A 72,089-nucleotide genomic window follows, 5' to 3' on the forward strand; every position below is an offset into this window, starting at 1 on the left:
CAACGTCAAATATATTTTAGAGAGACCCCTTTCACTAAGTCTTAAATAAGACAAAGATGTGACACAGACAAAAATGAATGCTTGGAATGAGGGCGAGCACCGCATAGGGCCATCACGGCCTCCATGGGAGTCACAGCCCTGAGGCTCAATTATGTTGCTGTTTCCTAGTTAGGGGCCATCACCTCCTCCCTCACAGCGACTCTCTGCACCACAGAAGCAGACACTGCATGCCCCTTCCCCATGCTCACCATTATTTCCTGGCCTGAGCTCATTGTTGCAGCCACTGTGTGCGTCCATCTCATCGAGGGCCTTCTCTTGTTCACTGCCCCTCTACTTTACCAAACAAGATGTCCTTCTCCAGGGGCTGGTCTCTCCCGATAATATGTCCAAAAATATGACTAAATTAAAGTGTGGAAGACAAAGTAAATTCTTCACAAAAATCATGATTGACAGCAGAAAATTAATCACCATCTTAGGTGGGAATGTGGTAGCTGAAAAGGAACCACAATTGCAATATATATACTATTGCAGATTAGGAAAGTTTACAGGACTGTTTCTGGGGCCCTCTGCCCATCTTGGTAGGGGAATGTTATCTGGGCACTGTAAGATCAAGTGCCCTGTGGTCAATGCTGCCCCTCCCCAAGCTGGTTAGGGGAGTGGTAGTAATCCACTTTGAACTGCACTCATTCAGAGGGCAAAGGTTTTTACATTGCTGGCCAATGATCAAGGAGCTCTGGTGGTTTATAGATTATGAGTTGAGTTGTAGTCCACATGGTCAGTAGTTCGAAACCACCAGGTGTTCTTTGTGGAAAAGATTTGGCTTTATACTCTCCTAAACAGTTATAGTCCCAGAAACACTTGGGGATGGGGGTGTGGGTGGTCATTGTGACTCCACATTGATTCCATGGCAGTGGATTTGGGGTTTTGTTTTGTTTGTTTTTGGTTAATAATCAGAAAAACTCGAGCAGGCTGAATTTATGTGTAGACTTGTGATCAGTAGGTTTACTGTGTCACCTTGGCCAATAGGCACATGTGGGATTAATCAGGTTGCAGTTTGATTGGAGGGCAAAGAGATAAATGCAAGGCCTGCCACTCTCGCTTTTGCTCTCTGGTGATCAGACCAGTGTGTGGCTGCTTTAGCTAGTTCTTTGCCTCAACCTGTGAGCGACACTATCTGTGGACCAAGCTAACCCATGGTTTGTGTCACTAGACCTTGAGGCTCCTTCCAGATCTGCTTTACCATGCTGCTGGTGCATACAGTGCTAGATCTTGAGACTGGTGGTTCCTGTCACCTTGCATTGCTTGAGGTCAGTATACCATCTGGACGTGCTTCCATAAGCACCTGAGCTACTGACTATAGATGACCCAGCCTGCTGTTTGCTCCCTGTGGGCATACACTGCCTGCTGTGCCTGAGGAAGGACTCTGCTGTCTGCTTGAGCTTGACCTTGGATCCGGTAGGCCACATGAATTAAAGGTCTTCCAGTAAATTAACTGTTCCACTGAAGTGAGTTGAACTGAACCCTCTGTACTGCTATGTGGACTAATTAGCTGGTATATTCCTTCCTGTTGTGTAAACCTATCTTTATATATATATATATTATCATAAGTGTTCTGGTTTTATTTTCCTATGTCCTAGAGTTTAGGAAAACCCTACTTAACGCAATCGGTACTGGGAGTGGTTTTAGAGAAACAATATCATAAAGAAGGGCTTTACAAATTTGTTCTCCAGCCTTATTAGGCCTAACAACACTGAGAATGCTGCCTCTACCCTAAGCATGGATACGTTTCCACTCTTACTAGAGAGGGTGGTGTTAATCCATGATGTGAAGTCACGAAGCTACTATCCAAAACATCCCCACCATTACATGAAGTGCTGGTGACAGGAGTGGTCCTGGGTGAGCGCGTGCTTGATATTTTCCAGCAGTTTTGTCAGGATGAGAAGTCTAGGGAAGCTGATTGGCTGGTCCTCCTTACAATAGAAAATGTTATCAAGGAAAGGGATAATCTCAGAAGCACGTCTCAAGTGCCAAATAACAGACCTAATAGCTTCTTCATGTGCTACAAAGAGTCTTCTCTCCTCTAGTAAAAGAGCTGACATTGCTGAAAACCAAATCCAGAGTCTCAGCCTAAGATTAGCTGAATTACAGCATAAACTGAATCGCAAGGCTAAAACAGTCAGATCTTAAAGTAAGCGTATTAATCAGAAAGACTTGGGACCATGAAACATGAGATGGGAACATATGGGTTAGTAATCTAGAAGAGGGGATATGAGCCAATAGAGTCATTTGAGCCACCCCCAGTCAATGACTCCACCCTCCCACCTGAGGGGATTAATCCGCTATCAGTAAAACAACCCACACTTGAGCAGATTAATCAAACAGTTCAAGCTGCAATGCCAGGTAGGGCTGCATCTGGAGCATTGCCTGGGGGAGATGCCTTACAAGACATTGCTGAGAGCCCCCAGGAAATACCCCACCACCCATTATTTCCTCTAGACCTGTAACTAGAATTAAGACTCAGAAAGTTCCTAAACGTGAGGTTCATCTGATGATTCAGGAGGAAGTGCACTATGCTCATAAAGTTCTTGAGTTTTCTAATACATACAAGCAGAAGCCTGGGGAATCTCCCTGGGAAGAGTTATTAAGGGTGGGGGATACTGGTGCAAGGATGTAACAGTGGACCAGTCTGAGGTTCTTGATATGGGCCCCTAAGCACAGATTCTTCCTTCAATGTCTCAGCGAGAGAGGTTAAGAGAGGATCTAATAGCTTATTTGGTTGGTTCACAGAAGCAATGACTACCAGATGGCCTAGATGAGACCAACTTGAGGAACCTGACCTACCTTGGTGCACTGTAGAAGAAGGCATCCAAAAGCTTAGGGAAATTGCTATGTTGAAATGGCTCTATCAGAATAATCCCATAGACCCCAAAAAGGAGTGTCCTGCGGAACTGCCATCACCACACCATAAGGAACAAGATTGGGAAGTGGGCCTAGCACCTCTGAGGACTCCTGGGATTGCTATTTTATGTTAACAGTGGATTAACAGTGGGAAATTCCCTAAGGGTATTCCGACCATTTGCCTACAGTGGGGCTGTCTGGGCCCCATAATGGTAGGGGCCAAGTGTCAGCACTGAATCAACAGAGAATGTGTGGGCATGGTTATCCTACTAATCAGAGCAACCTGTCTTATGTGGGCTTATGTCATTGGCTATTTAGCCATGGTATTCCTAGGAGTGAAATACATGGGAAACCTATTAAAAAGTTATGTTATCTATACCAGCAGAAGAATGTTAGATCAGGGGAACAGCAAATAGAGAGTCTCGACCTCCTCAGTCGACTCCCAGACCTGAGCTGTTTACAGACCCACAACCCCTTGAATGAGGGGGAGGCCAGGTCCCTTAGGACCCTGCTACACCCCCAAAGGTTTATACAGTTATTCTTTCATGGCGTCTTTAAGGAGTGCTCCCACTGTAAACTTCAGCCTTCTGAAATCCTACTAGTGCTCATAACTTAAGCTCCAGAATAGTTCATATCATTTGTACAATGTCCAAGCAATGTGCCAATGAAAATGCTTTTATAAATGCAATTAAACTAATACCTTCACATGTAAGAGCGGAGTATTACCTCTTATTGTAAGCAGGGCATGCAAGTTCTTGTAATATGGTCGATATCTGAGCTTTGGGAAGTGATATCATATGTTCAGGATCTCTGTCACTCAAATTGAACATTATTCTGCTAATGAAGGATACAAGTAGATAATAATCTGACTCAATAAGCCAGCAATCCATAGCAAAAGGAACCACATCCAAATGATCCCGACATTTTCCAGACTTCTCCTGTAGTTGGAGCTCCTGGTGATCCAGATGCACATATTCCGGTTTATTGTGCTTCACTTTATTGCATTTTGCAGGTACCAGGTGTTCCTACAAATTGAAAGTTTGTGGTAACCCTGCTTTAAGTAAAGGGGCATTCGTGACATTGTGGGTTGGGCTGTAATTTCTATCTTTTCATAATTCCATTGCACGCTTAATAGACTGCAGTATAGCAAGAACATTGTTCTCATATGCACTGTGATGGAGAGGGGCAGACGAGTTTAACTCCCTGTACTGAGGTGGTCAGGAACCAAACTCTCACTATCTCTGAGTCCCTATGCCTGTGATCAATGCACGGATCTGCTAACTGGGAGGCTGGAGGCTTGAATTCCCCCACAATCCCAGATACCATTATCTAACTCAGACTTTTCAATATTTCCACTATGATCTTCGAGATCTAAGATGATTTCAAAGTTCAAATAAGGCATTATATTTAAATGGATATAACTATTTGAAGAAAAAATGAAAGTTTCCCATTTTATAAAAAGAATATAATTTTTATGTAGAATCACACAATGTCCCGAAATCATTAGGATCAATAAAAGAGTTCAGTAAGATGAATATCAGTGAGGTGATTGTACTAGATTTTTCCAGCCTGATGAAAGTTTCTTTCTTTAATGCTTAATAGCTATTTTGAGTGCACAACTGAATAAATGGAAAAGTAATAGCTTGACTATTTATCAGAAATGATACATTTTAAGAACATAATATTTTGAAAATAAAAATACCTATTTTAAAATACAAGTAGTAAAAGAAAAATAAGCCAAAATGCATACAGCACAATCTCACAATAACAATACATGATAGAATGTGTATGAGTGTGTGATGCACACGTCTGTATTATGAAAGAGAGGAATGTGGCCTACAGATAGGTGACAGATTAAGTATCTTTACATCAAGGTTTTAAAAATTCTTGTTAAGTGACCTGCAATTTCAATGTAAACACCGGGATGATTCTAATGGTTATTTTAAAAATAAGTTTAATAAGTAGAGTAGAAAGGATATGAATAATCAAGAAAATGGTGAAAGGCAAGAACTTTTGCTTACAGGAGCCTTTGGCTCCTGTAAAGAATTACAGTCTGAGACATTGAAAAGAAGCAGTTCTACCCTGCCCTATAGGGTCACCGTGAGTCAGCATTGACTCCATATCAGTGTCATCAGTGTCAGTGAATGCTGTACTGACTAAAGCCACAATGCCTAAAAAGTGAAACAACAAAATACGGTGGAACTACTGTCAAAATTCACAGATATTCTTGAAGAATATTGAAGTTTACTATAGATCATGCTGCCTTTAAAATTAATTGGTAAAAGAATGATTTATCATGCTATCAAACCAAATATCAAGATGTCAGAAACTTTTAATACTTGGTCTCAAATATTAATTTTCTAAATTAAATTCCAGACTTTTAAAGACCTAATGATTAAGAAGAAAAGAAAAAATAGAGTCCTATGTTAGGCTATCTATTCCAAATTCATATTCCTCTTATTTTCCATCCCAAAACTACTTTTAGGTTTGACTGATTGAATTTTGATAATCACTTGATTCCATTATTCTGCGGCAACAGTGTTTTCAAAGACCAATAATGACAATCTCATTGACAAATCCCATAGCCTTTCATCAACACATAAAACCTGGTATCATTAAAGAATTCCTTCTGGCAAAGTGTTTCTTCCTCTTGCCATACAGCTTTATTTGAGTTCTGTCTCAGGGAATCTTGTCCCTATGGAATTTCTCTCCATTCCCCTTAGAAATTCTTGATCCCTATACCCGAGACTCCCAGGTTGCGGTCCAGGAATCTTCCCCGAAACCTTCCTGCTCCATCAAGTCTCCCTCAGTGCACTTCAGAACATCTGTGGGATATAGTTGCAAACCCTCTGTATGGCCTCTGACTTTGGCATCTATTTGCACTGCAGTAGGGCCAAGTACCCACATCTTATGACATATCTTTCAAGAGTCTAAGGCATACTGGTACATTTGATTTTCTAGTTTAAAACAGTGGCACATATCCTTGAGGGTATCAAAGGTACACTGACATTTATTTGTAGGTGACTTCTCTAAATCCATTTATACTGTACATTGCTCTCCTAAACACCTGTAGGCAGTCATGTGAGGTGGCATTTACTGAGAAAGAGATATGTACTTTCCTACAAGTGGTAATACAGAGATCAACACACCAGCTATGTCTACACTGTCATAGAATTTACAAACTAAGCAAATAATTACCAAACTTGCTCACCATCCCACTATCCCCCCTGCTGTGAAACAGTGCATATTTTTTACTGTGCCTAAGAGTCTGCTGACTTCGTTGTTACCAATGACGACTCCAAAGACTCATGGTCTCATAGCACCCTGAGAAAGAGAGTCTTAACAAACATGCCCAGAACCTTTCAGGTCCTGTTAGAGAGAAGAGTGTCAACTCAGAAAGTCTAAATGCCTCACCAACGAATACAACAGGCCTCCATTTACCTTCACTCTTACTTGCCATCACTGGTTCATAAATTCCCTTATCGTGAGCATTTTCAGAATTCATTTACTGGGGAAATATTGAATTCAAGGCATTCTCAAACCTGTCTTACAGCTTTCCTCATATTCTACCATGTTGTCGTTTATTATTCCTTAAATGTGCTCACATTCAAATTTCAGAAATGGTTTCATTTAGAATTCAAAGCCACGTTAGATACATAATATCTTAGAAGGTATTTCTGTGTGTATATCCATGTCCTCAGCTCTGAAAAGTGCCTGTGATACATATAAGTAGGACGTGTTCAACAAACAGTGAATCAGTATTGTGATGGTTTGTTTTCTGTTCTGCTTTGTTTTGTTTCTAGTTTTGTTTGTTTCATTCTTTGTTATTCCAGTCTCTCAAAGAACAGTGACATAAGTATGCCGACATGTTTCAATCTATTAGCATGTGCCGGTTTGAGAAGTAGAGAATTACTGCTCATCTATTTTTTCCTTTTAGTCCTCTGTCAAAGACAGTATTGGTTTAAGTAGGCAATTTAGCAAATGGATGTGAGAAAAAAGATGGGAAAATATGAGAAAAATATAAAGGAATGGGGTAAAATGTTTCCTGGGAAATGACAATTTCTCACAAACGCTATCTTGCTGTTATTCTCCTGAGAGCTCCTTTGACATCCTTGTTCCTCAGGCTGTAAATGATGGGGTTCAGCATGGGAGTCACTGCAGAGTAGAACACAGAGATCACTTTATCCCTTTCACTCATTTTTTTGGAGTTTGGCCTCATGTAGGCAAAGATTGCTGAGCCATAGAAGAGCACCACCACAACGAGATGGGAGCCACAGGTTGAGAAAACCTTGAGCCTTCCCTCTCCAGACTGCATCTGGATCACAGTGGAGATGATATTCCAGTAGGAGACAAGGATGAGGGACACAGGAGCTAGCAGGATCACCACTCCCATGGCAAAGATGGCCATTTCTGTGCTGTAGGTGTCTGCCGAAGCCAGCTTCAGGAGGGCAGGAGGTTCACAAAAGAAATGGTTAATGATATTGTTTCCCTTGTAGGGTAGACGCAATGTGAATGTGGTGTCCACCAGGGACACCAATGCTCCACTGGCCCAGGACCCGATGGCAAGCTGGACACAGACCCAATGAGTCATGATGGTGGAGTAGTGTAGGGGCTTGCAGACAGCCACATAGCGGTCATAGGACATCACTGCCAGCAAAGCACACTCTGTACACCCAACCAGAAGCAAAACAACTATCTGCATTGAGCATCCAACAAAGGAAATAGTTTTCCTCTTTGCCAAGAAGTGGACTATCACCTGGGGAACCGTGGTGGTCGAAAAGCAGAGATCGGCAAAGGACAGGTTTCTAAGGAAAAAGTACATGGGTGTGTGGAGTCTGGAGTCCATAAGAATAAGAACAATGATCAGCAGGTTTCCCAGCACAGTCAGCAGGTAGATGATCAGAAACAGGAAGAAGAGCAGGACTTGTGTCTGTGGGTCCTGGGAGAGGCCCAGGAAGATAAACTCAGTCACAGAGGTGTGGTTCTCTTCTTCCATGAATGTTTACTCCTGTTGACAATGAAAAACAAACAACATGGTCACTTCTGAAAAGTATGAGCATCATACAGTATTTTATTAATTAGTCTTCAAGTTTTCTTTGATCATTTCTATCTCCTGTAGGGTCCTTATATCAGAAGACTGAGTATGTACTTGTTCTGACCATTGAAAACCACTTCTGGTTATCCCTGACCTTTTATTTTTAAGAGAATCACCTTGGAAACATCCTTAAGTAGCTTCATAATTAAATCTCAATTGGAGTATGAATGATTTACCGTCCAGAGAAGACCCCAGGCTGTTTACAATATGCCCATCCTACTTTGTAGGATTGAAAAGCAGATGGATTGATGTTGCTGTAAAACTGTTACACTGTTATTCTTCATATTGATAACATTTTTATGAAGGTAGATTTTCTTCAATATATTTTAAAATAATTCTAAAGATGTACTCTGAGCAAGAAATCAAAACAAAAATAAAGTGCCTAGTTCTTGTCCATAGTTTTGGTCATTTATTTTAGCATGGACGTCGTGCATCAATGAAAATGGATACCTTGCTGTTTGTTGAACTTAGTAGTGATATTCCCGGACTCATCCTCGACAACAGGGGAAGGGAATGCCATGTATGCTGGAGCTACAGGCCTACAATATCATCGGTCCCAACCAACACCTCACTGAGGAGAAGCTGTTCTAGTTATCGCATTAGGGCTGAGTTCATTAAATGCTTGAGCAGTGTGCCTCACAGTGTTCTAAAGATTCAAGTGGCCACTGGAAGATACTCGATTCCCTACATCTACTCTACAGCTTTCATATCTCACTTTGAACCAGATCCGTTGGCAGTAAAAAATGATAATTATGGTCTCCTAGAAAATCTGATGTGAGTCATTATTGCTGTTGTCATCAGGTGCCATTAAGTTAGTTCTAATTCATAGCTCCCGATATATAGCACGACCAACCTGCCTGGACCTGCACCATCTTCACAGTGGTTGCTATGATTGAGCCTAGTGTTCCAAGCACTATATCAATCAATCTCATTGAGGGACTTCCTCTGTTATACTGACCCACACTACTGGACAACCTGAGATATGCAGATGACCTAACCTTGCTTGCTGAAAGTCAGGAGGACTTCAAGCACTTGAGGATGAAGACCAAGGATTTCAGTCTTCAGTGTGGATTACAATTCACTGTAACGAAAACCAAATGCTCAAAACTGGACCAGTAGATAATGCTATAATAAAAGGAGAAAAACTTGAAGTTGTCAATGATTTCATCTTTCTTGGATCCACACTGAATGCTCATGGAAGCAGCAGTCAAGAGGTCAAAAGACATGTTGCATTGGGTAAGTCTGCTGTACAAGACCTCTTTAGAGTATTGTAAAGCAAAGATATTACTTTGAAGACTAAAGTGCACCTAACCCAAGTCATGGCATTTTCAATCACCTCATATGCATGTGAAGGTTGGACATTGAGTAAAGAAGCCCAAAGAAGAGTTGATGCATTTTGAATATTATACTTATGAAGAATATTGAAAGTACCATGAACTGTCAAAAGAACAAACAAGCTTGTCTTTGAAGAAGCACAACTATAATGCTCCTTTGAAACGAGGATGGAAAGACTGTCTCACATACTTTGTACATGTGATCAGGAGAGGCCAGTCCTTGAAGGAGGACACCGTGCTTGGTAGTACAGAGGGGCAGCAAAAAGAGGAAGACCCTCGATGGAATGGACGGACCCAGTGATGGAAACAATGGGCTCAGACTTGAGAACAGTGGTCGGGGTGCAGGGCTGGCCAGTGCTTTGCTCCGTTTGCGCAGGCTGGCTGTGAGTCAGAACCAGCTGGAAGACACTTCACATCAGCGTTCTGCTTTTCCTTCTTCCCACAGAGCCATTTTTCTCATTTGTTTTCCCTCTTCAAAGATGTTACTTCCAGGGAACATCAGTCCAGTAACTCCATCCAACCACATGCTCTACACCTAAGTTCTTGGCCATTGTCATTAATGCTGGAAAGAGCACCATTTTATTTTCTCCCCATTTCCCCCTTGTCTTTCTTAACTTCCTCATATTCATCTTACCCTCTTCATTCCTTTTCGTGTGTGTGTGTGTGTGTGTGTGACTTATATTTTTTCTCCTCTCCCCCTCAGACAGGAATCAGTGACTCTACCCAGTCCTTTTCCCTGAAGTTGTGTGTTTCATACCTGGAGCTTGAACTGGTACTGTACCAACCACCACCCACTTACTGAGTCTTGTGACTTTTGCTGCTATTACTTTTGCTATTGTTTGTTTGTTTTTGTACTTTACCCCTTAGGAGTTTTTGTACACATATACATTTCTTTTTTAAGTATGTGATAAGTTCATTTTCCATTCAACAGTTCATGCACATTTTGTTTTGTGGCATCGATAGCAGTTCCTACAAAATAGCAGCATTCTTTCACTTCTTCCCTGTGTTTACCATTTCCCATTGCCCTTCGTTCCTATCCCTTTCTGCCTGCTGAGCATAATCCCTGGGCAAACGGTGCCATTTTGATGTCATGTAGTTGATATTCACTGGCATTATTGTACCCTTTATAGGCCTCTCATGTCCTTGGCGCTTTCCGTGTGCAAAGCCAGCGCTATAATTCAAATGCATCAGTGCTTCTTCTGCCTTCCTTAATCAATATACTACTTTCACCTGCACATGAGCCAACTGAAAATCTCAGAGTGGGTGAGGCCCACCTTAGTTCTCAAAGTAGCACCCTCACTTTTCAACTCGCTAAAGAGATCTACTGCAGCAGGTTTACCCAAATGTAGTGTATCCATTGATATCTTGACTGCTGCTGCCATGAGCATTGAGTGTTAATCCAAGCAAGACATAAACCTTGACAATTTCCATCTTTCCTCCATTTACCATGCTGTGAAAGTTTTGGTTTTCTTTACATTGAGTTGTATTCCATATTGAAGGTTGTAATACTTGATCTTCATCAGTAAGTGCTTAAAGTCTTGCTCACTTTCAGGACGCAAAGTTCTGCTATCTGTATATCGCAGGTTGTTAATAAGTTTAACTCCAATCCTGATGCTGCATTGTTCTTCATATAATCCAGTTTCTCTGGTTATGTAGCTGTCGTATGGATTGAATAAGTACAGTGAGAGGCTACAACACTGGCGCACACTTTTCCTGATTTTAACCATGCAGTATTCCCTTGTTCTGTTCAAACAACTGCCTCTTGATTCATGTACAAGTTCTGCATGAGCACAAATAGTCATTCTGGAATTTCAATTCTTCTCAGGGGTATCCATGGTTTTGTTATGATCCATACATTCTTTATAGTTAATAATGCACAAGGCAAAATCTTTCTGGCATTCTCTGCTTTCAGCCAACACCTATCTCACATCAGCAATGCTTTACCTTGTTTCATGTCCTCTTCTGAATCTGGACTAAATTTCTGGCAGCTCCCTGCCAATGTCCTGTTGCAACCTTTGTTAGATGATATTCAGAAAAATCTACTAAAGATAATGCAGATGGATGTCTCTGGTTAGGGCCATTTTGAATCAGAAAACCATACTGTTTCCTGTGCTTGAAATGACATAATCAAGAGTAATAGTGTTGCATTCATTTTCAAAAAGGACGGTACAAGATCTGTCTTGAAATTCATTGCTGTCTGTGATAGGATTACATCTATCCACATTCAAGGAAATCCAATCAGTACAACTGTTATTAAAATTTATTTACCAACCACTAAAGCCAGTGATGGAGAAACTGAAGAATTCTATTGACATCTTAAGTCTGAAATCGATCAAATTTGCAATCAAGGCGCCTTGATCAAATTTGCAATCAAGATGCCTTGATAATTATTGACATTTTCAAATCGGAGGTTGGAAACAAAGAGGAACCATAGACGTGTGGTATTTGGAATAGAAAGTAAACTGGAGATCGCATGATAAAACCTTGAGGGACCAACGTCCTTCCTCATAGCAAATACCACTTTTTAACAACACAAAAGAAAATTATACACATAGACTTTTGTAGATGGAATACATAGAAATCAAATGAATGAAATAACACATTCAGGTGGCCAACCAACCCACAATGAAATACTAATGATCCTTGGCTATTAAAACTCACTACAATCAAGGCAGTTCTAACTCATAGCAGCCCAATTGGGCTGGATATAACTGCCCCTGTATGCTTGAGACTTTACATCTTTACGGGAATAGACAGTCCTTTTTCTCCTGGAACGTGTCTGGTGGGTCCAAGCTGCTGACCTTGTGACTAGCAGTCCAACTCATAACCTTCCACAGCACCAGGCTTCAGGAAAGGAAATACAAAATGATTTCACACAAAACGATACAAGGCAAGTGACACTGAGAGGGTCACAAGAGCTGAATGCAACAAAAATAAATACTTCCCAACCCCGTAATAGCAATAACCTACTAGGGAATACAAAGGAGCCCTGAACTGGTGTGTGGAGCTGATCACCACAAGGACAACAGTCTGAACCCACCAACCATTGTGCAGGAGAATACTGAGCCTTTCTGTGAGGGTAAAGTTGTTTGTTCCTTAGGCACATGGGATAGGACCACCTGCTACACTGCATTGCCCATGGGAGAATGCTGATGGTTCAGCCAAGGAGCCGATGAAGCAACAACTGGCCTCTCTCTCTCCTGAGATAAACAGACTGTTCCCTGACTAAAGCTGCAGAAGGCAGCAGTCTGCAAACTTATCACTTACTTTATACTCCCAACCTTATCCTCCTCTCCCATCTGTGAATAATTGGCTGATGTGTTAATGCTTCCTTGTACACCTTTGAAGAATTGTGAACTGTGTCATTATGTAATCCTGCCATGAGTTGTAGGTGATATGCAGGAAAAGTATTTAAGCCTACCTTTAATAAAGTTAGGGGCCCTGGAGTGTCAGTACTACAGGGTCCCCTATGTCTCACTACATCTATCCTTTTTCTCATCTATAAGTTTTCTCACTACAGATAGTACCCATCTCAAACCTGTAAGATTTGTAAGATAAGAGCCAGTCTCTACATTTACATGTACATGTGCTGCAGATATATCATGGAGATAGCAGAATATATGTGGAGCAACATTATAACTTCTTAGACAAAGCTAACACATTGAAAGGATGATTAGATAAATATACTTTTTATAATATATTTATAGAGCTTATCTAATGATTGTATTAAATTTATTAGATATTCTTACATAAGCTCTAAATATATTGCATACAATCATTAGATTAAATATCTAGGTACTTAAAGAATTTAGAACATTAAACTCTGTTGGATTATATGTTGGGCTGCTAACCACAAGGTCAGTAGTTCGATCCCACCATCTGTAGGAGCAAGATGAGAGCAAGATGAAGTTTTCTGGTGCCACAAATCTTTACAGCATCTGAAATCTACACAGGCAATTCTACTCTGTTCTATAAGGTCACTGTAAGTCAGAATAGACAGGAAAGTAGTAAGCTTGAGAAGCAAGACTGGCTAATATAAATCCTATTATAGTAGGATTATGATCTAGAACTGTACTTCCAACTATTTAAAAAAACTTTTTAACATTGAACATTTGAAAGAGAAATTAGCATTGTTCTACATCTAAAATTAAAGGACAGCCTTATACACAATTAAATACATATAATCATTTGCAACCATCTTTGCAAAACCTGGTATTGCTATATAGCAGCGTGGATTGTATATATGGCTTGTGTACTCATAGAAAAACAACTTTTTAATAGCAAATACTACCAGAAGGTATTTACTATTTACTAAAATACCAGGACGTGGTGTTTAATGAATAAAGGGGAAGTGTTTGAAGAAAGAACTTCATGTATTTCCTTTGTGTATAAATGTATTTCTTGATTACTTTTATAATTTAGCCTGAATTTTCTGAGTGAAAATAAATTTTTTAAATGATTAAAGATAATGCATAGAAAAATTTTAATGAGCTGATAGTTCCATTGTCTAATTTTTAGAAGTAGTATGAAACAAGATATGTGATGTTTATAATGTTGAAAAACATTGCAAAATAAAAAATAAAATCACTGACCAGAATATAAATCAAAATTAGTCAAATGCACATAAGAATCAGGCAAACGATAGTCTTTTAAATGAATCAGAAAAGTACATGGTTCAATAAATCATGCTAGGTCCACTGATAAAGTAGTTGACAATCTAAAGAAGTTTATTTATATAATTCATCAGTGAGAAAACATACCAGAGGGATTAGAAATGTGTGTTCATGTAACATCCACGGACAGACACATGTAGTTACAAACAAGTAACTCTTTGTTTATCTAATGTAGTAGAAGACCATTCAGAACCTGACAACAAAGACACAAAATAAAAAAGAAACTATAGATATGGTTGATGAAGAAATATCTATATCTTTGCATCTCTTTAAGTATATCTAAAAGGTAAGGGTGCTTTGCTCATTTGATGTATGTATGGATTGTGATAAGGGTTGTATGAGCCCCAATAAAAAGATTTATTAATAAAAAAAGCAATGTGGAAAAAATTGTAATTATGTTGTAGATTAAGGTTTAATATCTTTAATGTAGAAAGTGCAATGATAATGCAATAAGGAAATGTTACAAATAGCTTAAGCAGCATAAATTGATAATTCATAATAAATAGTTTTTAATGTGTCTACCAAAAAGGCAATTGAAACTAGATGTACTTTTTGTCCATCAGGTTTGTATGACCTGATTTCCCCCCCAGTTCTTGGTACTAATGAGGTTGTGTGAAGTTAGGTGCCCTTTTGGAAATAGAAATTACTAGAGTTTCAACAATGAATACATTGCCAGTTTTTAGAAAATACCTTGACATGAGAAATATAATTCAATAGAACAAATTGAATTTTTCCATAATAAAATCAATAGCAATTAAATGAATCTACAAGGATGTTTGTTACAGTATTATGATTATAGGACCTGGAAAAAGTATCCTTAGATAAACTGATGTAGAATACTCAAATGATGAAATGTTATGCAGCAACTAGAAAAGTATAAAGTAGTATATGACTGCAAAATCCATTTACTTAATTTGTAAAATTAGATGGCAAAAATGAGTTATACTATCATTCTCCGTTTATAATTTTCTCTCTCAGGTCTGCCTGTGTTGTTTTCTGCGTCATGTGACTTATTCTTTGTTTTTGTTTCAAATTGCTTTTGAAGTCAGAAAAGAAACATTGATCATTTATCTCTTTTCTCTTTAATTTGTATGCTACCTGCTACACAGAATGATCTTGATAAAGTATGTTGACTATGAGTACATTTTCCTTCCTTCCTTTGTTCCTTTCTCAGATGAGAACATTCATAAGTGTAGCCTTCCATCCGAGGATGAAAGGGTGCACAGATGTATCATGTAACCTGCGTATCTTATTCTGGTATTTCATACCTAAATGATCCATTAATTGCCTAGAATTCGATTTGATATAATCATTTTCTTTCAGTTCTCACCCGATTTTATAGGATTCATTATCTTCATAATCACCAGAAAAATATTTGTATGTTTTTTTCTGGTAGTAAGTTTTTTTCTTGTCATTGTGAATTGGGTGAGGTTTACAGAGCAGACCAGTTTGCCATTCAACAATTTATATACATTTTGTGTCATCTCTTTACTACATGCTCCACAATGAAACATCTCTGACCTCACTTCCTCCCTGTGTATCCTGTATCCATTCCTCCTGCTTTGCTAAGTCTTCTGATCTTTTTCCTTAGGCAAATGCTGCCTGTTTTATTCCCAAATGGTTGATCATGCTAAGACGTTCATTCCTCTGAAGAATGATCGCATTTCCTTAGTGTTACTGTGGCCCCAATAGACATGGCAACTGTTTGGCTGAAAAAAGAACTAGATGATGGCCTCCTACCACTAATCAACTGCTCTGACAGGGATCACATTAGAACATTTTAGATAGACTGGGAACAAAACTCAGTATATATAAATTTTAAAAAGACAAAGATCACAGGTTGGATAGAGACTGGTGGAAGCCCTGATACTATGTCAGATAGGGAATATATATACATATATACACATATATATAATACTTTTTGTGCAATCGTTGCATTGTCTTTCAATTATTTAGTGGCATATTTTTCTCCATAGGTTTCAAGTTCTCTTTCTTCCAGAGAGTGAAACACGTACCAGGGAGCTTCAAAAACTTGATGGAAATATTCTCCTACTTTTAAATTTCAATTGCCCTCATTTTGCTTCTGTCATCTGTGATTCAGTATCAGCTGATATATAATGGATGGATTAACAAGAACTGAATAAGTGAATAAATAAATTGACACTGACACCCTTACACTTCAACTAGCACACAAACACATTCATTCTCTCAAATGACAGATGTGAGTAAGAAGAGGCATACTGGCCATTAAGACGTTAGCATGACCAAGACCTACCACCAAGTTAAAGAACCGGTCAACCAATCTCTGTGGGCAATGGTGAGTGCAGTGTGATAGGGAACTCAAACTAAGGAAGCCTAAAGGGGAATCCCGGAAACAGCCAGTTGCAAAAAGAAGAGGCAATGGGTTTCCACAGCCCTGGTACGCATTCTGGGATCCTTTTGTAGCTTAGTCTTCCCCACAACACAGAGTTTGTATTCTTTGTAGAAGTCAGGTGGGAAAAGAGGTGGTGCAGAGAAGAGTAAAAGACCAAGTTCATCTCAATAAATATAATCAATATATCACACTCCTGAAACTCATTAGTTACCTGTCCCTCAGCATCTTACCTACTCACCTGGAGAACCTGCATGAGACAAGCACTTGTAGTGAAGGCAGAGATGAGAGAGACCTGATGAGAGGTATGGTTCCTGGACCTCCTAATTCATATCTTAACAAGCAACCTCCACTGCAATTCAGAAAAATTTTCTGAAGATTAAGACACCAACTAGGGTATGAGTCTTAACTCATCTCAACCCCCTGGGTACCCTTTCATTAAATGGCACGATCCCAAATTCATTAAGGTAGAAGCCTTAAGGATTTTCCTGGAAGGAAGTCTTCAGACCTGAGGTCCTAATAGCTGTTGTAAACAGGGCATTCCCTGGAGCAATCACTACTGATAACTTCTTAATCTTGCTACACCCAGAAATACACTGAGGTATTTTTTTATTGCAATCACTGATTGAAATACCTAACTCTCATCTAATGTCAAGAATTACATTGAATATAATTCCATCCAGTCTGTGGTCCTGTGAGGTCTTCAAGTTCCTTATCAGAATTTTTAAAAATAGAGTTTCAATCATGATGATAATGTAAAAGACAGCTGATAAAATACATATATTCTGCATCACTTGGAAAATGCCAACTGCCATGACCCCTCTGTTGAATATCTACCAAGGAATTTCAGATTCTTGTCCACATTATATTCAAAAATGTTTTCATTTTCTTTTGCTGATGAGGAAAACTGGCTAGAGGTTCATGATTATAGCCCAAAAAGTCAAGACAGCTTGGATTGAGGCTTTATTGCAATCTATTAAAAATACTGAGGAGGAGCATGGGAACTATCCTAGTATATAACATGTATCCATATAAACATATCCAAAGCAAATTTTCAAAAATTTATCTACCATCTCCCAACTCCTAAGTTTTTTTTTTACTTTTCTGGTCAGTGAACAGAACCATCAGCCACAGACCGGTTAAAGTCAGACTTAATTTGGTCATTTCATCTGTCTTATCTTACTTTACACAGCATATCCACCCACATGTCTGACATCTCCTCTACCTCTCCATTGATATCACACAGACACATACATGCACACACACACACCTCACTGTTATTGAGCCCATTTGGACTCACAGCAACCCTGTATGGCACAGCCCAACTGCCCCTGTGAGTTTCTAAGGCTATAAATCGTCATGGGAGCAGTAAGCCTCGACTTTCTCTCACAGAGTAGTTGGTAGATTTGAACTATTGAAATTGAGGTTAGAGGCTCAAACCATAATCAACTATATCACCAGAGTTCCCTTTACTATAATCCTAAATTCTGGGATGGAGCTCAAAAGAACTTAGTGTTTGGCATAAAGAGGGGCTTCTACCAAAGACATAGCCCAGACTTCAATTGTACTGTTTACTGATTGTTCTGAGCTGCATTTGAAGTCATTTAACTACCATGCCCTAGGAATTTATTGTTAGCTCCTCATTTATTGTTAGCTCCCACAACTTCCCCTGACATGCCCCTAAGTAAATATTTATGTAGTTGCTCTCTGCATGGATTTACCTATCCTGGATTTCAGATATAGAAAATCATACAAACACAGAAAATAAAAAAATTTAAATCAATAAAAAAAGAAAACAGAGAAAAACATCATTCAAAACTGGAGCAGACAATATTAAAAACTAAAGCAACATTAATGGGTCAAAAGGGAGGTCAAATGATACAGTCTTGCATTTGAGCCTAACTACATCTGCCAGATTTGACTTTACAAAGCTCTCTCTAACAGCAAGGCTCTTCTAGTCGCTGGACTATAGTCAGAGAGGATTCATCAGAGGCTTAATCCATGTGGGAACTGCAAATGGATTTTGGGTTTTCACTGTCATCTGTAGCCTTCTGCAAACTGGGTGTTTGCAATTTAATCTCTAATACTGTTCCTTTCTTCAGATTTAGATTTAATTATTTGGATTTATTTTTTATAATCCTTGGATCACACAGGTCTGTGTGCTTAGTTGACACCTCACTTAATTTAAGACAACCTTTTAAGACCCCCCAGTGCTTTTCTTTGAGACAGCGGGTCTCCATCCACATTCTTCACCACACTTTGCCATAGCACCCATCTCACACGCGATCTCTGCATGAAGGTGGGCACTGAGCAGGGCCACGCTGTAAGAACTCCTTTTTTTTACACTGGGGCTAGAACTAAGCATGGGGCTGAAATCCATCCATATATCTATGGTTGACATACGTCTCTGGTTTACTTTGGAGACGGCATTACCATTTTATGACAGAGAACCTTATGAATCATCCCAATGGAGTATAAGGTAATTCTATTCATAGTATCAATCATTTAGACAGTGGTATAAAATTTAAAACACATTTGAGAAAAGATAATCATACATGTATTGGTTGCCTTTCCAGACTGAAATACATGAATTATTGCCTTAAAATGTTAACAGCTTAAATGACTGGACACCACTTACATGAAAAACGAGGGTTAGGGATAGGGCAAAACTTTGAATAACATTAATTCACAAAGGCAGAACTGTGCCGCCACACTAATATACATGTATCAAAAAACCAATAAGACCATTAAAATAGGAAAAATATGATAGTCCTGGGCTACCATTCACTGCGTTCCCACAAAGCAAGAGCCGTGAACCCTCACCAATTCCATAACTTTGGGAAGGAGATTATTTGCTCTTCTCACACTGTGGCCTTGCAGCCAAGTCCAGGGACTTGGCCATTTCCTTAAATCTACTGCAGGTGAGTGCAAGGTACAGCGCAGTTCACTTAGTGGGGTTTCCACATAGAACCCTTCTGGTCTGGCCTATGAAGGACGTCAAGGGCCCCTAAAGGACAGAGTCTACAGTCCTAGTCTTCAGCACATGGCCTGGGTCGTCAAGGGCTAGACAGGAAGTAGGTCACAGGTATTTGATTACGAACACAGCACCCGGCATATTCTCCCCTTGGGTTCCGTGTACATTAAGTATTTTCTCCCGATGGCAGGTTCCTCTACCAGGAGAAAGCACATTTTTAAGTCTTCTGACCATGGCCGTGTGTTTGTGGCTGCAGGATTATGTAAATGCCCCCAATCAGAACTGTGTTCCTGTGAGTTCTGAGATGGTTTCTATTCAAGCTCTGTGAAAAGTTCTCTCACTCCAGTCCTTTGACCGATCGTCACAAAGTGCTGCCCATTCCAAATTGCTTTGCTCCTCCAAGTAAACTCTTTATTTAACTTTTTCAGAAGTTCCCGTTTGATCTTTGATGATTCAGAACTTGATTGTTGCAAGTGAGTCCACCACTTGCTGTTCTGGCCTGAATGTTTGCAGTGCCTTCTCCATATAATACTCAAAGTGACTTTTTAAAACCAGTATAGGAATGGATTTCTACTAAACAAAATTCTCCACACCATTCCAGGACTTATAAGGCCTTTTGTGATCTTGTCCTGAATGTTTCGATGACCTCATTCCTTACTCTCCGTTATCATACATCAGTCTCTAATCACACTAGCTTTTTCTGTCCTCATTTCAAAATGTTTCCATTCCAATCATCTTGACTGTTTTCTTTACTGCGACTCTTCCCTTAAGCATGTGTTTCTTCTTCTTAACCTTCTGGTCTGAGCAAAAAATGTTAGTTTCCCTGTGATGCAAGATGTCCTTTATCTGACATGTCACCTTCTAGCAAAACCTTTATGAATAAGATTATTTTGCTTTCATTCCCAATGTCATATAGTATTCTTTATTGATATTTTACTTGCACTATATTGTTTATGTGTACATTTACTTTTATTGCATTCTAGAGTGCAAGTTCTACGAAGGTAGAAATTGAACTTCATTCATTGAGCATATGTCCTGAGCACCTGGAAGAGTGCTTAATGAGTATTTGGTTAATAAATGCACTGACCGATCACTGAATAAAGGCCCTCAAATAAGCTGTGCTATTGAAACTAACACCATATGATGCACAAATGGCACGGAGGGCCTCATGTGATCTCCTCTGACTTCCCTAGTGCCAGGAACCTGGTTAGACGTGTTTTCACCCTCCATCTTCCATAACCCTATTCTGATACTAACCGTTTCTCCACAGCCCTCTTCTCCTATCCTCAGTTTGATAAGTGGTTATAAGGGCCACGTAGAACTCAGAGAAATATTCATGAGGAAGGGGGTTTATTAGTGGAGTTAACAGATTACTACAAGCCAGGATTAGGAAACAGCAAGGTTACAGTCACAGATCCACAGTAACACTTTTTCTCAGACACTGTCAGGTTTACTTCTCATCCTCAGACTCATAGACACCTTTCCCTTGTCTCTGCCTTCATGGACCAGGAAGCCAGAAGGCTGCTCTGCTTCACACTCTTGGAGGATCAGTGGCACTTCCCTGTTCTGCCTTGGGGTCTCCTTGCTGCATGGCTCCTTTGCTGCATGTCTCCCTGCTGCAGCCTCTGATGATTCTGACCTCTGCTTCCACCACTTGAGACACAGATCTCAGAGAGCTCTACTCCCGGCTCTTCTGATGGCCCTCTTCCCTCTGTGCTTCCAAAATGGCTCTTATACACAGAGGAACGGCTCTGAGGGAGGTGGGGTTTTTGTCTTTCAGCAGACCGTACCCCAAAGAAAACAAAGGATAGTGATTTCAGTCACACCCTCTAGTAGGTCACTTCTACTAAGGATGTAGCTCACCTTCATCTTGTAAAAGAGAACTCCCTCTGAAATGGGATTATAGCCACAGGCAGAAGCTAGAAGGTATTATGACTACAAGGGTTATATTAATGGACTATATCCCATATGGGTTGATTTTGTACAAACTAGCAGTCAAGCACACTGTGACATAAACTTTTAAAAGTTTGTTTTCTTTAAAACCGATTTGCTGTTAAAAGTACGCATAGTTTCCAGAATGCAGAATATTAGGTTGGAGTGTCCAGACGTCAATGTGGCAATTTGACTGTCCTTGAGGCTGTTTCATTTTGTCTGCTCATGTCATTCCTCACTCATCAGGTTTATTTGTGGAACCACTATGAGTCAGTTATGAAGTCAGGGTAGACGTTTACATTTCAACTACTTCCACTGAAAAATGAAGTACTTCTATATTTTTCTCACTTCATCGGGAGGTATATTGTGGGAAACTGAGGAGCAGGACAAAATTTAAGCAGCCTGCTCCCAGCACTTGTGCCTAAAGGACTTGTCAGGCAATCCCTCACATGAGGTACGTCTCCACAGTCCAAAATATGGGAAAAGCACCCCAATACACAAAATTCCAGGAAGGACATCCTCCACAGCACATCTACCCCCTGGTAAATGCTAAGAATAAAGATCCTGGCTCCTTTTGGACACAGGCACCTGAAGGATGTTTATCTCTACGAGCATTTGCTCCATTGATCCCTTATCCTAAGGGGCATTTGAACCTCTCAGCTCTTGCATACCTGCTTCTCCCTTTGACTTATCCCCCTTGAGGGATTGGAATATTCAAGTTAATACATCCCCATCTTTTTGATGTGTATGTGGAACAAAATGCGGCCATATCTCAAGAGCTATAAAAACACTTTGTAGGACATGCTTCAGGATCTTCTTCCTCTTCTCCCTCATCTGAGAATGGAGCTGAGTCAACTGCACCCCCTTTCTGTCTTCTTGAACTGAACATGTTGCTTTCCAGGACCATTCAACTCTGGGGCTGGAATTCACAGGTTATTCTGCTGTTCTTAATAAGACCAAAATCTATAAAAAGGGTGTGATGGCATATGAGTTGGGCCAAGTGTGGGAATATAGGTAAGACTGGCATAGTAAGCAGAGAGAAAAGTACAATGTACTTGTTGGTTTTCCGCTAGGAGAAATGGAAAAGCATGACCCGAATAGACAGGGTTATAATTGTAACGTGCTGGGTTTCCACTAAACACCCAATGAAGCACCAATCAAGAAGTCAAATGGCATATTACATTGGGCAAATTTGCTGCAAAAGTCTTCTTTAAAGTGTTACAAAGCCAATGTGTCCTTTAAAGACTAAGGACAACTGACCAAGCCAATATATTGCCTTTTGATATGCCTGTGAAAATTGGACAATGAATAAGAAAGACCAAATAAGAATGTATGTATTTGAATTATGCTATTGGAAAATATTGAATGCAGTAGAGACTTTTATAATAATAATAATAATAATAAATCTGTCTTAAAGGTATAGCTGGAATACTTCTTAGAAGTAAGTCTCATGTACTTTGAGCATACTAGGAGGGTCCACTTCCAGGAGCAAGGCATAATGTTTGGTCAATTGAGAGGTTCAATTTAAAAGAGAAAGGTGGATGGACACAGTTGCTCCAACGATGTACTTGACAAAAGGAACTATTGTGAGGGTGATACAGGACTAGGCAGTTTTTTGTTTTGTTGGCCACAGAGTATTATGAGTTGGAACCGACTCCACAATACCCACCAACAGCAATGTTGACATTGATGCCATAGTAAAAACTTTGGGATGTTTCATGGCTCACATACCCTGAGGACTGGGATGAGAGCCGATACAATTCTTACAGACTAACACAGTGCTTGTCGTCACTTAATATCCAGAGTTAGGCCTTTAGTTGGGTGTGGGCCAACAGTGGGATCTTTACTAAGGAAGGGTCAGTGTATAATATGAACATGAGGCTTCTACCCTAACAGTGGTAGAATAGTACTTAGAAAAGGCTAAATTCAACTCAAAGGACATCTTCATCTCCTGTAGAAGCTTCTCAAACTCCAGCTATTCTATTGCACTTCCCAAAGGGGAGAATTTAATGGATGCTAGAAAAACTAAGTTTGTGGGAGAAAGGTGAGCATGTCTGGGGAAAACCTTTTGTGTTTTGTGGTATTGTTGTTATAGACGTTTCTGGTTCTAGAGTTCCAATGTTGAGATTGATTCTAAGTTCTAGCTGCTTTAAATCAGCAATGGTTCTTGGAGGGCTGCAGTGTGTAAGATGCCAGAAAAAGATGTTTGTGGAAATGAGAGTTTACATTTCTTGTACTGGCAAACAGTTATCTGTGATTGAAGTGGCTAAGCTACAGGTCAAGATTTCACAGAGCAACAACAAAATTCCAATTAGTAGAGCTTCTGGGAAAATCACATTGATTTTTCTCCTGAAAATTTGTGGGATTTAGGCTATATATTAGTTGGGATTCTATGATCGATGTGTGTTTAATAGTATGAATATGGCAAGTAGCTGTAAACTTCAAAACCAATTAAAAAAAATCATTCTTAAGTGAAAATGAATGGTTCAACCAAGAAGGCACAATAATGAAAACTCTGTTCAGCATTAAGAGCCTAACAGGCAGCTAGAATGTGGTTCTAAGAGGAACTGTAACCCCAAAGTATAAATTAGTGAAATATTATCTAATACTGGAAAGCAATCTGTCAGAAGTGTTGAACAGTTTGAAAGGTCTTCTTCTCCATGAACATACATAAAAATCACTGCATTTGTCAGGGCCTATCTTCCAAATACTTTCCAAAATGCCTCTTTCACATCCTTCTTCCTCAGGCTGTAAATGATGGGGTTCAGAATGGGAGTCACTGCAGAGTAGAACACAGAGATCACTTCATCTCCTTCACTCATTTTCTTGGAGTTTGGCCTCATGTAGGCAAAGATTGCTGAGCCATAGAAGAGCACCACCACAACGAGATGGGAGCCACAGGTTGAGAAAGCCTTGAGCCTTCCCTTGCCAGACTGCATCTGGATCACAGTGGAGATGATATTCCAGTAGGAGACAACGATGAGGGACACAGGAGCTAGCAGGATCACCACACCCACAGCAAAGATGGCCATTTCTGTGTTGTAGCTGTCTGCCGAAGCCAGCTTCAGGAGAGCAGGAGGTTCACAAAAGAAATGGTTAATGATATTGTTTCCTTTGTAGGGTAGACGCAATGTGAATGTGCTGTCCTTCAGGGACACCAATGCCCCACTGGCCCAGGACCCGATGGCAAGCTGGACACAGACCCAATGAGTCATGATGGTGGAGTAGTGTAGGGGCTGGCAGACAGCCACATAGCGGTCATAGGACATCACTGCCAGCAGAGCACACTCTGCACCCCCAACCAGAACAAAACAATGATCTGAATTGAGCATCTGACGAAGGATATGGTTTTCTTCTTTGCCAAGAAATGGACTAGCACCTGGGGGATGACGGTAGTCAAAAAGAAGAGATCAGCAAAGGTCAAATCTCTAAGGAAAAAATACATGGATGTGTGGAATCTGGAGTCAATGTGAATGGGAACAATAATCAGCAGGTTTCCCAGCACAGTCAGCAGGTAGATGATCAGAAACAGGAAGAAGAGCAGGACTTGTGTCTGTGGATTCCGAGGCCCAGGAAGACAAACTCAGTCACAGAGGTGTGGTTCTCTTCTACCATGAATATTTCTTTCTTCTTATATGTCAGCATTAAGAAAAGAAATATATATTGGTCAGTTATAAAAAAATTAGTGACTTTGGTATTTATTTAACCAGTAACCCAAATTGCATTATTTATGTGCACTTCTTATCAGCTTTAATTAATGTAAAGACTGAGTTTCCTTTTGGTTTAGTAGTTATGACCATTGAAAATCCCTCCTGATTTCTCCTTTTCAGTAGCTGCAGCCTAAAGAACTTGTTCTGAATAGCTTTATGATCAAACCTGGGTTAGAATATTAATGACTAATAGCCCTATGAAGATCATTACCTAAATTTGACAAACCAATGAAGATATTGCAGAAAAACCAGCTTTATTTTTGTCTGAAAACTGTCTGATAGCCTTTATGAAAATTGATTTACTTTATTATATGTACCCAATAATTCTAAAGAACCACCCATTCTTACCCCCAGACACACAAGTCCCCCTGCCAGACTATGGCCTTAAAACAGTCTTCTGATCTAGAACTGAGGCCATCCTTGGAAAACCACCTTCTAACCAAATAATAGAAAAGTCAACAAAATGAATAACACCCTAGATGAATGTATTCCTTAGAACAATTAGTTATATAGGATAAAAAGCCAATATTTGTCTAAAAGCAAAGATGAGAGGGGAGGGAGAGATCACAGATCCAGAAGAAAAGCTGTGAAGAGCTGCGGTGGGAAGAGGCTGGTGAGTGCCAACATCTTGTGGGAAATACAGCCAAAGACATGGAACACTGAGTACAAAGTATCAAATAGGAAACTACTTTGTTTTGCACATTTCACCTAAAGTAATCTTCAAGACTTGAAGGTAAACAGCCGCCATCTAGCTCAGAAGCAACAAAGCCCACATGGGAGAAGCACACCAGCCTGTATGATCATGAGGTAGTGAAGGGGTCAGGTATCAGGCATCAACTAACAAAATTCAAATCATTGTGAATGATTGGGAATGCGTGGGGAATCATATTGGGGACCAAAGACACATCTGTAGGCAACTGGAAGGATCTCAGGGAGGAGATGAGCCGGTCAGGGTGCAATGAAGTAACAATGAAGCACACAACTTTTCTCTAGTTCTTTAATGCTTCCTTCTCCTCCACCACTATCATGATCCCAATTCTACTTACAAATCTAGCTAGACCAGAGGATGTCTACTATTACAGATAAGAACTGGGAGCACAGGGAGTCCAGGGCAGACAATCCCTTCAGGATCAGTGCTGAAAAAGGCCATACCCGGAAGGTGGAAGGAGAGTGTGGTGGAAAGGGGGAACCGATTACAAGGATCTACATATAACCTCCTCCCTGGGGGATGGACAACAGAAAATTAGGTGAAGGGCAACCTTGGACAGTGTAAGATAGGACAAAATAAAAATAATTTATAAATTATTATGGGTCCATGAGGGAGGAGAAAGTGGCAGGTAGGGGAAGAAAATGAGCTGATGCCAAGGGCTCACCAGAAAGCAAATCTTTTGAGAATGATGGTGGCAACAAATGTACAAATGTGCTTGACACAATGGATGGATGGATGGATTGTGAAAAGAATTGTACAAACCCCCAATAAAATGATTTTTAAAAAGGAAAAGTAATTCTAGAGGAGCTCCCTAAAAATCCACACCCACTGCCACTGAGTCAATTCCAACTCCTAATGACCCTATGTAGTGTTTCAGACACTACCTCTTTCTTCAGCAGAGCAGCTGGTAGATTTGAACCAACAACCTTGTAGTGAGCAGCCCAACATCTACCCCTTGCCCCAGGACTCCTTTTCCTAAGTAAACCAATTCACTGTCATGGGGTTGATTCTGACTCATAGCAATTTCTGAGACTAATCCTTTTAGCCTCATCTTTACCACAAGGAGCTGCTGATGAGTTAGAATTGCCCACCTTGCAGTTTGATGGCCCAATAAAGCAAGAAATGAGAGTCTGTGTCCTGGCCCTGGTCCAATTTTTTTCTCCATTTATTTTCAGCGTGCAGAAGGTGCTGAGCAGCACCAGTTACAGTAAGTGCCTCATTGATGGTTGACCCTCGTTTAGAAACAAGCAGAACTCCCTGCCATCCAGTCGATTCCAACCTAGAGCAACCCTGCAGAACGGAGCTGCTGGTTTAGGTTTCCTAGACTTTCCATCTTGACGGAGTTGGGCGGAGAACATGCTGTGGTCGGCGCTCCAATGCGTCCCCCACTCGCCCCAGAGCTGCAAGGGGAACCCAGTGAGGGACTTTAAGTACTCCCTGAATCACCCTCGACTCTTTATCGCAGCACACACGATCTCTTGGTGGTAATGATTTTATCATACCTTGAACACTTTCCTGATGTTGGTCATGATTCATATTTTCTTTATATCCATTGTTTTAAAACATCTTTAACTTCATGTGAATTGTGGTAAAGATTAAACAAAAGCCCAGAGTAATTTCAAAACGGATTTCTCTGAGCCCTATTCAGTCATTTAATATTCTGGGATCAACACCACCCCCACCCCCCCACACACACGCCAGCTCCCTCCAAAACTGGTCACAAACCAATTTTTAAAAAAAGACTAACTGCAATCAAGTCGATTTTTAACTCACAGCAGCCCTATGGGATAGAGGAGGTGGGGGTGGGGGTGGGGGTTCTAGGACTGTATATATTTACGGGAGAAGAGGCCTCATCCTTCTCCCAAGGAGCAGCTACTGGTTTCCAAACTGCTGACCTTTCAGTTCACAGCCCATGGAGTAACCCGCTACACTAGCAGGGTTCTCAAAGTGGTCACCAAACCAAAATCAAACTCACGGCCATCGAGTCAATTCTCACTGCCATCGGCTCAGGCCACCTTACAGGACAGGGTGAAACTGCCCTTGTGGGCTTCTGAGACTGTAACTCTTTACGCGAGTTGAAAGCCTCATCTTTCTAGCCTGGAGAGGCTTGCGGTTTCAAACTGCCGATCTCACCGTTAGCAGCCCAGTAAGTAACCACTACTCCATCAAGGCTCCTCCAAACTGGGAACAAAGAGGCTTAAACTGTCAACCGAATCTATTTGCCTCTATGTCACGTGCACTCCTTGAAGACAAATCCCAGGCCTTTTCTATTTTGAGAATTTTAGCTCTGGCAGAGAAAGCAGGGGGTATAAAATATAAGTCAGGTATATTTTAACATCTACATATTTCAACTTTTTATGGGGTCTTGCAAAAAGACAATAGAAAAAAAGCTAAAGGGAAAAATATTTAGAAAGTTAAGAATACTATTTTCAGATAATTTGAGTTTATTTCTAAAAAAAACAACAAAAGATAAAAAATCCAATCCTATGATAACTTCTAAGAAAGGGGCTCTGATACAAAATGAGTTACTGAACATTCTTGTTTTATTATGTACCAAGTTTAACAAAAGTAATTTTAGTTTAAAAAGTTTTCTTCACAAAGGAACAATGGTTAAACTTAAGGTGAATACTTGTAAAATATTTACAACTTATTTCTAAAAGAACAGCTACATATGTCTGTGTGAATAAATGAACATGTATTGAGTTTATGAATAGAAAATTTTAATCTTATAAAGATATTAATTCCTTTCAAAGTAATTCATAAAAACTGTAATTCCAATAGAGCTCATAAATAATTTTTAAGGGAAATTAGCAAGCCTATTTTTAATTTTATCTTTGTGAGTAATTGTATGATATCAAGTGGGTTGGGGGAAAAGTAAAATGAGAGAATAGAGGAAAGATATTCTATCCGTTGTAAAATATATATTTCCCATGTTTACATGATTGGGCAAAAACATTTGATAGATGACTATATCTAAAACTGTAAAGAACTCGGTATATATGAAAATTTAATATTTAATAAAGGTAGCATTACAGTAAATCATAGCAAATTAATAGCTAACAAAAGCTTTGGACAATTACTATAAAAATTATACATATAAAATGGGAGAGGATGCTAGCTTGAAGTATTAGATAAGGAGTTGATGGTAAAAAGTAACCCCCTCACTCAATTCACACATACAAAATATCCAGAATTACATTATTCATATACATATTTATACATTAACATATATATAAGAAATAGGTAATACCAAATACATGAATGATCTCACTGAAATTAAAGAATCCAAATCTATCTTTGAGTGGCAGAGGTTTTTCCAGGCAGAACTCAAAAACTAAACTCACTGTCGTTGAGTGGATTCTGACAGGGTAGAACGGCCTCTGTGAGTTTCCCAAACTTTAACTCTTTATAGGAGAGAAAGCCTTGTTTGTCTCCCACGGATGGGGTGGTGGTTTCAAACTGCTGATCTTGCAGTTAGCAGTTCAGCACATCACCACTGCACCAGCAGGGCTCCTCCTAATAAACAAACATCTTCTAACATCAAGTAGAAAGGATCAACAAGGTACTAGTAAAGTCCACAAAATACTCCATTCACAAAATTATATTAAAAACGAAACAATAAACTTTGAAACAAAAATGCACATTAAAACAAAGGGAAGCCTATATTTTATCTTTTAGGAAAAATTTTCAAAGGATATAATGTCAAAGTTTAATTATATAACAAGATGAATAAGGTGAAGAGAAAATCAAGCCATTAGATTTTATGTGTAATTCAGCATTTTAATTCTTGATGTGGAGTTCAAATGGTGCGTGTTAGCGTTTATCTGTGTTTGTGTAGTCGTGGTGTGTATGTACTTCTACAGGCTCTCTTCCTTCAGTTGAAATCAACTGATCAGGGACCACTGTTAGCTGTCAAGAGCATGCAGTGTCAGTCACTGATTAGCAGTGGGTGCTCAGAAGCTAGCCTGCCAGCTTTGAATTCTTGCCTTATTTTCTAATGTGAGAACAAAAGCAAATGACATAGCTTTTCTGTGACTAGGTTTGTACATCTGTAAAATGGGGATATTCGTTATTCATAATTTGTAGAGTTTATGCAGAAATTAAATAAAATGTAAAAACAGTAAAAAAAATTAAGGCAGTGAACAAGGCTAGCTAACAAACTATAAGTAACTGCATGATTAGGAAACTAGTTATTATGGACAAACCATATTCATATATGACTGCTATATTTGAATGGATGAGATAATTATTCTGATTACTTTTACCTTGTGCATTCTTTTATTGCTTGTTCAACCTTTGGTAGAACTGTTTTGCTAGAAAAATTGCAAATCAAGGCCAAATGTGATGGAGTAAATGAGAAACTTTAAATATGTATGTAGAATGAAGGAAAATGGGAAATACTGACTTGATTTAGCCATACTATTCTCTCTTAAATTTTAAATTCTGTTTTTATTCTGGAAGCTTTCAAGCATATACAAAAGTAGAGAAAATTGTTCAAAAAATCCTCAAGTACTTAGCATTGAGGTTCACTTTTGATCAATTAGTTTATTATAGCATTTGTCTATAATGGCAAAGTGTGCTTCAAAATATTTCTTAAACGTCTTTATTATTGAAATTCTAAAAGGACATAAACATTATTATATATGTCTGAAATTAGAACATAACTTTCTTCCTTGGAAATCTGTGCCATAGCGAATAAACTGTCTACCATGGCTTGTAGATACATAGAAAGCATAGTGTTAAGAGTGGTTACTGGTAGGACGTGGAATTTTAGAGGGAACAGAGGAAGTCTTTAGGGGGAAATTTTCACATTTCTCCTAAAACATTACAATTGTTCTTGAATATTTTGGTGCTTCTAACTTAGCCAATTGGAATTCTGGCCATGGAGTGGGTTAAGCACTGCTAAATCCAAAGTTAGCAGTTCTAAAACACCAGCTGCTGGGAAGAAGAGGCTTTCCACTCCAGGGAAGAGTTACTGTCTTAGAAACCCATAAGGTCAGTTCTACTTTGTCCTCTAGGACCATCATGCGTCAGTATCTACTAATGACAGTGAGTTTGGTTTTGGAATTTAACCACTGATTCATTGCCTAGAATTAGTTAAGCTGAATCACCTTTTGAAGTTGTTTCCCCACCCCCACCCCTTCTTTCCTGAAATCATTGCATTGTCTTTAATAATTTATTGATCAGTTTTGACATATTTGTCACTGTATGATAGACTGCCATTTCTTCTTCTGGTGAATATCACTTATCTCTGGGTAATAACTATCACTTATCTCTATCATCTGTAGTCACAGTTAACAGAAGTTTAGTGAAATTTATTTCAATGAATGAGGAAAGAAATAAACTCAAACTGATAGTTTCACACCTGAATTAGCACACAAACAACACATTCATCCTCTGAAATAAGAGAGGGGGGCACCGTGGCTGTGAGGACTTTAGAAATTCCTGGGGAGCTCTGAGGATGTAATGGGTTACACATGGAACTGCTGACCACACGGGCAGGCGTTTAAACACACCCGCTGCTTTGCAGGAGTTAAAGAATAGGTTGTCTAATGTAAAACATTATTGGCCTCATAAACCCAGAGGAGGCATTTTGCAGAGTCCTCATGAGTAGGAATCAACTCAATGCCAGGGTGTTTGTTTTTTGAGTTTGAGATTTGATGACCAGGTTAAAGAGTCAGTCAGCCACATCTCAATGGAGAAGGATTAATCCAGTGTGCTAGGGAACTGAAAGCTAGCACACCCAGATGAGTGTCTTCACATAACCATGAGCACATATCCAACCACAAAAACACCCTTGCCCTTGGCCTTGCTGCTCCCCAAGTGACAACCCAAGAGGCTAATGGTAATTAAAAAGGAAGACCCAGAAGGGGAACCATTGGGACAGCCAAGGCAGAAAATTAGCAGATTCAATTTTTACCTTGCAAACCACATAGATAGACCAGAGGATGCACAGCGGTACAGATGGGATCTGGAAACACAGGGACTCTAGGACAGATGACCCCTCAGGACCAAAGGTGAGAGTGGCAATACTTGGAGGAAAGGGGGAGGTAGAAAGGGGGAACCGATCACAGAGATCTACATATAACCTCCTCTCTGGGGGATGCGCAACAGGAAAGTGGGTGAAAGGAGACACCGGGCAGTGTACGATAAAATAAAATAATAATTTATAAATTATTAAGGGTTCATGGGGTGGGGGGAATGTGGAGGGATGGGGAGGGAAAAAAGAAAAATGAGGAGCTGATTCTAGGAACCCAAGCAGAAGGAAAATTTTGAGAATAATGAGGGCAACAAATGTATAAGTGTGCTTTACACAATTGATGTATATATGGATTGTAATAAGAGTTGTATGAACTCCAATAAAATGATTTTTTAAACTTACACCAATTACAGCAGAGTCAACAGAACAAACCTACTAATAGCAAGAGGATAGATATAATAAAAATCAGAGCCGAGACACAGGAGAGGGAAAACAAGAAAAGTGTGGAAAAATTAATGCCACTAAAAGTTGGTTCTTTGAAAGAATTAACAGAATTCACAGACCTCTGGCAAACCTAGCCAAAGAAAGGAAGGAACAAACAATATTTACAAGGATGAGGGATGAACCAGGGGACATTATAACAGACCCTAATGAAATCAAAAGGATAATTACACAGTACTATGAAGGACTATAACAAATTCAACAATTTGGAAGATATGGACAAATATTTGGAAACACAATCCCTCCCTAGACTATCCCAGATGGATGTCAAGAATCTCAACAGACCCATAGCAATGGAAAAAACAGACAAGGTAATCAAGTGATTACCAACAAAAAAATCCCCTGGGCCAGATGGCTTCACAGGAGAATTCTACCAAGTATTCAGGGAAGAACTGACACCAATCCTATACAAATTCTTCCAGAACATAGAAAAAGACGGAAAACTCCCAAACTCTTTCAAGCTTGTATAACGTTGATACCTAAAGCAGGCAAAGATGCCACAGACTCGAGAACTATAGACCAATATCCCTTGTGAACATTGATGCAAAAATCCTTAACAAAATACTGGCCAATAGACGACAAAAGCATATTAAAAAAATAATTCACCATGACCATGTGGGATCCATACCAGGGATGCAGGGATGGTTCAACATACAAGAGACCATCAGCATTATTCACCACATTGGCAGGAAAAATGATAAGACCACATGATAATATCGATAGATTCAGAAAAAGCATTCGACAATATCCAACACGCATTCCTGTTTAAGACACTCAAGAAGATAGGAATAGAAAGGGAAATTCTCAATATTATACAAGCCATATATGCAAAACCAATAGCTAACATGGTAGTTAATGGAGAAAAGGCAAAAACAATTCCACTGAAAAAGAGGACCAGACAATGATACCCCTTTTCCCCACTCCTATTTAACATCGTACTGAAGGTCCTAACTAACAACATAAGTCAAAGGAAAGATATAAAAAATATTCATCTGTGGAAGGAAGGGACAAAATTATCATTATTTGCAGACGATAAGATTCTATATATCGAAGATCCCTTAAACTCCACAAGCAGAGTGTTGGACGCAATAGAGGAATGTGGCAGAGTGGCAGGACATAAAATCAACTAACAGAAGTTTATTGGACTACTCTACACATCAGACAAGATCACGGAAGGGATGATTAAAAAGGCAGTAACTTATACATTATCCAAGCACAAATTGAAATACCTAGGGATGTACCTGACTAATAAAATGAAAGATTTGTATGAGGAATATTATAAAACACTACTTCGAGAAATCAAGAGTGACTTCAATAAATGGAACAATATCCCATGCTCGTGGATAGGCTGCCTCAATATAGTAAAGATGTCAGTTCTGCACAAGGCACTACATAAGTTCAATGCTATCCCGATACAAATACCACCATCCTTCTTCAAAGAATTGGAAAAACAACTTTATATGGAGGTGGATGAATTCCAGACTTAGCAGAGAACTCAAGAAGGACAAAGTGGGAGGGTTTGCTCTATCTGACTTTAGCACATACTATACGGCCACTGTAGTCAAAACGGTGTGGTATTGCTATAATAACAAAGATACAGATGAATGGAAAAGAGCTGAAGACCCAGAAATAAAAACATTAGCATACAGGCAATTGATCTTTGATAAGGGCCCAAAATATTGAATGGGAAGCACATGCCATTTCCAATAAATGGTGCTGGAACAAAATGGATAGCTACCTGCAAAAAATGAAGCAAGACCCTTACTTCTCTGCATGCACAAGAATAAACTCAAGGTGGATCACAGATCCTGAGATAAAACCCCAACCAATTAGGGCCATTCATTAGGGAATTGGGACAAACCTGAGAACCTTGGCACAGGGAATACACAGGCTATCAGAAATAGGGAAGGATAACCATACAGAGGAGTCACAAATAGACCAGTGGGATAGACTGAAGATAAGACACCTGTGTACATCAAAAGAATTCACCAAGAGAGTATTAAGAGAGTCCACCAACTGGGAAAACATCTTTAGCAATGACACATTAGACAAAGACCTTATTATTGAAATCTGCAATACTTTGCAAGCTTACAATAAGAGAAAAACTAATTGTGCACTGAGGAGGTGGGCAAAGGATCTGAACAGAAGTTTTCCAGAGTCTGAAATTTGAATGGCCAATAAACATATGAGAAAATTTTCCCAATCATTAGCCATAAAAGAAATGCAAATCAAAACAACTATGAGATACCACCTAACACCCTCAAAGATAGTCCAATTCAAAAAATCAGCAACAAGTGTTGGAGGGGCTGTGGTGAGATAGGAAATCTCATCCACTGCTGGTGGACCTTTAGATATGTACAGCCACTATGGAAATCGATTTGGCGATTTCTCAGATGGAAATTGAGCTGCCATACGACCTAGCAATCCCCCAACTGGGAATATACCCAGAAGAGGCAAGAAACAAACCAAGGCCAGACATCTGTGCTCCAATGTTCATTGAGGCACAGTTCACAATTGCAAGGAGTTGGAAACAACCCAGATTTTCATCAACAGACGAATGGATTAAAAAACTGTGCTACATACATACAATGGAGTACTATGCATTGCTGAAAAGCAGTGATGAATGCAGATGCATATCGATGCATGGAAGAACTGGAGGAAATTATGCTAAATGAAGTAAGCCAAGCACAAAAGGAAAGTACATGAGTCCGCTGAAGTAAATATATATATATATATATGTATATGTATATATATGTATATATATATATATATATATATATATATATATATATATATATATATATATATATATAGAGAGAGAGAGAGAGAGAGAGAGAGAGAGAGAGAGAGAGAGAGAGAGAGAACAGAAAGGTAAGTGCAAAAGTGTCACAGGTAAAAACCTACTATGTACAAACACTCCCGGTGTGAGGTCTAGGTAGTATGGCAGGGTCCAAACCAAACCAAATCCAAGGGTGTACATGGTAGCCAACTAAAACTGGGTGGAGGGAAGAAAGGGGAAAAGGGGGAAAAAAGATATATGATAGGGGAATAGGGCACTGACCCACACAGGGGAAGGTATTGTTTGTGTCTCCACAGGGAAAGAGGGATCAGATATAAAGCCAGTGCCAGATGAATGTAGTGTGCTGTCAAGGAGTGGGGAGCCAGTGGAGTGGCCTGAGGGCTCGGCCCCCATACCAGCTACATGGACAACTGCCCCTCACCCCAGAAGAAATTACTTGAGTGGTCCACACTGAAGCTGCAGCTAGGGGAGAGGGGCATGTCTGAGCAGAGCAAATGAAGGAAGAAGAAGAGAGAGTGGAGAACACCCTGACCCACCAGGCCTAGAGGACAATATTCCCGCTCTGACCAGCCAATGCACAGAGTGGACAATATGACTGATCCCACTATGAAACACGCCATACCTTGATGGCCCAGGGCCCTAAAGGAGACAACACTGTACACTCAGTGTCAGGACTGGCCCAGACTGACCCTGTGACACCAAGGCAAACCACTAAAAATGTGTGGCAAAGCAACTGTGGGAGCAGAGCAGGAAGCCCCTGTGGTCGTACAAAGGACAGACTCTGCGGCCAGAGCATGGTACCCCATCGGACCTGACTGAAGGACATGCCTAGAGATAAAAAATCAGACTTTGATCTATTTACAGGTTTTTCTTTCATTTAAATTTTTTTCTTTTAATTAATTTATTCTTCTATGGGTAAATGGCTTCCTTTCTTGTCATTGCTGGGTTCTCTCATCACCTATGTTGCTATGGCTTGATTTTGGTGCATATTATTATCTCTACAGATCTATCTATATAAGATAGTCTGGATGAATAGTTTACAGAAGAAAACAACAGGACCAATGGTTCTGGAGGGACACAGGAGAGGTGGAGGTTGGGGTAAGGAAGTGGTGCTGACCAACCCAGGGACAGGGGAGCAAAAAGTGATCCAAAGTCAGTGGCAAGGAGAGAGTGAGAGGCCTGGTGGGGATTCAGCAAGGGCAATGTAATCAAGAAAAATTACTGAAAGCCAAATGAAGTCGGAGCATGATAGTGGGGCAAGATGAAAGTAAACAGAAATAGAGCAAAGAAATAGGTGGCAAAGGCTATTTAGACAGGTCTAAAGACTGGAATGTACATATGTAAATATATTTATATAAGAGTGTGGGGAAACAGATCTATGTGCATATATTTATCAGTTTAATATTAAGGCAAGAGATGGACATCGGGCCTCCACTCAAGCACTTATTCAATGCAAGAACACGTTATTCTATTAAATTGGCATTCCAGGATGCACACCTTCCAACACGATTCCTGAAGAAAAACGTGTGCATAAGCAAATGTGGTGAAGAAAGTTGATGGTGCCCGACTATCAAATGATATAGTGTCTGGGCTCTTAAAGGCTTTAAGATAAACAAGTGGCCATCTAGCTGGGAAGCATCAAAGTCCACATGGAAGAAGCACACCAGCCTGTCTGACTACGAGGTGTAGAAGGGTCCAGTTATCAGACATCAAAGATCTAAAAATCATATCAGTGCATGCCCACCTGCCTGATACAATCACTCAAGACAAATGTGTGTATAAGCAAATGTGGTGAAGAAAGCTGATGGTGACCAGCTATCAAAAGATATACCATCCGGGGTCCTAGTTAGAAGGAACAAAGCCCACATGGAAGAAGCACACCAGCCTGTGTGACCACGAGCTATTTAAGGGATCAGGTATCGAGCATCAAAGCACAAAAAATCATTTCATTGTAAATGTGGTTGAGTGCAGAGTGGAGACTCAAAGCCCATTGGTAGGCAACTGGACACCCCCTTACTGAAGGGTTGTGGGGAGGAAATGAGCCAGTCAGGATGTAGGGTAGCAACCATGAAACATAACTTTCCTCTAGTTCTTAAATGCCCCCCCCCCACACACACACACTATTATGATCCCAATTCTACCTTACAAATCTGGCTAGACCAGAGGATGTACATTGGTACAGATAGCAACTGGAAACACAGGGAATCCAGAACAGATGACTCCTTCAGGACCAGTGGTGAGAGTGGCGAAGCCTGGAGGGTAGAGGGAATGTGGGGTAGAAAGGGGGAACCAATGACAAGAATCTACTTATAGCCTCCTCCCTTGGGGATGGACAGCAAAGAAGAGGGTGGGGGGAGATGTTGGAAGTGTGACATATGACAAGACAAAATAATAATAATTTATGAATGATGAAGGGTTCATGTGGTGTGGAAGTGGGGTGGTAGGGGTAAAATGAGTAGTCAATATTAAGGGCTCAAGTGGAAGGCAGATGTTTTGAGAATGATGATGGCAACAAATGTACATATGTACTTGACACAATGGATGTATGTATGGATAGTGATAAGAATTGTACGAGCCTCCAATAAAATGTTTTTTTTAAAGTTACTTTAGCAATGGAGTTTAAAGAGTAAATGAACTGATGTAGGATCAGCAGCATTTTTAGCCCACTTTTCTATAAAGGAGTAGCTAGTGAATCTAGAGTTTCAGGGACAGTCTCAGTACTATTATGGAAAAACCAACAACCAGATAAACTGACCATCAACAGATAAAGGTAACTTGACAAAGGCATTTTTATGCCATGACTTAATGAAAGTTGTGCTAAGAAAAGACTTAAGAAGGTCTTTACAGTTGGGGTCTGGGGGAAACAGGCCAGAAAAAGTAAAGATGGGCAACCAGGATTTTCAGTAACAGAGTAAATTACTGAGAACAAATCAAAATAATTTACCGTCATTGAGTCTGTTCTGACTCATGCGACCTTATAGGACAGGGTGGAACTGCTCCTTTGTGTAAGGTTTATTTGGGCGCGAAACAGAACCAGAGATCCAATTAACAAAGTTTTAGAAGCAGGCTTTATTGAGAAGCTTGCGGGCGGGATCAGCAACTCAGGGCATTGAGTTATTGAAGCTGTGCAGTGGGAAACTTTAGCTGTGTTTTTATACCCCCCTTGCTGGCAGGCACAGGGGAGAGGGGGTGATGTGCCTACACAAGGGATTGTAAAAAAGGGAAGCAGTCGTTAAATTTTCCAGGAATTGGGTGGGAGTTAGGCAAACTAGCTGAGCAAGCATCCTGTTAGTAAGAACATGCACTTTTGGACATTTGTGGTTTACCAAAGGGAGCGGGTGGTCGGTGAGGGGTAAGTTTCAAGAACTAGCATGGAAGCGCATGATTCAAAATGGAGTTTCTTATTCCAAGGCCATACATCCCAGACTCCACCTTATAAGGAAAATGGATGACGTCATCTTTTCGGTAACTGCTTCCTGCGAGCCATGGACGACGATTAAGGGAGAGGGGGGGTGGTTTTAAGGCAGAGTACTGGAATTCTGGGACCGGCACCTGATGGAGGAATTCATATCAAGGTTCCCGGAGAGATTCATATTGAGGTTCATACGGCTGTAACATCATTTGGTGAACTGCAGCTTGGGTGATGTCGTGGAGCCGGCTTTGGAGGAGCTGGATAAGACAAGGAGCAATTAAAAGCAAAATTATAACAAATTATGGGTCCTAATATGGGGGCTAAAATGGAGTACAGAGAAGTGTTCCACCAGGAAGAGGTCCCATCTGTTGTTGGTCTGGTGCTCTGTATCTCACGACTTAGTTTATTGAGTGTCTGGATATTGGTTTCCACAACTCCCGACTCATTGATGTAGTAACATCATTCCTCCTGAAGGAAGAGGCAGGTTCCTCCCTTTTCTGCTGTGATGAGGTTTAAAGCGCGGCAGTTCTGTAAGGCAACTTGAGAAATAAAAACTATTTGTATTTGCAAGGAGGCTAAGGATTCTGCGGAGGTATCGAGTGCCAATTGGAATCGTTCGGCTAACTGATTGGTTGTGGTAATGGAGTGTCCCAGGGTGCTACCACTCAGTCCCACCATGACTGCTGACGAAGCTAGGGAAAGACCTACAACAACCAGGAGAAAAACTGCTCTTTTACTGCGATGACTATGTGTCTGGGTGTATTTGGTCTGGAATTCAGCTGGGGTGTAGACAGTGAGCTGCGGAACTAGAGTGACAGGTAGGCACAAAAGGGTAGACATGCCACTGATGTTAAGATGTTTGGTGAGTGTATGATTGCGCCTGAAGAAAAATCCTGCTGGTGCTTTTATTGGCTGGGAGGGTGGCATTGTGGTGTTGCACAGTTGAGTGGATGCATTGGAGTAACAAAACGGCACCTGTGCATACCCTGGTGTGAAGTAAAAAGCGACATTGGGGATAGTTACAAACTGCGTGGTGGAGGTCTTAAGTGCAAATGACCAACTGGGAACTGGGACGGCTGCTAGAGGAGGGCGTTCCAGAGGTGCACACATGAGGCAAGTGGAAAGGTTGCCTAATCCAGCAAGGTTGGTGATAGCCAGTCCCTGCTGTACCAGGGTGAGCCAGGAGAAGGGAGAGTCGGAAGGTTTAGAAATTTGGTTAATGAGTTGATGTTCCTGGATCTGGATATTACGGTGGATGGTGGATTGGACCTGGACTAGTGACCTCCTTATGAACAGTCTGGCATGAGGGTAAGTTCTGTGGGAGTTAAAATACCAGCTTCCCTTGACTGGTTTAGTTCACCTGTTGTTTTATGGGTCAGGGATGGTTAAGGTGAATTGTGTTCCTGACCAATAGAACCAGTAGGATTTGGTTATAGGGTAGGGGTGAGCATGGTGAATATTGCAGGACTTCCAGGGGCACCCAGTGTTTTCTTCTACCCATTTTTGTGCACAAAAGGGATTAGAGGTTTTGTCATATAAAAAAACAAATAATGGGGGAAGTTGGTTTGGGGAGAACGTGCGCATTCGGGAAATTGGAACTGTGTTTGAACAAGGTGAGATTAAGGTAGACTGGACTGGAATAACTGGTGACCAGGCAATCGGCTGTGACTAGGAGGTAACTTTCTCCTGTGAGTAGATGATGCTAGCGATATTGGGAGTTAGTTACATTTTCAGTGAAAAAAAAACAAAACAAAACCTCCAGGCGAAAGGGGAAGTTATGCTAGGCTTAGCTGGCTGGTTTGCTGAGGCGAGTGAGGTGGAGTGACATAGGACCAGTAGACTGAACAGACCAGGGAGGTTCATAGCTATTTTTGGTTGCCAGTTTGACTCTGGACAGGTGTATCCAAGAGTGTAGGCCCAGTACCATGACGGCCGAGGGAGTGGTAAGGATGGCAGTGTACGAATCTTTCCACCGGGGTGCCAAAGGTTTGAGTGTTAAAGATTTAATTAACATGGCATCTCCATGGTGTACTGACTTTGGGAGGTTGGGAGAAGCTGGAGAAAATTCAGGGATAACGAAGTTAACATGTTGTCTAAGTAGGTTGCGGAGTACAGATAAATATGGTAAATATGAGGCTAATGGAGGGCTGTTGCTGGGAGGGAAAGGGGAGAAAAGGAAGGGTTGCCCATAAAGTATTTCAAATGGACTGAGGCCGGATGGCTTCCGGGGGGCCGTGCGCAAACAGATAAGAGCAAAAGGTAATAGCTTGCATAGTGTAACAATAACATCCTGATAAAATTGCTCTAAGCACAAACAATTCCTTGCAACTAATCTTATTTTAACAAGGGCAACTGTGTTTTCAGTTTACTCATTGCGGCTCGGGAATTAAAGACACTGTTTTAAGAGAGTTATTAATACACTTCAGTTGAAACTCAGTGATTTTTTTTTGTAATTTCCCCCCCTTTTTTTATAACTAACACTGAAGAGTTAAAAGGAAGCTATCTGCTGAAGCTGTGGTTTCTCAAAAAAAAAAAAAAAAAAAAACCAAAAACCTGCAGGGTACTGAAGCAGAACATTTGGTTTAACTCCTTCCTTACTTATGTTTGGGTCTGCTTAACAATTCCAGTTTTGTTTTTAATAAAAGTAACCTTAGGCTAAGTCGGTGGGTTTTTGAAATTGGAAACTGGGGGCTGGGATGAGGTTGTGGAGGTGGCCTGACTTAAGAGAGCGATAAAGGAGAGAGCGTTGCTGGAGAAGGAGATAGTAGCATGTAACTTGGTTGAAATATTCCTTCTCAGCAACAGAACAGGGCACGAGGGGATAACTAAAAAGGAGTGAGAAAATGGGAGTTGATTTTCCTAGCTTCAATGGTTAGCTCAGAGGCAGCAGCTAGAGCATGAAGGCACGATGGCCACCTGCAAACAGTAAGATCTAATTGTTTGGAGAGGTAGGCAACTGGGATGGGAGAGGAGCCTATGGGCTGCACTAGAACTAATGCCAATTGTTGTCTTTCATCTGTGTACAGAAAAAAAAAGGTCTAGAGGGGTTTGGTAAAGCAAGGGCAGGAGCAGTGCAGAGGGCTTTTTGTAGCAGAAGGAAGGCACGGCACACCATCTGAGGGGAAGTAAGGGAACCCACGGGGGATTCTTTGGCTGCCTGATACAGAGGTTAGGCTAAAAGTGAGAAGTTGGGGATCCACTGTCTAAAGAATCCCGCTAACCCTTAAAAGGAGGAGATTTCGGATGCATACCAGAGAGCAGGGAGAGCTTGTATGGCCTTGATCCTGTCATATGTGATTGCCCGGTGGGTGGGGGTGATGGACAGGCCAAGGTATGTGACTTCAGTGAGTACTAATTGAGCCTTGGAGGGAAAGACCTTGTAACCCTTGGAGTTTAGGAAGTTTAGCAGAATGGTGGTGGCTGATATACTATCTGATTCAGAGGGGGAGCATATCAATAAGTCATCTACATATTGTAATACAACCGATGGAGACAGGGGACATTGTAACAGATCTTTGGCTACAGCTTGTCCAAATAAATGAGAGGAATCTTTGAAACTGCATGAGAACTGACCAGGAAAGTTGCTGGGATAAATCAGTAACAGGGTCATGCCATGTAAATGCAAATAAAAACTGAGAATCTGGGTGAAGAAAGCATTTTTGAGATCTAGTACGGTGAAGTGGGTGGTGTTTGCTGGGATACGGGATAGGAGGGTGTAGGGGTTGGGGACTACAGGGGTGATAGAGACCACTGCTGCATTAATTAGGTGGAGATCTTGTACAAGGCAGTATTGTCCATTAGGCTTTTTACTGGTAGAATAGGAGTGTTACAAGGGGAATTTACCGGCGTGAGCAAACCTTGCTTTAATAAACTATTATGGGCTTGAGGCCTAATCAGTGTTTTTTAGAAATAGGGAACTGTAGTCGGTTGGGGTAAACTTCAAGATTTTTTAGTTTAATTAGTACTGGGGTATGATGGGACACAACGGAGGGTGTGCTTGTGTCCCACACCTCCGGTGATATTTTTGGTAAACAGGAAATAGCAGGGGGCTGTGGAGTGTGATCCTGACTGTTCAGCATGACTATTAGGAGTTTAAAAGAGGAAGTTAAGGGGTTAAAAGAGGAAATAGTAGTTTTTAATTTAGATAAAATGTCTCTGCCTAGTAGCGGGGCTGGGCAAGAGGGGATGACCAGGAAGGAGTGCGAAAATGGAGTTTTATCAAACGTGCAAAACAGCGGTTGGGTTTGCCTAGGGGTTGAGGGGGACCCATCAATTCCCACCACAGAAATCTGGGAAGGAAAAGTAGGGCCCGAGTGAGAAGGGATCACAGAATATCCACCAAGAAAGAGATGGACTCACCCACTACCTGGAGCGTGACCCTGGGCTCGGCGAGGTTTACTGGAGTTGAGGAGCTAGGGCCTCTTCAGTCTATGAACCCCAGCAATTCCATACCTTGTATCTCTGTGTCTGGAGCTTCCTGGAACTTGGCACCTCGGATTTGCGGAGCCAGGGGCAGAGCCAGGGTCGGGCAGTCCAACTTCCAGTGGTCAGGCTGTTTTCACAGTGGGAAAGTTTTGGTAGGAGGTTTGCGGTTGAGGCAAGCTTTTGCCCAGTGGCCGTCGCAGCCATACTTGAAGCAGGTTCCTCTTGGTAGCGCTGGCTCTCCTGCGGAACGTGGCAATGGACGGGATTACCTGCCGGCCTTAGGGCTGCTACCAGGGCTTGGGAATGGAGGCTAACCATCTGTTGGACCCTCGCCTGGCGAGCGGCCTCAGCTGTCTCTTCCTGGGCGTTGAAAACTTCAAATGCCATTTTTACCAGATCCTGTATAGGAATTTCAGGGCCCTTCTTAGCCTTTTTTAAAAATTATTATTAGCTTCTTTCTGATGTCAGGGGCTGAGAGATGAAGTGAGACCCTGGGTCTAAACGAGTGTACTTTGTGTCTCCTGGAGGCGGTTAAGAAAAAGAGCAGGGTTTTTATCTGTCTTTTGGGTGACTTCCCTTAGTTTGTCATAGTTGACAACCTTGCAGGCAACTGTTTCTAAGCCCCTAATGAGGTACCTGAGCATTAGGTTTTTGTGAGGAAGGCCAGACTCCCAGCCAGGCTGGTAATTTTAACCAGGGTTTTTTAGTGGGATGGCATGCTCCTCCAAGGGGACATTTGGGTTAATAGCGTGGTCTTTGTTTGCTAGCTGGAAGCCTGCATCAGAGACTTGCTCATGCTCTTCGGTGGTAAGAGTAGAAGCAAGGATCACTTGGATGTTATGCCAGGTTAAATCATACGTTTGGGTAATGTAAGTAATTTTTTTAAATAAACTTAGAGAGGTCTGCTGAGAAAGAACCCAGGCGGGTCTTTATCTGTGACAGGTCCTGTAAGGAAAAAGGGATGTGGACTCGAACGAGTCCCTCTACACCTGCAACCTCTCTTAAAGGACAAAGGGCAGCGGGAGGGTTGTGGGAGTGGGTATGAGAGGCAACCGGTGAGGACAGGGGAGAACTACTGGGCGAGTGATTGGATAGCGCAGTGGGCAGGGAGACTGATAAGGCAGGGGGAGCGGCGCGCTGAGGAGCTTGGCTGGCTCCTCAGGGGTTTGAATGACAGGTTCTTTCTGCTGAGGGGATTGTGCTAACAGTATTTGGCGGGTGGAACAATGGTTACAGAGGTTAGGGTGGGAACGCAAGTCCCAAAAAGCCTGCACATAGGGGACTTCAGAATCCTTACCAGTCCTACTGCAGAAATTGTCCAGGTTCTGTGGAACGTTGAAATTGAAAGTGCCAGTCGGAGGCTCATGTGACTGGTTGTTAAGCTGGTACTGGGGCCAAGCAACTTAGGAGAGAAAAACAAGTCTTTTCTTTCGCAAGGTCTGAGTATACCCCAGGCTGGAGAAGTTTTTTAAGAGACAGCCCAGTGGAGTCAATGGATCAATTTTGGACTGCCCGGTGCCCATGGGGAGAGTAAGATAAAGAGATTCAGCTTACAGACACTGTAGAGGTGTGAATAGGAAACACACAGGCAGGTAAAACAGTTCTAGGCTAACCATCTGAGAGTTAGTCCAGTCTGAGAGGGTGCCGGGCGCCCATGGTGAGATTAAGAGGGAGGAGAAGATAAAGAGATTCAGCTTACAGACACTGCAGAAGTGTGAATAGGAAGTACACAGCCAGGTAAAACAATTCTAGGCTAACCCTCTGAGAGTCTAGTCTGAGGTTGGGGGGGGAGGGGAGGGGCTGCAGCAAGACCCACAGCCAGCAATCCCGGTAGGAATGCCAGAAAATAACTGCCAAGGCAAGAGGCGAAAGACTATGAGAGGGGGGATAAATACAGAAGAGATGGGGAGAGAGAGCGAGAGAGAGAGAGAGCGCACAAAGACAAGATTTCGGCTTCTTGGTGAGCGGGACCAGACAGGCACTCAGGCGTCCCCAAGTGAGTCCTGCTGGGACGGCAGTGAAGGAGGGAGGGACGGATTGGCAAGCCGTCTCAAGGACAATCACTCCCTCAAGACCCCTGGGGTCAATGGAAGGAGAATTCCCTGCACAGCCGCGTCTCGGATGGGAAGGCTCCGGCAGAGCTCAAGAACCAAAACCAAGCTTGGATAAGTAGAGGGAAGTGGAAAGAAAAAAAGGAACTCACCAGGGCAGCTGCAGGTTGGTTTTGAACACGTCCAAGCGCAGAAAGCAAGGAGATAGGGGGGTCTCTCAGGGGACCCCCAAAGGAGGGGGGAGCCGCACACCTATTCCGGTGCCACGCCTAAAGGTCCTGGAGATTTGGGGGAGATAGGGAGGTCCTCAGGGGACCCCCATAGGAGGGGGAGAGCCACACACCTATCCCGGGTTCTCGGCACCATATGTAAGGTTTATTTGGGCACGAAACAAAACCAGAGACCCAATTAACAAAGTTTTAGAAGCAGGCCTACACAAAGGATTGTAAAAAATGGAAGCAGTCATTAAATTTTCCAGGAATTGGGTGGGAGTTGGGAAAACTAGCTTAACAAGCATCCTGTTAGTAAGAACATGCACTTTTGGATATTTGTGGTTTACCGAAGGGAGGGGGAGGTCAGTGAGGGGTAAGTTTCAAGAACTAACATGGAAGCACCTGATTCAAAATGGAGTTTCTTGTGCCAAGGCCATACACTTTGGGGCTTCCAAGATGATAAATCTTTATGAAAATAGACAGTCTCATATTTCTCCCAGGGAACAGCTGCTGAATTTGAACTACAAATCTTGTGGTTAGCATCTAAATATATAGCCCACTATACTACTATGGCTACTAAGAAAGATAGTGTAATCTTTTAACTAAGACAGTTAATACTTAGCATTAATTGCAAGGATTAGGTTACAGTTAACAAACAAAATACACAAAGAACATTACCATACAAAGCAATAGTAACAAACAGCAGGAAGAAAAGACCAAATCATTTTATTGGAGGCTCATAAAACTCTTATCACAATCCATACATGCATCAATTGTGTAAAGCACATTTGTACATTTGTTACCCTTATCATTCTCAAAACATTTGCTCTCCACATAAGCCCCTTGTATTATCTTTTAATTTCCCCCCTCCCTCCCTGCTCCCCCATCTCTTATGAACTCTTGATAATTTATAAATTATCATTTTGTCATATCTTACACTGTCCAATGTCTCCCTTCACCCACTTTTCTGCTGTCCGTCCCCTATGGGGGAGGTTGTATGTAGGTCCCTGTAACTGGTTCCCCCTTTCAACATCCTCCTTTGACCTTCCCAGTATCGCCACTAGGACCACTGGTCCTGAATGGATCATCTGTCCTGGATTCCCTTTGTTTCCAGTTCCAGTACACTGTACCAGTCTGGTTTAGTCATATTTGTAAGGTAGAATTTGGATCATGATAGTGGTGGACGGTGGAATGGTGAGGAAGCATTTAGGAAATAGAGGAAAATTGTATGTTTCTTCCTTGCTACACTGCACCCTGAATGGCTCATCTCCTCCCCGCAACCCTTCTCTAAGGGGATGTTCAGTTGCCTACATATGGGCTTTGGGTGTCCACTCCACACTCCGCCTCCCTCATTCACAATGATATTATTTTTGTTCTTTGATGCCTAATGACTGATCCCTTTGACACCTCGTGATCACACAGACTGGTGTGTTTCTTCCATGTGGGCTTTGTTGCTTCTGAGTTATATAGCCACTTGTTTACCTTCAAGCACTTAAGACCCCACATGCTATCTCTAGATAGCTGGGCACCATCAGCTTTCTTCACCACATTTTCTTATGCACCCATTTGTCTTCAGCTATTGTATCAGGGAGGTGAGCACACAATGAAATTTGTTTTTGCTCTTTTATGCCTGATAACAGATCCCTTTGGCACCTGTGATTACACAGGTTAGTGTCCTTCTTACATGTGGGCTTTGTTGCTTCTGAGCTATATAGCCACTTGTTTACTTAAGACCAAGTGTTTTAACAACTTCATTGGAGTTTTGAACTATGTTCTTGGGCCAGTTGTCTATTTTTCACACAATAGTCTGCTTCTGGGAGAGGTTGTTGCTGTTAGGTGGCATCAAGTTCTGACTCATAGTGACTCTATGCACAAGAGAATGAAGCACTACCAGGTCCTATGCCATCCCCACAATAGTTATGTTTGAGCTCATAGTTAGTGCTACTGTGTCAATCCACATCATCAAGAGATTTCCTTTTTCCATCAGCTCTCTATGTTACCAAGCATGATGTCCATTTGTGTATGAATGTGCTTGTGGGTGTATACACACACACACAGAGTATCTGAGAGGCTCCAACTTCCAAATATTTTCCTAAACGCTGGCTTTTAAAGGTGTTGAGTCAGTTGGAATGTATTCTCCTCAATGTTAGACATATAAAGAATCACTGCATATGAGAGGCTCTATCTCCCAAATGTTTTCCTGAATGCCTGCTTTACATCCTTGTTCCTCAGGCTGTAAATGAACGGGTTCATCATAGATGTTATGACTGAATAGGACACTGAGATCACTTTATCCCCTTCATTCATGTTTTTGGAGTTCGGTCTCATGTAAGTGAATATTGTTGATCCATAAAAAAAGACAACCACAACAAAATGGGAACCACACGTGAGAAGATTTTAGCTTCCCCTCCCCTGACTGCATGTGAATCACAGTGGAGATTATATTCCTGTAGGAGACAAGGATGAGAGAGACAGGAACCAGGAGAATAATCACACCCATTGAAAAGAGGGCCATCTCAGCTTTGTAGGTATCTGCAGAAGCCAGATTCAGGAGTGCAGGAGGCTCACAGAAATAATGGTGAATTATATTCTTTCCATGGTATGGGAGACACAAAGTAAATGTAGAATCTACCACAGACACAAATGACCCACTGTCCCAGGACACTAAGGCCAACTGTATACAAACCCTCTGGGTCATGATGGTCGAGTAGTGCAGGGGCTTGCAGACAGCTACATAACGATCATAGGACATCACAGCCAATAGTGAACTCTCTGTAGCTGCAGCTACTAAGAAAAAGAACATCTGAATTGAGCATCCAGCAAAGGAAATGGTCTTTCTTGTTACTACAAAGTGGAATAGCATCTGAGGAACAATGCTTCTGGAGAAACAGAGGTCAGCAAAAGACAGGTTCTTAAGGAAGAAATACATGGGAGTGTGAAGTCGAGAATCGGCATGAATTAAGACTATGATGAGCAGATTCCCAAAGGCAGTCAGTAGGTAGATGATGAGACATATCATAAATAACAGGATCGGAGTCTGCTGATTTGAAAAAAGGGCCAACAAGATGAATTCAGTTAGATAGGTTTGATTTTCTTTGCCCATTAATGGTTATTCTTGCTTATACATCAGTATTAACAGAGTAGTCAAATGTTGACTATGATCCAGCAACAAATCCTAAAAGTAAAGGTCTCTTGGGGAAATTTATATATGCTAAACTTGATTTTCTAAAACTTTATATGTAGCTATTGAAGCTATCTGATTGGTAGGCACAGCAACACCAAAAATGTGGCCCCCTTGTGATCTTTGCTGTCAGAGAGCTCTCAACCATAGATCTGTCCTATAGTGATTATGCACAAAAAGTTAAGAAATTACTTCATAGAAAATTGGATATTGTCTATCTGACCTGAAACAAGATGCTAACAGACTAGAAAATCCTAAGCAGGCTGTATTTTACTAGAAAGTCCAAGTTATTCTTTTTATATTGTTGTTTTAGTTTGTTTCTAGTTTGCTTTTCAAATAAAGGACTTCAGCTTTTGTATCACTAATGTGAAGACGTTTTTGGATTGTGATTCAAAGTGATTCCTTATCTTTTCAAGCAAGGAGGGGAATTGTGAGACTGTTTCAGCCCAGGTTAGAATCCAGTGTACCACTTCTTTCTGAAATTCTTCACTGGATTAGAGAGTCAAGACTGTGTGGAAGTATCCGAATGTAAGTGATGGTAGCTCTTGATCTTCATGGATCCAAGTGGAAGTTGAAGAGGTCAGACTCAGGCAACCTGGTTAGAGGGGCTCTTTATGAGTAGAGGACCCTAGCATCCATCAGAGCTCTCTGCATATTTGCAACGCCTTGTCTGGCATAATAGTGTTCACCTTCATTTATGCTGCAGGTTGTATTAGAGTATGCAATCAATCAGATGAGTACATCGTGGGAAATCCCGTCGCTGGTCCAGTTCTCTAAAGTCAGGCTAGAAACACTATTCATCGCGGATACATTGCTGGACATCAGCAAAATGCAAGGAATAAGGTGACTGAACTGCAGCTATTGGAAAAGCAGATTAGGAAAAATTAGGGACAGTTGTAGGGTCACAGGCATATTGTTGGAGCTCAAAGCTAGAGTCTAATTTCCCTTGGAAAAAATTGAAGAGCCACCAGTTAGAACAAAGACGAGGACTCATGGCAGAAATTCAGTTCTCTTGGCAGCGCCATCTTGGGATGGGGAAGTTAAAGATTGCAAACATTTAAGAACTTCTTCACACAAAAGATACCATGTCTAGTTGGCAGGAGAGAAGAAAAGTGAACAAAATATTTAGTTGACTAAATATGACCGATTGAAAGATCAGCACCAACCTCCCATAGAGCGAGCCCAGGGCTCTGAGACACCCGGGAAAATGGCACCAGTTCCGATAAATCAACCAAAAAACAGCAAGCTGCTTCCACGGTTTCAATAAGAAAATAGAAAAGACAGAGGTTGACCTCCCACAGAAAGAAATATTCAGAATTCTGCTTGGAGCCTTACAGAACATGAGGGAAGCAATACAGAAAAAGGATGAAATGATAGAGGAAGTAAAGGCCATGCACCAAAGGGAAATACAGGAGTTAAGGGGTGAGATAACAAAAAATAATAGCAAACTCATGGACTTCACCCAGAGAATGGAAGAGGCAGAGAACAGCACCAGTGACCTAGAGGACTTGCAAGCAGAAATTAATAAACATGAGAAAAAGTCTAACAAGTCCATCAGAGATGCTGAAGAAAACCCCAGAGCTATGTCTGACGCTATGATAAGGAACAACACCAGAATAATTGGCCTGCTGGAGGAATGCACATCAAGGAAACCAACATCTAAAATAGTGATGAGATGCTTGGAGGAAAACCTAGCTTAATGAATGAAAACTAGGCTACTATCCAGGAGGCCAAAAGAACACCAACTAGATTGAATCCAAAGAAGAAGTCACCAAGACATATAGTTGTTAAACTATCCAACTATGAGGAAAAGGAGAAAATCGTGAGAGCAGCTAGGGAAAAACTGACAACCACATAAAAAGGCAAGCAGATAAGAATATGCTCAGACCTATCAGCAATACAGTATGAAGAAGAGGAGCCAGTGGAGCAGCATATTTCAAAAATTTCAGGAAAATAATGCAAACTCAAGTATACTCGATCCAGTCAAATTATTCATCAAAATTGATGGAGAAGTGAGAGTCGTCCTGGACAAGGAAAGTCTCAAAGAATATGCTAAAAGGAGCCAGCATTACAAAAGATCCTCACTGACCCTGTGGGCAGAAGAACAACACTCACCAAGCACCTATTAGAGTCCGCCACACAGAAAAACTCCATCCAGAGACCACCAATGGGAAAACAGCTCCCAAGATAACACTGACTCTCATCAATGGAAAGAAGGTAAGAATGAACCACAAACACACATATGCACAACCCACAGAAAAGAAATGGAGGTAGGAAAACACCCAACACAAGAGAGAAAAAATGACATCACCAGGTTTATAGATAGATGTAACAACCCTGAATATCAATGGATTGAACTCAGAACTTGAGAGACAGAGACTAACAGACTGACTTGGAAAACACAACCCCTTGCTGTGCTGCTTACAGGAGACACGTCTCAACATTACAGACAAAAATAGGCTGAGAGTCAAAGGCTGGAGAAAAACATTAAAAAACAAACAGCAATTCAAAACAAGAGGGGTTGCTATCCTAATCTCAGATAATATCTACCTCAAAGTGAAAACCATAAAAAGAGATATGGATAGGCACTATATAATTCTCAGGGGAATAGTGCATAGAGAACGACTAAGCATTCAAACATTTACTTGACAAACAAGCGTCCAGCGGAATGTGTCTATCAAACACTACAAAGGATGAAAAAGAAATCACAGCTTCAATAATTATAGTAGGTGACTTCAATACACTACTCTCCGAGAAAGATAGATCTCTTGAAATGTAACTCAACAAGGAGGCTAAAGAACTAAACACTACAATTAGACAATTTGACCTGATAGATATCTACAAAGCACTCCACCCCAATACAAAACAATTCACATTCTTTTCAAGCCCTCATGGCTCATATACAAAAATAGACTACATACTAGGGCATAAGTCGAACCTATGTAAATTCAAGCACGTGGATATCATATAGACTTCTCTCCCTGACCACTATGTCATAAGATTGGAAATCAACAAAAGGAAGATAAAGAAATCTAGGGCAAACAATTCGAAAATGAATAACTCTATTGGAAATGGAGTGCATATTGGCTCAGATCAGAAATGAAATTAGGAAATTTTTAGAAACCAATGAAAGTGAAAACATGACATACCAAAATTTATGGGACATAGCAAAGACAGCTATCAGAGGAAGTCTCATAACATTACATACACACATAAAGAAGGAGGAGAGGCTTATGACTGATACACTGGCACAGAATTACAGCAACTAGAGCAGAGTCAGCAAGACTATCCAACTGATAGCAAATAAAAGAAATAATAAAAAAGAGATTCAGGAGAGAGAACATAAGAAAATCAATGTTGCTAAAAGTTGGGTCTTCAATCGGATAAATCGAATTGAGAAACCTCTTGTGAATTTTACCAACGAAAGGAAGGAACACATTACATTTCAACAGCAAGGATGAGGTATGAAAGAGGGACATTACAATGGACCATAGTGAAATCAAAAGGATAATTACACAGTACTATGAAGGACTGTACTCCAGTGAATTAAAAAACTTGTAATACATGGACAAATTCTTGGAAAAACAATCCCTCCCTAGATTATCCCTAATGATTGTCAAGAACCTCAGCAGACCCATATCAATAGAAAAAATAGATTAGGTTATTAAAGGATTACCAACCAAAAATCACCTGGACCATATGGGTTTACAGGAGAACTCTATCAAGCATTCAGGGAAGAATTGACACCAATCCTACACAAACTTCCAAAACATAGAACAAGATGGCACACTCCCAAATTCTTTCTATGAAGCTAGTATAACTCTGATACCTAAACTGGGAAAGGATCCCACAAGAATTGAGAACTACAGACCTATTTCCCTAATGAATATCAATGCAAAAATCCTTAACAAAATACTATCTAACAGAATAAAAAAGTATATAAAACAAATAATTCACCATGACCAAGTGAGATTCATATCAGGGATTCAGGGATGGTTCAACATACGAAACACCATTAGTATTATTTGTCACATTGAAATGAAAAAGTGTAAGAACCACATGATAATATTGATAGATGCAGAAAAAGAACTTGACAACATCCAACACCAATTCATGTTTAAAACACTCAAGAAGATAGGAATGGAAGGAAAATTCCTTAATATAATGCAAGCTATATATGAAAAATCAACAACCAATGTGGTAATCAATGGAGAAAAGACAAGATCAATTCTTCTGAAAAAGGGGACTAGACAAGGATGTCCCTTGTCCCCCCTCCTATTTAACATTGCACTGTAAATCCTACCTAACAATATAAGGCAAAGAAAGGACATCAAAGGGAAGGAAGAAGTGAAACTATTGTTATTCGCAGATGATATGATTTCATATATGGAAAATCCTAAAAGTACCATGAGAGGAGTACTGGAATCAATAGAGAAATATGGCAGAGTAGCAGGTTACAAGATCAACAAACAGAAGTGCATCGCACTGCTGTACACATCAGACAAGGACACAGCAGCAGGGATCAAAAAAGGAGGGGACCCTTCACAATTGCCAACCACAAATGGAAATATCTAGAGATATACCTGACTCAAAAACCAAAAGATCTGTACAGGGAAAACCACAAAACCTTATTTAAAGAAATCAAAGGATACCTCAACAAATGGATGGACATCCCATGCTTATGGATTGGTAGATTCAATATTGTAAAGATGTCAGTTCTACCCAAGGTATTATATAAGCTCAAGCTATCCTGGTCCAAACCGCAGAATCTTTCTTCAAAAAACTGGAAAAACATACGACCACTTTAATATGGAGGGGGAAGAAGCTGAGAATTAGCAGAGAACTTCTCAAGAAGAAGGACAAAGTTGGAGGGCTTGCTTTACCCAACTTTAGCACATATTATACAGCCACAGTGGTCAAAACAGCGTGGTATTGTTATCATGACAGATATTCAGAGCAATGGAAAAGAGCTGAAGATCCAGAAATAAAAACATCAGCGTACAGGCAACTGAGCTTTGATAAGGGCCTCAAAAATATCAGATGGGAAGTGGATGCCCTCTTCAATTCATATGTAGCTGCAGGTAAAGTGAAGCAAGACCCTTACCTCACTTCATAAACAAGAAAATACTCAAGGTGGACCACATGAGGTAAAACCCCAAACTATTAGGTCCATTAATGAGGGAATTGGGACAAACCTGAGAACCTTGGCACAGGGATTACATAGGCTATTGGAAATCGTGAAGGACACAAACACAGAGGAGGCACAAATTTACCAGTGGGATATACTAAAGAGAAAACACTTATGTACATCGAAAGATTTGCCAAGAGTAATAAGAGAGAGCCCAGAATGAGAAAACATCTTTAACAATGACACATCAGACAAAGGCCTTATTACTAAAATCTGAAATTACTAACTAACAAGAAAACAAAAAACCAATTACCCACTCAGGAGGTGGGCAAAGGATCTCAGTAGGAGTTTCTCAAGGGCAGAAATCCAAATGGCCAATAAATATATGAGAAAATGTTTCAGATCTCTCTCCATAAGAGAAATTAAAACAACTATGAGATACCACTTAACACTCTCAAGGATAGCCCAATTCAAGTAATCAGAAAGTAACAAGTGTTGGAGGGGATGCAGAGAGATAGGAACAATTGTTCACTGCTGGTGGATCTGTAGGCATATACAGCCATTATGGAAATAGATTTGGTGATATATAAAAGTTGGAAATTGAGCTTCCATATGATCCCCCTATTGGACATAAACCCAGAAGAAACATAACACAAACCACGGCCATACAACTGTGCCCCAATGTTCTTCAGGGCACAGTTCACAATTCCAAGGAGTTGGAAACGGCCCAAATTTCCATCAACAGGCGAATGGATTAAAAAAAATCTGGTACATACATACAACGGAGTATTACACATCACTAAAAAGCATTGATGAACGCATGAAGCTTATTGTTGCATGAGATGAACTGGAGGAAATTGTGCTAAGTAAAGTAAGCCAAGTACAAAAGGACAAGCACTACATGAGTCCACTGAGGTAAGCTCAAAAAATTCAAAAGGGGCATAGGGAATAAGATACTGTATACATACATCCCTGGGGTGAGGTCCAGGTAATATAGCAGGGGCCAGACTATACCCAAGGATACATATGGTAGTCTCTTAAATGGTAGGAGGGAACAAAAGGTATGGGTAGCTGGGGGGGGGGGGGGAGGTGGAAGGCCCTAACCCACACAGGGGGAGGGTGTTGATTGTCTTTACACAGGGAAAGAGAGACAAGACTGCAACCTGGAGCACCAACACAAGAACACAACACAATGACACGAAGCAGGGAACTGATAGAAAGGCCTGAGGGCCTGACCCAATTACCAACTAACTGGACAGCACCACCCTCCCCCCAAGAAGAATTCACTTCAGAGGACAGCACTGAAGCTACAATTCAAGAAGAGGGACTTGTCGGATCAGAGCACACAAGAGCCAACGGGGGGCGGGGGGAATAGGGGGAGGGAGGGAAAAAACAAAACAGTGAAGCACATCCTGGCTCACCAAACCCTGAGGACAGTGTTTCTGCTCAGAATAGCAATGCACAGGGATGACCACAGAGCCAGCCTCACAAAGGGACACAGCATTCCTAATTGACCCATAGCACCATTGGGGACAACACGAGAGACACACAGTGGGAATTGTGCCCGGCCTGAGCTCACTACACCAAAGCCAGCCTCTGGGGGCATGCAGCAGAGCAACAAGGGGAGCAGAGCAATGAAGTCCCCAGGGATAGATATGGGGTCAGGGCATGGCACCCCATCAGACTCGAATGGAAAGCAAGCACTCATGAAGGACAATAAGTAGACCCTGAATTATTTATAGGTTTTTTTGTGTGTTGTAGCTCTTGTTTTACTTTCTATTATTGCTTCACTGTACTCAGTCTTATGATGGTATATAGCATGTCTACCTAGAAGGAATAGGCAGGATAAACAAGCTGGAAGAGAAAACAATGGGGAGACATGGGAGAAGGGGAGGCTGGATTAAGGAAGTGGGTCTTAACAAACCCAGGGACAAGGGAACAACAAGTGATACAAAATCAGTGACATGGAGGGTGTAAGAGATCTGGGAGGGCTGGATCAAGGGCAATGGAACCGAGAGGAATTCCTAAAACCCAAATAAAGGCTGAACATGATAGTGGGACAAGAGGAAAATACAAAGAAAAACAGGAAACAACTAGGAGGAAAAGGGTGATTATAGAGATCTTAATACAGGCATAGATAGATGTAAATACATTTATATATGATGAGGGGGAAATAGGTCTATGTACATATATTTATAGGTTAAGTATTAAGGAAACAGATGGACAGTGGGCCCCTGCTCAGTACTGCCTCAATACAAGAACACTTCGTTCTAACAATTTGGCATCTGAGATGCTCACCTTCCTGGCAAGATCGCTGAAGACAATAATTGCACAAGCAAATATGGTGAAAAAGGCTGATTGTGCCCGGCTACCAAAAGATATAGTATCGGAAGTCTTAAAGGCCCGAAGATAAACAAGCAGTCGTCTATCCGAGAAACAAGGAAATCCACATGCAAGAAGTCCACCAGTTTGGCCCAATTCGATCCCTGAGGACAAAGTGGCTGCATAAGCAAAAGTAGCGAAGAAAGCAGATAGTGTCTGGCTATCAAAAGAGATAGCGTCTGGTGTCTGAAAGGCTTGAAGATAAACAGGCGGCCCTCTAGCTAAGAGACAACAAAGCCCACATAGAAGAAGCACACCAGCCTACCCTAACATGATTGCTTAAGACAAAGCGGGTGCATAAGCAAATGTGGTGAAGAAACCTGATGGTGCCTGACTGTCAAAAACATAGAATCTAGGATCCTATAGACTGGAAAATAAACAAGGGGCCATCTAATTGAAAAACAACAAAGTTCACATGGAAGAAGCACACCAGCCTGTCAGATCACAAGGTGTCGAAGGGATCAGGTATCAGGCATCAAAGACCAAATAATAATAATAGCACTATGAATGAAGCGGAGTGCAGAGTGGAGTCCCAGAGCCCATCTGTGGGAAATTGTATGTCCCCTTGCAGAAGGGCTACGGGGAGGAGATGAGCCAGTCAGAGTGCAGTGTAGCAATGATGAAACACATTTCTCTGTAGTTCTTGAATGCTTCCTCCCTCCACTATCATGACCCAATTCTACCTTATAATCTGACTGGACTGAAGGATGTACACTGGTACAGATAGGAACTGGAAAAACAGGGAATCAGGACAGATGAACCCCTCAGGACCAGTGGTGAGAGTGCTGATACTGGGAGGGTGGAGAGAATGTGAGGGAAAAAGGGGGAACAGATTACAAGGATCTACATATAACCTCCTCTCTGGGGGACTGACAGCAGAGAAGTGGGTGAAGGGAGAATTCAGATGGTTTAAGATATGACAAAATAATAATTTATAAATTATCAAATGTTCATGGGGCAGGGGGGAGCAGGGAGGGAGGGGAAAATGAGGTGCTGATACCAAGGGCTCAAGTAGAAAGCAAATATTTTGAGAATGATGTTGGCAACATATGTACAAATGTGCTTGACACAATGGATGGATGTATGCATTGTGATAAGTGTTGTATGAACCCCAAATAAAATGATTTTTTAAAATTTTTTTTAAAAGAAAAGGATGGCAAACTTCAAAACTCATTATACGAAGCCAATATAACATTGATACCCAAACAGGGCAAAGATACCACAGGTATAGAGAACTACGGACCAATATTTCTAATGAACATAGATGTAAAAATTCTTAACAAAATATTGGCCAATAGAATACAAAAGTATATAAAACTTATTATCCACCATGACCATGTAGGATTCATCCCAGGGATGCAGGGATGGTTCAACATTCTGAAAATTCATCAATATTATACACCAAATTGATTTGAAAAATATAAGAACCACATTATGATATCCATAGGTGCAGAAAAACATTTGAAAACATCCAATATCCATTCCTAATTAAGACACTCATGAAGGTAGGAAGTGAGGGGAAATCCTCAAACTAATATAAGCTGTCTAAGAAAAGCCAACATCATAATAATTGAGAAAAGATGCAAATAATCCTACTGAAAAAAGGGGACAATACAAGGATGCCCTGAGGTAGTTAGTTTATTGTACCAACCTGGCCGATAAACACATTTGGAATTAATTGAAGGGTGGAGGGATAAATGTCTCAGTGAGCTTCGCCTTTCTAGTTCTTGGGTCTCTTGCTATATGATGGTCGGAGCAGGGGTGCAGCTTAGCCAGTTCCCTGCTTCAACTAACAAGGCTCACTTCCTGCAAGACGTCCCTGAGAAGAAACCATATGGACCTACCCCGATGCTGGAGCACCCCCGTGGAGACCCCTGCCAGTGCTGAGATGCTTACACATTCATGGACTTGGTTTTCCTCCTTCAGTCGGCATCGTTGCATCTATTTTGTAAAATGGAGGAGAACTTGGTGGACTGGTGTCAGATATATGCTTTAATGTTGGACTTGTGGGCTTGGGCAGCTCTAGGTTGGGATGTTTTCTTGATGTGCACTTAACCTCTATATAAAACTCTCTCTTATACGTGAGTTTATGTGGATTTGTTTCTGTAATCTACCCAGAATAACACACCATCTAACACCTTTAGGTAAGCCCATATCAGAAGATCAGAGCCACAAATGTTGGAGGAGATGCAGCAAGATAGGAATTATCCTCCATTGATGGTGGTCATGTAGATATGTACAGCCTCTGTGGAAAGCGATCTGTCGAGATATAAAACAAATTGAAATTGATCTACCTTATGACCCAACTATCCCTTTACTGGGAATATACCCAGAAGAGGTAAGAAACAAACCACAACCAGTTGTCTGTGCTCCAAAGTTTATTGTGACACAATTCACAATCACAAAAGAGCTGGAAAAAACCTAAATGTCCATCAACAGACAAGTGGAATAGTAAACTCTGGCACATACACACAATGGAGTACTATGCATCACTGAAAAGCACTAATGATCACATGAAACATTTCGTTTCATGGGAAGAGTTGGAGGAAATTATGGTAAGTGAAGTCAGCCAATCACAAAAGGTCAAGTACAACATGAGTCCCCTGAGGTAAGTAAACCAGCACAGTAGGTATAGAAGAAACGCCACTTATCTCAAAATATATGGATTGAGTTACAGGCAGTCAGGTGGAGGCCAGAACAAACCCAAGGAGGTAATCCAACACAAGGGGAAAAGGGGGAAGAGGAAGGACATAATGGAGGGTGAGTGGTGGGAGTGAGAAGATGGCACGGGGGGAATAGGACACTAACTCACCCAGGGGGAGAAATTTGATTATGTCTTCACAGTATCAGAAGTGTGCATACAGACCCCAACACAGTGCACCAAACCACAAGGGCAAAGTAACCAAGAGGAGGAACACATGAAAATATGAGATTACAGGGCTGGCTCCAACCAGAGCCAAACCAACCCCCTGCCCTAGAAGAATGTGCAACAGAGAACAATGCCAAATCTACCGGCTGGGGTGAGGGGCCAGCAAATCACATCCACACAGACGCAAACCAAGAAGGAGAAAGAGAAATAAATGGTCAGTCTAGACCCCTTATGGGTACACCAAGCTTGGAAGACGACATCCCTACATGGAACTGCTAAGGCATAGAGCTGATTGTAGGGTTGACTACATGTTGACCCCTTACTGGAGCATACTGCAACAGTGGACAATACTGGGGACACCCAGGAGGGAGTAAGTGCGGTATGAACCCCCTGCAGTGGGGCAAACCAAGAAGGGAATGTAGCAGATCATTAATGAGAGCAAAGCCAAGCCACAAAGTCCCTAAAGAACCCCACAGAATAAGCTTCAGGCTAGGAGGAGCAGTTCCCGGAATTCCCCCAGCACCAGTGGGAGATAGTCATAAAGGTCAGTGGACAGACCTGGAATTATGCATGTTTTGTTGTGGTGGTGATTTTTTTTAGTTCAGTTTGTTTGTTTTTCTTCTTACTTCTCTTTTTTTCTCAATTGTTTTTTTTTTCTATTTGTTTGGTCTATGCTATTGTTGGTACGCCTACGTACATAAGACAGGCATGGGAAGCAAGCTCAAGGAGAAAGCAGTGGGACCAATGGTTCTAGGGGGGGCTTTAGGGAGAAGGGAATGGGAAGCGAGTGGTGGGCAAACAGCCCCATAGTTGGGAACAACTAAGGAATAAAAATCAATAGCAAGAGCGAGGAGGATATAGAGATCCTGGGAGTGCTGGTGCAACAACAATCTGGCTGAGAGGAAGTACTATGAGGCAGAATTGTGGTGAGCATGATGATAGGGCAGGAGGAAGGTAAAAGGAAACAGAAGAATGATCTAGGAAGCAAAGCTATGGATAGAGGTATAAGCATAGTGTGTCCATATGTAAATACATTAATCCACATACATAAATATACATACATATATTTATATAGCAATACACTGAGGTAGTGGATGGACTCTGGGCCTCTGCTCATACCCTGCCTCAATATAAAAACATGTTGTTCTAACAAATTGGTAATCTGAGCTAAACAAATTGGTAGCATAAGCTAATGTGGTGAAGAAGGAAGATGGTGCCCGGCTATTAAAAGATATAGTGTCTGAGGTCTTAAAGGCTTGAAGTAAAACAAGCAGTCATCCAGCAGAAAAACAACAAGCCCACATGGAATAAACACACCAGCCTGTGTGAGCATGAGGTGTCAGCAGGACCAGGTAACAGGCATCAAAAGATCCTTAACAATCAAACAAACAAAACCATATGGTTGAGAATGGGGGGTGTCGGAGCAGAGACTCAAAGCCCAGCTATAGACAATGGAACATCACCAACAGAGGGGTCACAGGGGAGGGATGAGTCAACCAGGGTTCAGTAAAGCACCAATGAAACACAATATTCCTCTGTCTGGTTCCTTGAGACTTCCTCATCCCCCACCACCAGAGTAGACCAGACTAGATGGAGCATGTACACAGGTGTAGATAAGAGTTAAGTGCTCATGACAAATACAACCCACGTGCAGGAATGGGAAGAGAGATACCATATGGGAAGAGAGAAGGAGGGGAGTGGAAGAAGGAGGAATTGATCACAATGAATGACACACAACCACACACACACTTCCAGGGGAAAGAACAATGGACACCATGGGGGAAGGGAAACAGTGGTTTGTGTGAGATATGAAAATAATATTAATGTATAATCTATCTAGGGGTTATGAGGGTAGGAAGGATGAAAGTGGGGGGCGGGAGGAGGAGCTGATACCAAGGGTTCATTCAATAGAAGGTAACTGTCTAGAAGAGAACTATGGCAACATATATACAAATATGCCCGATATAATTGAGGTATGGACTGTAATAAGCATTGTAAGAGCCTTCAAGAAAAGATCTAAAGGGGAAGAAGAAGAAGAAGAAGAAGAAGAAGAAGAAGAAGAAGAAGAAGAAGAAGAAGAAGAAGAAGAAGAAGCATGGTAGTAGTGATCCCCTGAGGGAAGCAGGATGGTAGGGGGGAAATGGAGAACCAATCTCAATGAACAACCTCTAAATCCCCACCTCCCAGGGTGATGAACAACAGAAGCATGGGTGAAAAAAGACAGCAGATGGTATATGATATGAAAATAAAAATAATTGATAAATTACCAAGGGTGGGAGGGGCTGGGGGAGGAAACAATGAGAAGCTGATGCCAAGGGGACAAGTAGAAAAAAAATGTTTTGAAAAGGATGATGGCAACACATTGTTATAAGTGCTGTAAGAGCCCCCAATAAAATGATTTATTTAACAAATGATTATGCAAAACTGGGTACCCATTTGCAGAAAAATGAGCCAGGATCCATATCTCACACCATATACAAAGATGTATCCAGGACCTACATGCAAAATCTAGATTTATAAAGATCATCAATGGAGAAGTAGAAAAAAAACTTATGGAATTCACTACATTATCAAACAGAAGTAAAAAGACACAAATTGCAGAAAATAAACTAGATGGCCAAGAATTTTCAAAAGTTATATGGAAAAAAATACATCAAAAGATTGCACAAAACAATCAAAAGAGAAGCAACATACTGGGAAATATTTTTTAGTGACATATCAGATGAGAGACTAATTTCTAAAATTTGTAGACTTTAAATATATCTAAACAGGAAAAGACAAATAATTCAACATTTTAAAAAATGGTAGAGGACATGAGAAGACCATTCACCAAAGAAGACAATCAGGCAACCAAGGAACATGAAGAAATGCTCACAATCATTAGCAATTCAAGAGATGCAAATCAAAACCAAAAAGAGAGAGAGTTCATCTTACCCCAGCATTAATGGCAAAGTTTGAAACAAATAATGTATGTGAGGGTGTGGAGATATTGAATCTTCACACACTGCTAGTGGAGCTGTAAAACAATGCCGCCGTGGTGGAAACCAGTATGGAACTTCCTTAAAAACTGAAACGAGAAATTCCACATGACCCAGCAATCCCTCCAGTTCTGTGGTTCTCAACCTTCCTCATGCTGTGACCCTTCAATATAGTTCCTCATGTTGTGGTAACCCCCGACTATAAGGTATTTTTTCTTTGCTACTTCATCAATGTAATTTTGCTACTGTGAAGGTGTTGTTTGACCCCCAAAGAGGTCATGACCCACAGGTTGAGAACTGCTGTTCTATGTTCATCAAAGCATTATTCAACATAGCAAAAGTATGGAAACAACCGAAATGCTAGTCAGTGGATAAATGGATAGTCAAACTGTGGAATATATACAGAACAGAATGCTACAAAATTCTACAAGAATGTGAGAAATGCCTCAAAACATGGATGAACCTGGAAGACACAGGCTGAGTGAAGCTAATCAATCATAAAAGTACAAATATTTGTGACTACTATTATAGGAAAGTCAATTAGTGTTTCCGCACTAAAAGACACGTTATGTGATGGTTACCACGGTGGGAGGGAAAGGGAGAATGAGTTACTGACTAGAGAGTAGATATGTTTTAGTTTGGGTGAAAGGAATGGTAATATACAATAAAAGGAGGGTCATCAAAAAATTAGGAAGATGGGGGAAGAAATTTAGAGGATTGGAAGAGTGAAAACCAACAAATGTAAATACTATTATATATATAATTATGCAATAATGGTCATCTATGAGTAGATGCATGGATGGATATGCAGGCTGAAATGGTGTGGGGTGGGTGGGAGAATACGTGTGTGTGTGTGTGTGTGTGTGTGTAACAGTATATTTGTGCATGGGCACTCACCTTTGCGGCAAATGTATCCATGAATGCAATGGTGCATACAAGAAGCAAAGTTATGAACCTTTCATAGGCACAGTCTTAAGAGGGCCTGGGAACTCAGAATGATAGTCTGAAGATACCAAAGCCATTTGACATAAAGTAGTCCACAAAGTTCTACATCCTACTCTGTTGAGTAGCAACTGGGATCTTATAAGCTCTTCAGTGACCATCTACTTAGAACAGTCTTTAAGAAAGTTTTAATCACTTTGGGAAGTTACCCGAAGAAGTTACTGAGGAAATGGAAGGTCAACAATGACCCTTAGATGCTTTGGGCAAGATATCACCAGACAACATTAGTTTTAGATATTTTTTATGCAAACCCACCCAGGTGAAGTCTGTGCAAAAGTTAATGCGTCTTGTCTTACATGGATAAATAAACACACTTTAATTTGTATTCTGCTCATACCCTGCATAATTAAACTTATCTTTCACAGCTGCCTCACACGTGGTAGAGGAAAAAGAATGGCTTGGACCAAAGTGATGTGCATAGGATCTGATCAACACGTAGTGGTACTTAATGGAGACCCCGTTTGACTCTAAGGCTTGCTGAAACTCAGATAGTATCTGGTGGGAAACCCACACTGCGAGTTTCCCGAGCCTGCAATGGCCACTACGTAGGGGCCCCGCTAAGCCAGGGTTAGTCATCAATGGATTACTCTCGACTTCTGATCAAGAGGAGGGAATGGCTCAGTAGAAGAAACCAAAGCCATTTGTTCTGCAGAAGTCTGTGGCCTGCAAACAGCGGCCTGTTTCCACCCTATGCCTTGAATCTGTCCTAAAATCAGCTGGAGCACGCTACACACATATTTCTGACCACTAAGCTACAAAAGTGATCAGGAAAAATCCTGGAAAAGCAAAGAGATGTGGTATGCTTACAGAAAAAGATACAGGGGATCATTTATTAATCATTTAATAATTGTTAATTGACTAAAGCAGCCACAAAAAAGGAAATAATAATAATTAGAGACTTGGACTAAAAGTGCTCTTCTCAAAACTAGAATATGTAGGAAAAGAAGTTATCCTTCTTTGTCATTTTATGCTGACCTTTTAGGTCAATCAACCCCTTCCTGACTGTTATTGCCACAAAACTGACATTAAGACATTAAGACTTGGGTGAAGGAGGAAGCAAAATACAAAACTTTTGTGATATGTTATTATTCTATATATGGAAAATCCCAAAAGCTCCACAAGGGGAGTAATGAAAGCAAAAGAGGAATATGGCAGAGTGGTAGGATACCTGATCAAAAAACAGAAGTCTATCAGACTGCCATACACATTGGACAAGACCACAGAAGAGGAGATCAGAAAGGTGGTACCCTTCACAATAGCCAGCACAAATTTAAATATCTTGGGATATGCCGGATTAAGAAAAACAAAAGATTTGTATGAGGAAAACTACAAAAGACTATTACAAGAAACCAAGAGTGGCCTCAACAAATGGAAGCATATCCAGGCTCCTGGATTGGAATACTCAATATAGTAAAGATGTGAGTTCTACCCAATGCACTATAAAACTTCAATGCAATCCCGATACAATTACCCTCATCTATCTTCAAATAAATGGAAAAACTGACTGCCAACTTTGTATGGGAGGGAAGAAGCACAGAATTATCAGAGAACTCCTCAAGAAGAAGGACAATGTGAGAGGGTTTGCTTTATCTCACTTTAGCACATATTAGATTGCCATAGTGGTCAAAACTGCATGGTTTTGGTTTAATTAGAGATACTCAGACCAATGGAAAAAAACTGAAGGTCCAGAAATAAAATCATCAGCATACAGACAACTGATCTTTGATAAGGGCCCCCAAATTATCAAAAGGTAAGTGGATGCTCTCTTCAACAAGTGGTGCTGGAAAAAATGGATATCCACATGCAGAAAAAAATGAAGCAAGAGCCTTGTCTCACTCCATGCACAAGAATGTACTCAAGGTGGACCAACAATCTTGAGGTAAAACCCCAAACTATTAGGGCCAACAATGATGAAATTGGGACAGACCTGAGAACTTTGGCATAGTGAATTTATAGGCTATCATAAATAGGGAAGGACACAAACACAGATGAGGCACAAATTGACAAGTGAGATATACTGAAGATAAAACACCTGTGTACATCGAACGAATTCACTAAGAGAGTAGTAAGAGTCCACAGACTGGGAAAACATCAGACAGGCCTTATTACTAACATCTACAATACTCTGCTAGCTTATGAAATGAAAAAAACTCATTGCCAACTGTGGTGGTGGGCAAAGTACCAGAACAGAAGTTTCACAAAAGTAGAAATCTGAATGGCCAATAAACATATGAGAAAATGTTCTGATCATTAACCATAAGAGAAATGCAAATTAAAACAATTATGAGATACCACTTAACACCTTCAAAGATAGCTCAATTAAAAAAAACAGAAAGCATCAAATGTTGCAGGGGTTGAGATGAGATAGGAACTCTCATCCATTGCTGGTAGACATGTAGGTATGCACAGCCACAATGGATATTGATTTGGCAAAATCTAAAGCAGATGGAAATTGAGTTACCATAGGACCCAGCAATCCCCGTACTGGGCATATACCCAGAAGAGGCAAGAAACAAACAATGGCCATACATCTGTTCATCACAGCACAGTTCACAGTTGCAAAGAGTTGGAAACAACCCAAATTTCCATCAACAGATGAATGGATTAAAAATCTCTGGTACATACATACAATGGAGTATCACACATCTCCAAAAAGCAGTGAAAAATGCATGAAGCACATCACCACATGGGAAGAACTGGAGGAAATTATGCTAAGTGAAGTAAGCCAAGCACAAAAGGGAAAGTACAACATGAGTCTGCTGAGGTAAGCTTAAAAATTCAAAAAGGACATAAGGAAAAAAGTACCATATACAAATATTCCTGGGGTGAAGTTCAGATAGTATGGCAGGGGCCAGTCCAAATCCAGGCATACATGTTAGCCAACTAAAAAGAAGGTGGGGGGGGGGGGAAGACGTGGTTAGTGGGGTTACAGGGTATTAACCCACCCAAGATGAGGCTATTGTTTATATCTCCATAGGGAAAGAGGGACCAGACTTCAACCCGGTGCTCCAAGAAGTGAATGCAACATACCAGCATCAAGCAGGGAACCAAAAGAGAAATCTGAGAGGCCGGCCCCAATCCCAACTAGGTGGACAGCCTCCCCGTGTCCCCGGAAAAATTTACTTCAGAGAACACTGAGGCTAAAGCTCAGGGAGAGGGACATGTCTAATCAGAGTACACTAGAACAAATGAAAGTGGTAGGGAGAGAGAGAGTGGAGCATATCCTGTCTACCAAGCCTTGAGGACGATATCCCTGCTCAAAGCAGCCAAAGCACAGAGAGGACCATATGGCAAGCCCCACTACAAGACACGACAACCCTTACTGACCCATAGCCCTATGGGGGAGAACATTGGAGACACAGTGTGGGCATTGAACCCTATCTGACCCACTACGCCAAGGCAAAACACTAAGGGTGTGCAATAAAATAGCAAGGGGAGCAGATCAAGGAAGTCTGGAGGGATTACCAAAACTGGACTTTAGGGCCAGGGCATGGCACCCCATTAGACTCGACCGGAAAACACTCCTGAAGGTCAACAAACGGTCCTTGAACTATTTACAGGCTTTTCTTGTTTATTTATTTTTTTGTCATTGTTTTGTTGCTGTTGTTGTTGTTGTTTTGGATTCTTTTGTTGCTTTGTTTTGCTCTGTCTTGTTTTTTTGTGTGTGTATTATTATCTCTGCAGGTATATCTAGATAATAGGCGAGATAAACAATCTGGAGGAGAAAGAAACAGGAATGACAGGGTTTCAGGGGGACAGGGAAGATGGGGAGGTGGGGGAAAGGAAGTGGATGTTAACAAACCCAGGGCCAAGGAAACAACAAATGATGCAAAATCGATGGTGAGGAGAGTGTAGGAGGCCTGGTAGGGATTGATCAAGGGCAATATAACCAAGAGGAATTACTGAAACCCAAATGAAGGCTGAGCAGTGGGACAAGAGGAGAGTAAAAGGAAATAGAGGCAAGAACTTGGAGGCAAAAGGCATTCATTGAGGTCTAAGTATAGGCATGTTCATATGTATATGTAAATATATTGATATAAGACAATGAGGAAATAACTCTATGTGCATATATTTATAGGTCTAGTATTAAGGTAGCAGATGGACATTGGGCTTGTACTCAAGTACTCCCTTAACCCAAGAGCACATTGTTCTATTAACCTGACGTTCCAAGATGCTCACCTTCCTGACACGATAGCTGAAGACAAAACCAGTTCATAAGCAAATGTGTTGAAGAAAGCTGGTAGTACCCGGCATCAAAAGATACAGTATGTGGGTTCTTAAAGGCCTGAAGATAAGCAAGTGGTTATCTAGCTGAGAAGCAACAAAACCCACAGGGAGGAAGCACACCAGCCTGTGAGATCACTATGTGTCAATGGGATCAGTTATCAGGAATCAAAGAAAAAAAAATCATACCATTGTGAATGAGGGGGAGTGCAGATTGGAGACCCAAAGCCCAGCTGGACATAACTGTAGATCACCTTACAGAAGGGTCACAAGGAAGAGATGAGTCCGTCAGTGTGCAGTATAGCACTGATGAAACATATGCAACTTTCCAGTCTTGTTCTTTAATGTTTCCTCCCCACCACTATCACGATCCCAATTCTGTTTTGCAAATACAGTTAGACCAGAGGATGTACACTGGTACAATTAAGAGTTGGAAACACAGGAAGTCCAGGACAGATAAACCCCTCTGGACCAATAATGGGAGTTGTGATACCAGGAGGGTAAGGAAAAAGGTATGGAGAGAAAGGGGAAACCAATCACAATAATCTACTTATAACCCCCTCTCTGGGGGCCAGACAACAGAAAAGTGAGTGAGGGGAGACATCAGTCAGTGAAAGGCATGAAAAAATAAAAATAATTTCTAAATTATCAAGCGTCATGAGGGAGGGGGGAACAAGGAGGGAGAGGGAAAATGAGCTGATACCAAGGGCTCAAGTAGAAAGCAACTGTTTTGAGAATAATGATACAAACAAATGTACAAATGTGCTTGACACAATGGAGGGATATATGGATTGTGATGAGTTGTAGGAACCCCCAATAAAATGATTAAATTATTTTTCTTTTCTTTACACATATTCTTTTGAAATAATTTTATATTCATGTAGAAGCTGCGAAAAACAATAAAATTCCTATGTACCCATTGTCCACTCTGCCAAACGATAAAATCTCCCTTATGCATCATATAATTGTTAAAAGTGAGAAATTAACTTTAATATATTCTATTAACTACACATTTTTTTCAGATCTCAACAATATTAGACGTATTTTATCTATATTTCTATAAAATGTTGTCATGCATTGCTTGTGACACTATCATCATAATCAAAAGGCAGAACCTTTCCATACCGCAAAGAAACTCACTCATATCACCTCCTTAAAGCACAGCTTCCCCACTAGCCAAGCCCTTGGCAAACACTGATCTGATCTGCTCGCTGTCATTTCCTAAAATATCATACAATGTGTGTTAGGAAGGGTTCACTAGGAGACAAAGCCAGATTGCTAGTAATTATATATGTATTTATAAAGATAGATATATGACACAGGAAATGAACTGTTATTATAGATAGATAGATAGATAGATAGATAGATAGATAGATAGATAGATAGATAGATAGATGATACAAGAAATTAATAGTTAAATTATAAAGCAGTGAGACACTAGCAGGCCTTTAAGTCTTGAGAGCCGCCAGTTCCTTTTCTGTAGAGAGAGCTGAGCTATATATACCCGGGCAGCAAACAGCAAGGCAGGTCCATCACCAACTGTCCATCACCAGCTCCAGAGATGAACATTTCAATTGAGGGTCTTACAGAGACACAGTCCACAGGCTAGGCATCCCACAGGTAGTGTACTCTAAATTGAGGCACAGAGCTAGCAAGGCGAGGCTTACTGAGCCACTTATCTCTCCGCCCTTCAATTAATCATACTTGTGTTTATCGGCCGGCTGGCACAATAAACTATCTCACAATGAAATAGAAATATAGATTGACTTTCCAGACTCATTTCTCTCACGCAGCACAATTCCTGAGAGGTCCATGTAAAGTTCTGCCAGTGGCAATCGTTTCTCTTTCGTGTAACTGATGTTGTCATGGAGTGCATGCCCCTAGGAAAGCTGTGCTGCCAGCAAGGCACTCATGGTAGACAGTTATCAGTGGAACCTGCCATTTAAAATAGTCGATGAAGAAAGGCCTATTTACATCAGAAAATCACATGGATCCTAAAAGAACCCAGTTCGACTCGCATGCTTTCAACAGATCTTCAGGAAGTGCCAATTGCTTGAAGAATTAAACGCTGACAAGAACGAGGGAAACACTGAGTGAACTATTCATCGATGTGATGGCTGCAACCATGCCCAGGATTCGCAGCGACTGCACAGTGTTGACCATAGTTTGCTCTCTTGTGCACAAGGTTAATATGTGTGGTAGTTACACAATTTCATGCAACTCGATAAAAGACTGAAGGGATGGAGTCTAGCCTGTCAATTGGGTAACCACCTGGTGATCCCTCCTTGTGAGTGTGGCCTGCTCATGAGGATTCTGGGAACTTCTCTCTTTCTTGATTCTGCCATCAGAAGAGGCGAGCCACACTCCCTGATTCCCTTTCCTGTTGACAAACCAAAAGGAGCCACACTGATGGCAACCAGATGCATCCACAGCCATTGGATCCACAGGACTTTCCACCCACTGCCTGTGGTCTCCCTGAATTTGGCATCATTGCATGTGCTGCGTGAGTCTGAAGAGGAATTCATGGGCTAATATCAGACATGTGGGTTAATAGCACAATTATGGACTTGACCCGACTGGGCTGGGTTGTGTTCTTAATATACACTTGGTCTTTGATATAAAACCCTTTCTTACACATATATGAGTGGCAATGAATTTGTTTCTCTAGTCAAAGCAGTCTGACACACTATTAGTTGAAAGCAACTCAATGACAACTAATATCAAGAACCAAACAGTAATCATTTGAATCCATTGAATGACAATTTATCTATTCATCTAAGGAAGGACATTTGGGTTGGTTTTAATTTGGGCTATTACAAATAAAGCTACTATAAATATTAATGTGCAAGTTTCTGTGTAAATGTAAATTTGCATTTCTGGATATTGATATACCAGATGAAGAGATTCCTTGAGATCTTCTATGTCCAGAGCTCAAATAAGATATTGCATTGATGTTGAAAGTAATAGATGTAATTCTTTTACTGGATAGAACCCTTTTTTTCCCAACAAAGAATGTTTGCAAATTTTTTCTAAAAGAATGACTTAGACCATACTTGTGGGACTCATCAAGTGATACAAGATGAGAATTTTAATTTGTAGAGAAGAAATTAGTTGCATTGTTTTCTATGGTAATTTGTTATGGAGAATTTAATAATACTAGTGCTATGATGATGGTGTATGAAATATTAATGTATTCTAATTTTAAAACCTGGAAAAACAAAGATAGAAAAATGGGTATGATGTGCTACAATGCATGTAAGATGTAGAAGAGAGCATAAACACATATTAATCTACTTATAATATTTAAAGGAAACTGAAAAACAATATGCCCGTATGTAAGAAGATGACTGTGAATTCAGTAAGTACGTGAAGAATAATTTGGCAATGCCTGCTTAGTGCTTGTAATACATTGCTTATGAACTTTGGTAAGATATGTATAATCAGCTTATTACAATGCATTGCGATGGTGAATCCCCCATTAATCAAAATCACCTTTTAATTAATATGTCATAAGTATAATTTACTTGTTTTAATAGCAGATAAAATAATTTTCACTCACTGTAAGATTGTTTTTTAAGTAAATATTCTATTTCATTTGCAAATAACATTAACTTTGGATGGTATTAATACATATGTATATTCCAAGACAGTTCATTTTGTCTGTAGGTCAGAAACACGATTGACTTAGTTTTTAATTCAATACTGTCCATGAATAATATAAACACTTTACTTTTATTAGAATAAAAAGAGAGGTTCTGAATTTAGTGTCAGACAGTTCTATTCGTTTGTCTTTTCAAACCATTCTGAACACTTCAACATTTTCAATTCAAAGTAGGTGTTTTCTTGGTTTATTACACATCTATTGTCGTGTGTGAATTATACTTTTTATATTAAATTATATATGGTTTTACTATAGCCCTTTTGCCTTTTGTCAGAGATATGCAAATGAAAATTACACTAGAAAAAATCCACAACTATTAAATTGAAAAACACAGAGACTTTGAAGGTATAGTATGTTGTCAAGATACTGGAACAGGCATATTGTTGATGGTAATGCAGTAGGGAAATTTGTAATTACCTAGAAAAATTATATACATATTAAACCTTTGCCCTAATAATCCCACTCTCACAGACACATGAGAAAAGTTTTTTATTTTATTTTAAACAGATCTTTTAAGCATGCGCAAGACTATTCAGATCAGGACTGCTCGAATGAACAAAAGAATGAAAACACCAATGTGCTTCTAGATGAGACTGGATGAAGAACTTTGACATCTGACATGTCTAACTACCACATTATTATGTATTAGGATACAGAACTAAGGGATATCTTGATATACTGCTATTTGATGATCTCCAGGATATACTCCAAGTTTCCATATAAGACAGGAATACAATACGTACTGTATGCCACTATTGATCTAAGGTGTGGGAGGTAGCATGAAATATAAAAATCTGCTTATCATATATAAGAGAACTATAAATCAAAATATTTTATAAGTGGTTAATTCTAAGGGAGAGATAAAATAGATGGGATAGAACAGGAGTGGAAACTAGATATCTTTGAAGATGCCTTATTTTTCATATTTGATTTGGAACGTGTATTTTATACAGTTAGAAAGCAGTTGAGATTTTCAAAGCAGTAGGTAAAAAGAAAGAAACCTAAATTGAGTCCAATTGAGTGCATAATCAATGAGACAAGAAATTTCTAAGTATCTTTAAACTTTTAAAGTGTAAAATTTTCTAGCTATACTTACCAAGAAGGACATGCCCTAAAGATAAAAAGAGCAACAAATCACAATTAATTTTTTTTCAATTATTATATTGTTGGTGATCATCTTGGTATTATTATTCTGTTGTGTGTATAAAGTGGAATCAATCAAATGAATAATTCTGTGATAGCCTATTTATAGCATGTCTGAAGCCCTTGACAACCAGAGTCTTCAGTATGGGGTGGGGGAGGAGATATTTTTAATATTTAAAAAAAGACAAGAACAAAAATTAGATTCATTAATTATAAGAACCCTGATGCCTAGAGATAATGCATTAGACTTCAAACGAAATGGTTGGTAGTTTGAAACCACCAGCAGCTGCTCAGGACAAAGACTGGGGTTTCTACTCCTGTAAACAGTTTCACTCTCAGAAACTCACAGTGGATGGCTGTGCGTCAGCATTGACTCACTGGCAGTAAGTTTGGTTTAGGGGGTTTTGTATATAAATTGCACATGATGTAGTTTACTTTTTCCTA

The 72,089-nt window shown here is 40.7% G+C and overlaps 1 protein-coding gene and 2 pseudogenes across 1 annotated transcript; all 3 read right to left on the minus strand.

Annotated features, from left to right (window-relative positions):
* Positions 1–6,970: 6,970 nt before the first annotated feature.
* Positions 6,971–7,933, minus strand: LOC142446736 (olfactory receptor 2D3-like). Its single transcript, XM_075548482.1, has one exon. The coding sequence runs from the start codon at positions 7,892–7,894 to the stop codon at positions 6,971–6,973; it is 924 nt and encodes a 307-aa protein (XP_075404597.1). The 5' UTR covers positions 7,895–7,933.
* A 16,040-nt stretch (positions 7,934–23,973) lies between these two features.
* On the minus strand, positions 23,974–24,904 carry LOC142446737 (olfactory receptor 2D3-like; annotated as a pseudogene).
* A 22,354-nt stretch (positions 24,905–47,258) lies between these two features.
* On the minus strand, positions 47,259–48,180 carry LOC142446739 (olfactory receptor 2D3-like; annotated as a pseudogene).
* Positions 48,181–72,089: the final 23,909 nt, after the last annotated feature.

This window comes from Tenrec ecaudatus, chromosome 4 (assembly GCF_050624435.1).
Source record: "Tenrec ecaudatus isolate mTenEca1 chromosome 4, mTenEca1.hap1, whole genome shotgun sequence".
Lineage (NCBI taxonomy): Eukaryota > Metazoa > Chordata > Mammalia > Afrosoricida > Tenrecidae > Tenrec > Tenrec ecaudatus.

Coding starts and splice junctions, on each gene's coding strand:
- LOC142446736 (XM_075548482.1), bottom strand. CDS start 7,894: ATGGAAGAAGAGAACCACACCTCTGTGACTGAGTTTATCTTCCTGGGC.